The sequence below is a fragment of the Leptidea sinapis genome, chromosome Z (genome assembly GCF_905404315.1).
Source record: "Leptidea sinapis chromosome Z, ilLepSina1.1, whole genome shotgun sequence".
Classification (NCBI taxonomy): Eukaryota; Metazoa; Arthropoda; class Insecta; order Lepidoptera; family Pieridae; genus Leptidea; species Leptidea sinapis.
The window spans coordinates 21,963,842-22,032,247 of NC_066312.1; the positions used below are offsets into that span (position 1 = coordinate 21,963,842).

At 35.0% G+C, this 68,406-nt stretch overlaps 2 protein-coding genes across 2 annotated transcripts; one reads left to right on the forward strand and one right to left on the reverse strand.

Moving 5' to 3' along the window:
• The first annotated feature begins 3,170 nt into the window (after positions 1 to 3,170).
• On the forward strand, positions 3,171 to 16,730 carry LOC126978504 (putative serine protease K12H4.7). Its single transcript, XM_050827345.1, has 9 exons — positions 3,171 to 3,404; positions 3,893 to 4,080; positions 6,502 to 6,737; positions 7,055 to 7,190; positions 8,950 to 9,091; positions 10,470 to 10,623; positions 12,219 to 12,351; positions 15,366 to 15,532; positions 16,540 to 16,730. The coding sequence occupies exons 1-9, from the start codon at positions 3,213 to 3,215 to the stop codon at positions 16,659 to 16,661; spliced, it is 1,470 nt and encodes a 489-aa protein (XP_050683302.1). The 5' UTR covers positions 3,171 to 3,212; the 3' UTR covers positions 16,662 to 16,730.
• Positions 16,731 to 19,082: 2,352 nt separating this feature from the next.
• On the reverse strand, positions 19,083 to 29,169 carry LOC126978980 (nuclear receptor subfamily 2 group E member 1-like). Its single transcript, XM_050828119.1, has 7 exons — positions 29,054 to 29,169; positions 26,520 to 26,635; positions 21,495 to 21,890; positions 21,184 to 21,309; positions 20,560 to 20,937; positions 19,805 to 19,951; positions 19,083 to 19,321 (listed from the first exon to the last, which is right to left on the reverse strand). The coding sequence occupies exons 1-7, from the start codon at positions 29,167 to 29,169 to the stop codon at positions 19,083 to 19,085; spliced, it is 1,518 nt and encodes a 505-aa protein (XP_050684076.1).
• Between the last annotated feature and the right edge of the window lie 39,237 nt (positions 29,170 to 68,406).

The window sequence follows — 68,406 nt, forward strand, 5'->3', positions numbered from 1 at the left end:
TTTTGATATTATTATTCATCAGAAAATAAACACTTAAACTTTTTACAGGTGAGGTGATTATCAGGTTCTGGATTTTCTCTTTTATGCTTATTTATTGATGAAAGAGTAACATGTTCCTGGGATTCCGCCATTTCATTTGACTGATTATTATTTTCATTTTATATTCTATTTATAATTCATTAATACCATTCGCACATTTTGAAATATTCACCCATTAAATAAAATAATTGATAATAAGAAATTGGAGGTTATATTAGCACATATTAATATGACGTTGTTATTTTGTTATTGAATATTAACGAATATGGCTGTATGGGCTCAAACCCTTTGCCTATCCTAATAATGGACGAAAAAACCAAAATCAAATTAACGAATGTTGCAAATATCAGAAAAAATCTGATAACTTATACATTATTTATTACAAGAGTAGTAAAAAATAAGGAAATTATACACTTGGAGATTTTCAAAAACTATTACTAAGCATATTAAAATGTTTTTTAAACCATAACATTATAACGGCTTCAAAAATTGTTTCAAGTGACTTTTACTGAGCGTTACTTCCGTCCGGAAAATTTTCTAAGTTAAGTCGCGCCTAAAGAATTTTTACTTCAAAAATCCCGATCGAATTAAGAAACTCCTCCTTTTTGAAGTCGGTTAAAAATATTAAACCTAAAAATAATTTACTTTAATGGAATAAGATATTAAGGCATATCTTCGACATAATTTATTCATTCTTCGACATAAATTATTTAAAACAACGTTAACTATTGTTTAAAATTGCAATATCTTTATCTGAATTCAGTAAAAATTCAGAGTGCGTATCCAATAGACTTTTCACATGTTTTTGACCGATCATATGATCCGATTCCGATTTTTGCTAAAAGGAAGGCCCTATTAATCTCCAAATCGTAGAGCAGGACGGCTTTCAACATGGTGGGTTGGCAGGCGATTTTCTGGAATACCTAACACATTAACGACGGCTATCAAAAGCATGAGAGAAGGCCTCTCAGCTAGTCTGGATATAACGAAGGCCTTTAATCGAGTATGGCACAAGTTGCTTCTCTCAAAACATCCATTCCTTGGGCTTCCCATGAGTTTATGCAAGTGAACCTCCAGCTTCCTCGTTGTATTGTAACATTGTCAAATTTGACACTCAGAATACTCAATTTTGCTCGTTCACCACAAAAAAACACTCATTTGTCATATTACCGCTCTTCGAGAACTTCCTTTAATGCCCCGCCTAGTATCGGTACACTGACTCTCGGAATCTGTGATTGCCAATTCCACGGTCACTTGGAAGGAAAAGCCAAATTGGCTTTGAAGAAGCAGGCCCAGATTCTAGCGCTCTATAAAACGCCGGTACAGGTTCCATAAACTCGGTCATTTAGCTGGTTTAAATTTTGCTGGATAGCAATAATTTTCTTGTCAGTAGGTAAATAAATATTTTCTGTGAAAACGGATATCCCTTAGCGAATTACTTAACAATATTTTATTATATCTTACCACTTTTTTTTATACATTATCGGTTTTTGTCCTAAGTCATCTTTTCGAATAAGTATGTGTCATAGTTCCAACCTCCAAGTGCTATATTTATATTATATATTTCCGAGTTAAGTGAAAGATCTTTTGCTTTTAGACAGGTTTTCTTCAGAGTATTTTTTCCTTTAGTGTTTTTTTATGGAAGGGGAGAACATACGAGTATACGTCACCTTTGGTATGTGATTTCATACCATCACTCATGAAATGTTTGATCCTTATAAGCTATGTATAAAGTTTTATAGTGACATATGTGTATCGCCACGCGTCGTATAAAACTTAAACCATCTACGGGTTTGCTCGTACATATAGCAATTCAGCATGGAACGGTGATTAAACCTTGATATTACCATATATTATGATAAATAATTAGTTTTTTGAAACACCAGAAATAATTATATGATAAGTTGTTGTGTAATTATATGATAACTATAGAATTTGCAAGTGAATAAAAAAGCTAATACATTTTCCTTACTACGTCATTATGCATTTAAAAAATAGACCATATCTATAATTAAACATACTCGTAAACAACATGTATACAGGGTGGAATTTTTGAATGCCACCTCTATTAATACACAATTTTAACACATACAGGAAGCCAAACACACACAAATCGGCTAAAATACAAAAAATAGCCTCCAATACGTTTATGGCACAAGAAATAGTTTAAAATTGCAATCTTTTTATCTACATATAGATAAAAATTGAAGTTGTCTTTATGTTAGTTATTATGAATTTCAGGTTTAATGACGTATTGAAAATTGGAATAAGGGGAAAATTATGCTGTGATATTAATTGATGTTAAAAAAAGAAATTAAATAAAAATAAAAATAAAAATAAATGTTAGCTGTATTATAACCAACCGGCAATAATGGCTTATCAGGAACAATTTGATTTATTCGTTGCATATTCTTATATCGCTATGAAAATTTGTTCTGTGGTATGACATATCGGTATACAAAAGTACCAACTCGATTCGATTTGAACTAAATAGTAGATTTTTTACCTCTACTCTATTCGTTAGGTGGTTTTCCTAGGCCATTTCCATTCGACATGGGTCTATACCTTCAAAATGGTGCGTACACCTGAACCAAATGGTCGGTAGTGCTCTTGTGATCCCTCTAGTGTTGTAAAAGAGTGTGGGCAGCGGTGACCAGATGAGGACCTCTTCCATCAAACAAAAGGCAACAGCAACGGCAAATTGTAATTACTAGGATTCTGACGTCAGTGTTTTAACATACTTTGTTTCAACAGCTTCAAAATGCGAAGCTAACTAATAAATATAACTCCAATCATTGCTGAAATGTTACTCAAAAACAATCCTATATAAGATTAAATTTGTGTCTCCAACATAATGGAGCTGATTCAGTGCATGTATTTAGTTACGTTACTAATTTACGAATAGTATAAATAAGCTTAGGTTTAAAAGGTTTCCTGCTATTAATTTACTCTTTAGTGGAGAGATTTGATATTTATGACCGTATGGATTCATCGTATAAGAATAGGGAATAGGATATTTTTATTTTAAATTTTCCTTTCTTCTGTATAAGTAGCAGAGTATCTTACCGAGAGGTGAAAAATTTCCACCCTGTATATTTTTCCTGCAACTAATATATATTGAGTACAAGTTGTGTTTTGAGTTTAAGACAGTAAATCGAACTTGTTATAGTAAAATGTATCTTCGTACAATTCTTTGGGTTTTAATATTCTGTCTCATAGGAGTGGGCGCAGTGCATTTTCGTGAAAAGAAAATTCAAGAACACTACAAACTAACCGCTATCACAAATGAAACTAAACCAGAAATCAAGTGGTTTACGCAAATCCTTGACCACAATGATCGTAATAATAAGCAAACGTGGCAACAGGTAAAACTATTCATATTAATTCGATTTTATGATATCAATATTTAAGTATGCCAGAAGATTTTTTATTGCATTTCATGTGAATATATTGCTGCTAACTGAATGTGCGTTCAGCATTGTTCACCCGAGACAGTACCCACTGCCATATAGGTACTGTTATGATCAGGTTTGTAGAGTGTGGATAAAATTTACAATCACTTGACAGATATTCCACTTATGAGTGTCAGGGTGATGGGGGCAGTGCAGTGAGTTTGGGATCATATCTATGCCGCACCTTTTATCATTTTCTCTGTTTTGAATATATTGTAGATATAATATCAGATGGGCCAACTGTTCAATCCATCACTTATCCGCCAAAAATGATTCTAGTGTGCTTTTACACAGCCTCAGTCAGTAATTTATATCCCTTATACGGTTTCTGGAGTCATTTCTCTTTGACCACTCCTATCCTTAATATTATATTATTTATTAACTTTTAAATTTAATTTCAGAGATACTACGCTTATGACAAATTTTACGATCCTGCAGATCCAGGACTCGTGTTTTTGCTTTTAGAAGGAGAGGGAACTCTTAGCGATAACTTTGTGGCCAAATCCTATTGGATAGAATTATCCAAGAAATTTAAAGCATTAGCTTTTTATTTAGAACATCGCTTCTATGGAGAGAGTCACCCAACAAGGTACATAAATATTATATTACAATTTAGTGGAGCGCTTTCCTTTTATATCTTGCCGTAATTTTGTTAGAGATGTTCTTCTCTCTCGCAAGCTTTGTTTGTCTATACCATAGACGTACAATATACTAGCGTATAGATGAACAAAGCGTGCAGAAGAACAGAATATCTCTAATAGAGATATAGAAAGATAGAGAAGGAGAGTGACTGCATAGTTATTGTAACCGCGTTTGATTTACAAGCTTACGGCAGTCAGCAACGCTTGGCATTAGCTCCTTAGTATTACTAAACTACTATATGTTATGTTTTTAAAGTGATAGCCCTCAATATAACCCTAGGATTAATACACAAAATAAAATTTGAAAAAAATTGGCGTTCTTTGCCAGAATGTCACGGCAAAAGGCACGGAACTGGCACTGTCTTTTATTTTGTGTATTAAACCACTAGTCACGTATTACCCGATTGTCAGGTTGTCTATACGCTAGTATATTCCTAGTCTATGGTTTATACTGTGAGCTTGACAAATTTCAAGGTAACCAATAGTCATTCAAATGATGCTGCTCTCTTAGTTCCTGGTGTTCTGACTTTTGAGTTCTGACACGATAAAATCTTAAGGTTCGGAAAATTTATTAATTCACTCATAATTTACTAGTTAATGTCAACGCGTAATACTTTGTTTTGTATCATCGAAAGTCAAAAGTATTTTTAAAGATATTTCAATAAAAATTGTAACTGAATATTATATCGCAAGAGACGAACATCTCTGACGCATATACAGTAAGATATAAAAGGAAAGTGAATCTTTAGCTTTTACTGTAACCGATTTTTGTTTGACAAATCGTAAACACTAGCCCCGTGCTTCCCCAGGGTATAAAAAGATTAGAGGAGTCCATGGCCCAGGAGGATCTTAAGAGGCGACTTGGGGTTTTGCAAAAAGTAAGAGAGTAACGATGCCTTTATATGACTTCAGCACGATGGGCCAGACTCCTCCGGACTAATTACCTGGCCTTTGTGCCGCTTATTTTCACAAAGGTTAGTGTCGGGGGCTGAAGCCTATCGTCGTCGTCGAAGCCGTCGCTCCACCAGAATATGTGAGTGGTCCTTAAAGAGATTTTACCCCAGGAGGAACCGGCTCTGCCAAAGTCAGAAAATCCCTCCCGAAGCATTCTCTACGGGGCATCCATCGTATTCTACAACACCACGACACCCCGCTCCTCGATTATTTAAGTGCCGTCCACCACCAATTTGAAATTTATAAAAAGTTCTCATTAGCAATGTTTCTAACGGGCCAGTTCTAAACATTTTCAGTGTTACCCACGTAAGTAAAAGGCCGGCAATGCTCTTGTGCGTGTGAGGCGGTTCTTCTTATTAAAGCTTAACCTTTCCCGAAGTGCTGGTAATTGTAAAAAGAAAGGCAAATTATGTCATTTGCTTGACCTACATGAAAAAAGTGATTTTGATTTGAATTGTTGAAGATTTCGAGGGGACTGTTGTGGAAAAGCGATGACAATGTTTTAAAATACTTATGAAAACTGGAACAATTTTCTTTTATATCCCATACCGTCTTATGAAAAACATTGAAAGAAGGTACGCTCTTCTTCCGGCACTGGGCGTCCCGAGAGAACTTCATCTCTGGGATGTATGGCATCTGCATTATTGCAATCTCTGAAACTAATAATTGTCTTGTGAATCTGAGTTTTCACTTTTTTTAGGGATTGGATGGAAGGATAATAATAGTGGGTGACAAAGGCGTTCCCCAAAAATTTCCACGACTGCCGGTTCTGCGCTGCGCTCATCATATCTGTTCAATCTTGACCAGATCATCGGTTATTTTTTTAGGGCAATCACACCAACACTGTGTGTTCCGATACGTGGTCGTAATTCGCGGACTTTATTGCCTGAACCGCCATCTGTTCGTCAAGTCATGTGTCATGCCCACTGCCACTTCAGCTTCACAATCATTTCGGCTATATTTGTGACTTTGGTTCTCCTACGGATCTCCTCATTTCTGATTCGATCTCGCAGGGAAATCTATGGGCATAGACTCTCCATTGCCCTCTGAATGACCACGAGCTTTCTCATAAGGCCGACAGTTAGCGACTACGTCTGCGTACCGTAAGTCATCACTGGCAACACACACTGGTTGAAGAACATATTTATATATTTCTTAACATATTTACTTACTAAAAATACATTTAACTTACAAAAGCGGATGAATTTTGTAATTATTTTACGAGAGTTGAGGATGTTTTTTACATTATGGTAATTAATCACACTATAATAAACCACAATAATAAAAGGAGCTTCGCATAACTTTTATTATATTTACTTCTACTCTTACATAAAAAGCATTTTAATTTTGGATAAGATACAATAAGTATTATATATACAAAAATATATCCTATTAATTATAAATAATTGTTTTAGTGATTTTAGTATGAACAATCTAAAATACTTGACGTCACAACAAGTGCTTGCAGATACTGCAAACTTTGTTAAAGGAATAAATAAACAGTACAAACTTAGTGCTCATACAAAGTGGGTAGTGTTTGGCGGATCTTATTCAGGAAACCTAGCAGCTTGGTTCAGACTCAAATTTCCTAAAGTTGTCTATGCAGCGGTTTCATCAAGCGCTCCTCTTAAGGCTAAATACAACTTTGATGGTAAGTAATAAATAATCGTTATAAGCTTCTAACAAGCTAACTTTCTTTTGCCAAAGACTTAGCGATATATTACATGAAACGGAATACGTACCATAAAACAACTAAGTGTTTCGCCTTTTTGGACAAAATGCCTAGAGAGAAGGGGTCCTACTCGCATGAGTGTCCTTGGAACATGTCGAGAGCTGGGGACTTTGTGAGGCAAAATGCCAAGAACTTCCATTGCTTATAATATGTCGCGGACGTACTCGTTACGTTCTTGCATACGATCAGCGTGATACTTTTTACATTTTTTTATTAAAATTATCCTTTTCTTTTAGAATATCTTACAGTGGTTGTGAAATCATTGAGGGCGAAAGCTCCTGGTGTTCAATGTGACCAGAAAGTCCAAGCTGCACATGAAGAACTTGTAAAACGAATGCAGGAGAGCCCAGAAGTTGTTGTAAAAGATTTTAAGTACGTAACTATTTAATTTGTAAGATAATTGTGTGAAAAATAAGAAACAATATCTTAGAACTTTGAGAATAATTTGTATTTGGCGCTTTTCACCTTGGACGTTCATAAATCGAAGGGCCTGATAGTGCTGCGGCCATATGCTCCAGAATTTTCTCTTATTCTCGGGATATCTTTAGATTACAAAGTAGATATGGAGAAAATTCATATCCTATTACTCCAATACCATTATCTATGTGCCATATTGATGGGACAATTTGTATAACCCAGAAATCAACTTTGATGATATCTTTGGAGAAACATTTGGAGCACGATTCACCTGATCAAATAGACTTTGGTTTCTTTTTGCTTGACACCATGAAAAAAATACCAAAAACTTTTGGAGCAATCTCAAAAAAAATGATTCTAATGGTAAGATACGACTTCATTTTTGATCAATATTTCTCTCCTTCGATAAAAGACTATGAAAGAGTTCTTGGCAAAAAGTCTACGCAGCAAAATTTCAAAATATCTGATTTTTTAAAAGAACTTAAAAATATTTATTGTAAACAGGCCCTTGTTTATTTTTTTTTAAATCAGCCATAAAAGTTTAAGTTAGGTAACTCATATTTTTAGTTACATTTCTCACAGGGCAAGCTCCACAAGTAGACAGGTGTTAAAAGTATACTAATGATATGTCGTTGATTATTAGCGCAAAAAGTCACACAAGAAAGTTAAAATACAGTAAATTATCAGTGCATAAAACATAGGTTTACAACATACTTATTGTCAATGTTTGTACACAATATGTTAATTCGTGAAAAAAAGTTTCTCTTGCATCGTGTTTTCTATCTTAATATATATAAATTACGTGTCACGTTGTTTGTCCGCGATGGACTCCTAATCTAATGAACGGATTTTAATGGGAATTACTTTATCGAGTGCAGTTTTGTCCAACTTGAGAGATAGGATAGTTTTTATTTCGATTTGAGACCCATAATTATTTATAATTTCAATAAATGGTTTGTATATACATGTTTTCTATGAGAGAACTTATTGACGCATGGTTTGACAGTTCTGCTGTGAAACAATTAACAACAGGGAGCAATGACGTTCTATACATAATATAAAACGTCATTGACAGGGAGCATATTTTAACAAAATAATTCTTGGTGTTATGAAATATTATTGACAACATAAAAAAAAAACAGTATTTTTTTAATAATACACAGAACAACGTCTGTTGGGTCAACTAGTAACCTATATTTTTATAATTGTACTAGTGGACCGGACAGACATTACGAGTATCCTGTACACACGTCTTACATTTGAACAATCGGTCCAGCAGCTAGGAGGAGTTCACAAACATACACATGAATATAGGCAACATAGACATGGACGGAATTAAGAATCTAAACCAATCTCAAATTCACTGGAACACACAAGAAAATCATCAAAATCGGTCGAGCCGTTTAGGAGGTAGTTCAATTGTGAATCTAAACCATTCTCGAATCCATCTGAAGACACACAGAAAGTTTCATATAAATCGGTCCAGTCGTTTAGGAGGAACTCAGTTACAACAGCTGCACAAAAGAAATATATATATATATATATTAAGATAGGATCTGCACGCCATACTCCGAGTGGACTAAGATGATTTAAAGTATTTTTGATGATATGGTATGAGGGAATGACCATACACAACAATATGTTAATTCGTGAAAAAAAAAATTTTTTCACTTGCATCGTGTTTTCTACAACATATATTTTTCTAATTGTACAGGGTCTGCAAGCCATACTCAGAGTGGAGTAAGGATGATTTAAAGTATTTTTACGCTTCAGTGACTGACGATTTTGCCGGACTTGTACAATATGATGATGTCAGCTCTGTAAGCAGAAAATCTTATAACTACTCTATTAATAAAGTAAGTATCAACTCAGATTTTATACCATAACATTGTCAAGCCCTTTTTTCTAATAAGCCATTTAATTATTATATCCTTTCAATTGGGTCAATTTTGTCAATCTGGGTGCTGAATTAAATGAGATTTAGTAAAAGTTAGGTTATGTTGCGGCTCTAGTCTTTTTTTGTTCCGCTATACTACGGCCCAGCTTTAACTGTTACTCAGAATGTTTCGGGTATATTATTATAATATTCCCAGTTTGGAGACATATTTAAGACTTACTTTTGTGGTGGACGACAATTGCTAAAAGCCTACATTCATCACCGCAGTATTGCAATAACTGCTATATATATATATATATTATAAGCTATTTAATAAAATAAAATATATTTAGTATCTATTATTGGGTATAATAAATTGTCATATGCATTGATAGTATTTTTACTAGCTATAAACCCATTTGTGAGTCAATAATAACTTATTTCTTGGGAAAAAACAAAAACTTTTTAATTGAAGTTTATTTATTTATTCTTGTATATAATCTGAATCTCGGAAACGGCTCCAACAATTTTCATAAAATTTAGTATACCCGGGATTTTGGGGGCGATAAATCGATCTAGGTTTCAATTTGAAAAAATGTAGTGTAAGAACGAATATAAGTAGTGTAAGAATGGAAGAAAGAATATAATCTAATAATGAACAAAAGTCAATAAAAAAAAAAATACATTCTGAGTAGGAAGTAGCTTTTGCTTTTGAGATTTTTTTTCTGACATTCCAGTTTCTATCATAAGCACTCATGTCTCCTCCAAAAGTGTTGCTGAGTCACTTCTTGTGTAAAATGCTAAAAAGTGTAAGCAAAATTTCAAATTCAGTAAAAACTTTCAGATCTCTTGAAATTAAAAATATTGCTGATATTATATGGGACATATCTGTACAAATAATAAGTTCAGAATAGCAATAGTCTCTAATAGTTGTATGTACAGAAACATGTATCCTAGCCTTCTGAAATATTTAATTTTTAGGCTTTAAATGTATTCTTATTTACTTAAAAAGGATTGGTGTCAATATATTGTATGTTTTAGAGCAGATATTAAAAATAAACCCTAAAAATATTTTGCATTACTTCGTTAACTTTTCCTTAATTACCTGCTAATGACTATCGACAAATCCCTTCTTTGTTGCACGAAACACTAGCAGTGCGAGCGAGAGTTCCGATATGCCAAAATGTGTGAGCGAGAGATCTGATAAAAATGATTTATGATTCAGTTCGCACGTTTGTAATGGCCCAACTGTAGCTATCCAACGTGGAAATGCTGCTGATAGTTTTAATTTGATGTAATCATAGTATTGTAAATAGAGTTATAAGATTTGTTTTGCTTAAAAAGTATTTTTTTTTCAGGTATGTAATAATATCTTTAAAGATAACAGCCCATACACTGCGCTCGTCAAATTTCGTGAACTTTCCCGGAATCTGTACAAACAATCGTGTTTCAATATTGATTATAACTACTGGATAGGGAGCTTAAAGAACGAGTCTTTGAGTATTTCTCCAGGCTAGTATGATATAGTTTAATTATGCATTTGAAATGATTTAACGTGCTTTTAACATTTGCCGCTCAAAATTCTTGATAGAGAAGTTATGATCTTCTCAGTTCTGTAAGGCTATTAAATTGAAGTGAACAGAATCATAAAGCTATATATTATGTAATACTAGCTGTACCGGTGACTTCACCAGCGTGAACTTAGAAATAAAATAAACACTAAAGACTCCACAATACGTGCCTGCGTGCGAGAAGCCGCAACCAATGCTAGTAAATCTCTATAATCTCATCTTCAAGAATACCTCGAATTATCTTTGTGCTTTTCTGTCTGAGTTGCGAGACGCGGAACTGTCAAAAATATTGAGGTATCTGAGAGATGGTTGAATGTGATTGGAGCAACTTAAAACTGTATTTTAATAGAAGAAATAAACTTTGTGAATAATTAGGATTTACTATCTGGAGGCACAGTAAGAGGGACGTGTACAAGTATATTGCTATTAATGTTACTAAGTGCAAAGTTCAGCCCTGGTGGACGCCGAGCTAGCCAAACCGACTACCTGTAAAGTAGTTTACACATTGATATTATGAGGCGTTTAGGTGGTAGAACATACCTGTCAAGTAAAATCGAGGCTTTCAATGTTTCAAGCACCAAATGTTTTAGTCTCATCTATTAGAATTATTATTAGAAAGGGGATGTATAATGGAGAGCAACGTCAGGCCGAATCTGTTGGGAGTGAAGGGAAAGAGGTATGGTACCGACAAAACTTAAAAGGGGAAAGATGAATTCTTGGTCGACTTGTAGATGTATAATGGGTCCTAACGACAATCGACTTCAGGACCAAACTGAGAAAAATTTGCATATTGAGCAATTAAGACAGTAATAGGGAACAAATTAACCTTAGTATCTAGAAGTCCTAGTATTACGGAGCGATCACACCCAGATTCTCAGATGATTATTAAGGCTGGAGGAGCGAAGGGGAAGAATAGGTATCGCCGAATGGAGCCGTATCGCCGCACCCAGTGTTGATAGCGGCTCAGCGAGCCTATTAATAATGTGCCTGTAGAGATTCAAGCTTGAGCTGTCAGTCAGCATACCTCAGGTGCCATAGACTCCACAACGTGCGTTTAGAGTTTAAGGTTCGTTATTTTAATCAGTATAGTTACTGTAGTTAAATTTGGTTTTAGGTTGTTTTTTGATAATTGTTGTTGCAAAGATATTGGCATATTTTGGTAGATTCAAGTTGTATAAAAGGCCAGTCGCATTATAGCTACTACTGTAGAATGCTCAACTCTTATTTAATAGCCCTCCAATATTACACTATTTTAATAAGCAGTGAAGTGATATTTAAGAGTATAGAGGTATTAGTTTATGAATTTGTTCACTTGACTTTGCTAGCTTTAGAGAGCTGTTCTTCGCACATATCAAAAATATTGCTTCATCCTACATATACAGTAACTTAGTAATCGACACGTGAGTAGAGTTCAACATCTTTTGATTCCATGTTAATTGATTTCAGTGATTTTGTAATGTGAACACAGTATATTTGTTTCATTTTTGTTTGCGATCTATAGACTTAAGAAGAATTTAAACGAATTTGTTTCTTTAGATCGGCTTTGGTGGTACCAAACGTGCTTAGAGTTTGGTTACTTCCAAACATCGGACAAAGTTGTATCATTTTTCGGCAATTACTTTCCAATTGATTACTTCGAGAAAATTTGCAAATCAGTCTATGGAGAAAGGTGAGTAAAATACTTTTTTACTTGAAGCAATTACTGTTAAATAAACAAGTGAATCATTTATATATCCTATACTTATCGATGACAGTTTTGACAGCTACCTATATTATACATTCTAATGTTCGTAAATTCAGTTATTGAACGCACTTATAGTGTTAAAAAATACCAAAGAGTATGTATTAAATGCGCAATCTGTAAAACTTGAAGACTACTTCGTTTATTGGATTCGTATTAGATGAAAAACTTCAATGGAGCACCCATTCTATTTTTTCACCATTTCATCAGATTGAGGCAATTTCAAATAAACTCACTGTTGCTACTTTTGCTAACAGAAGGATTAAAAATATTAGTGATATTAAAACAGTTATTTGGAATATTTTTTTAATATTTGTCAGCCATCTATATTCTGGATTATATAGAACCCTTTAGAAATCACTTTAACCACATAAGTATTCTTAAAATAGCATGCTAATTCATTTGTAATAATATATGGATGGCTTAAAATAGAAGAAATGAATACATTCAAAATGAAGATATATAATATGCTATCAATACAAGAAATAAAAATTAAAGAAAAATAAAACATATCTAACTCCTGCTAAATAGAAAAAAAAATACTCAATCGCCTAATTGTAAAAGCCGAAATTCGATATGATTAATGAATATATATATATATATTATAAAGGATAATACATCTTGTATGGTAAATAGATGCTCCTGGTCCACCTAATAATAATTTTTGATATTAAGATTGTATAATCTCATGAATATAACATAAAAATAATAATATTAGTAGTTATCATATAGTGTTTGCTACAACACGGTTCGTCATGCTCACTAAAATTGCTAGCAGCAGCGTCGTATGCCGGGTCGTCTCCTTTTCTCCAAATATTTGCGCAGGGAGCGATGGTTGGTTCAGGCGTCAACTCGTGAATGAGTGCTGCTTGTGGTGCCAGGTCGACTCGTTGGATACGATTACTAATAGTGACAGTAATAATGACCATCATGTTTACGAAACATAATTACCTACACAAACAATGAATTCAAGCTCTAAAGTTTGATGCATACAATTTTTTTTATGGAAAAGGTGGACAAACGAGCGTACCTGGTGTTAAGTGTGATCACCGCCGCCCACATTCCCTTGCAACACCAAAGGATATAGAAATATTATAAGATAATTTATATTGAGCAGTTTATTCTTTGTTACTTTTATGAAATATTTGATATAAATTATAAACGTTTTAACTTTTAATACGTGACGATTCAAAAGCGCTTAGCTAGAGCCTAATTAAATAAAGTTTTATTTTTTGGTTATTTAAGGTCGCTTTTTAGCAATAAAATCATTAGCGATCACATTGTTTTACAAATATTTATTTAAATCTAAAAAATTCATAAATTTTAGTGTCCTTATCTTGGTATCTTGATTTAAACATACTTTTATATTATTCGGAAGATTGTAATTATTTTTTACATTAGAATAACAATTACACACAACTAACAGTTGTAGCACAGTCAAGTCTAGTCCACATTTGTTATATTTGTTTCTTTCAGATTTCGTAATTTAATGAAAGTGACTTAAATTTGTATGTCCAATACGGAGTCTAGTAATGGCAACTTGGTCATTTGTACACGAGAAGGAAGTAGGTGGTCTTTCAAAAATAGATTGCTTATCTTTTCTGAGTTTTTCCAACAAATATCCCAAAGTTTCCTAACTTCTAAATTGAAGAAACTTTTAATTTCAGATTGACTTGCTTTAACTGATTGATCAATTTGACTGATTCTTGTTGCGATTTTAGCTTCACTATCTGCCTTCTCATTTCCGATTATCCCTCGGTGGTTAGGAATCCATATCAATTCAACTTGAAAGTTATTTTTAATTTTTGCTAAGCATTTTTTGTTTAACATCTATGATAAGTGATTCTATGTTATTTATATCTTGTAAAGCTGTTAAACATGATTTAGAATCAGTATAAATTACTATTTGATTAAAATTTGGTTCATTTTGGATTAATTCTAAGGATTTGAGTATAGCCTTCACAGCTAAAGTTCGTGTGACAGTCTAAATGTCTGTATCACTGTGTGTGTGACATTCATCTCCAGATACAATGGCACAGCTTGACCTACTATTAACGATTGGGCCATCTGTATAACAAATTTTTCCATGTTTCTATTCATCATTAATTTCGTGAAATAGGTTTCTGTAATAAAAATGCAACTCGCATCCTCTTTGTACAAGGTTTGATCGACCCCTGGCATATTGTCGGAGTTACTGAGTCTCGACCCAATATGCCAGGCATATACATAAAAGGTAAATGTATTGTGGTGTGTCTTCATTGAAGTTTTCTGCTATTTCTAAATTAATCAGGATTTACCAGTAGGAGGCTCCCTTGCACAGGATGCCGGCTAGTTTATGGGTACCACAACGGCGCCTATTTCTACAGTGAAGCAGTAATGTGTAAACAATTCTGTATTTCGGTCTGAAGGGCTAGTTAAAATAAATAGCTAGTTAAATTACTGGGCTAATGAGACTTAACATCTTATGTCTCAAGGCGACGAGCGCAATTTTAGTGCTGCTCAGAATTTTTGGGTTTTTAAAAATCTTGAGCGCTGCATTGTAATGAACAAGGCGTATCAAATTCCATCAGCTGGACGTCCTGCTCGTTTCATCCCTTACATTCATAAAAAAAATATCTATATTTTCCCATGGTGGTATGTCAGATATTTTTTTATTGTTTTATTATTACGTTGTTACTCTAACTCTTAAAGGTTGTGGCAGACTGGCATTTGAACTAGTCTAAGTAAAACTGAGATTTATTAAACTTAGTTTGAAGTATTATTGAGTAATCGGGGCTAAGCCCCTTTTCCGATTGAACTTGTTTTACGTCATCTATCTTAATCACAAATTATATATTTTTAAGTTCTTAAAAGCGAATATAGAACAGAAAAAAAACCCATAACCACTTTATATATATACTAAACCATGCTTCAAAACACTGAATATTAATTAATTGTTATAGATTTACCAAAAAGTTTTCCGAATCAGGAATCGCCAAAACTAATCATTATTACGGTGGTGCTGATATAAATGGTAGTCGCATCCTCTTTGTACATGGTTCGATCGACCCATGGCATGTTCTAGGAGTTACTGAGTCTCGACCCAATATGCCCCGCATATACATAAAAGGTAAAATTAAGCAATTTGTTTGTTTTATTTATATTAACTTTGTTTGTTTTACTTATATTTTCTATTAGGGTGCACTTATTTTGAAGAGATATGTACATTTGAGCCTAAGAATGCAAGCAATATATGCTTTTGAACTATGAAGCTAGAAGAGAATTGTCCGTGTTCCATGGATACCAAAAACAAAACCCGAAATCAAAGGATTAAAACGCGTGTAATTGAAACTATAGTTTTATATTAGGTAAAAGTTACATTTTTATTATTATTTTACTCAACCCGACATTTCGTGAGCCTGCTTTGTTGCCTCGCACTTGGTATTTGCTGTAGCCGTTACTGTTGATGGTTTTTGGCAAAATGTACTCACAGTGTTCTCTTTTGTTTTGGTATGTGTAATTTTAAGCTTTAAATTAAAATTGTGTTAATAACCGGGGTTAGATAAAATCTCCAAATTAAACCCAAAATTACAGATATAAAAAAGAAGAGGACACTGTCAGTTAATTAATACCACTTTCGAGGCAACAAATGACGCTAAACTTCACAATATGACAACTATGACAAATACCACCTCGACTACTGTCAACCACAATCTCCGGATAAAGTGCTCTGAAATAGTCACGAAACGTCGGGTTAAATAAAATAATAAAAAAATGTAACTTTTACCCAAAAAACTAATGTAAAAATATAGTTTCAATTACTCTCGATTTAATCCTTTGAAAACTATTCTATTTAAATGTTGAACACTCGCGTTAATCAAAGAAAATACTCCGAATTTTTTTTTTCTATATTATATGAGACATGAGATACGGAGCATTTTATACCAAAGTAGACAACTGAGTTCCAGCGTTGATGAGTCATATTTTGGTGGAAAGTTTCAAACAAATCATGAATTTGGTTTATTTAAAATATTATTTTGCACTCGATCTTTTATTTATTACAATTACATATTTTTTACATCAAGGATGCATTATTCTTATGTAGTGCTTTATTACATTCATTCGTATTTATTTTAGGAAGTGCCCATTGCGCTGATATGTACCAACAAGAGGACGGTGATTCCAAGGAGATAAATAACGCTCGAAAAAAAATTAAATGCTACTTGGAAAAATGGTTACATAGGAAAACGGTACAGTAACCCATAGTTATAAACGAAGTCTATCAGAAAGTCAATATTGTTTTGCACCAATAAAATTTCATAACTGCATATGAGTTTGTTTTGTATAATCGAACCCAAACTATTAATTATATACAGTTTAAACGATATTCTAACATAATATTTCATTCACCAAGATCGGGCAAATCGCAACCACATTAAATAAATAAATAAATTTCGTTTATTTCAAAGATTACATATACATTTTTAGTGGTTGAGACTTCCCAGTAAATTATATAGAAATAAACAGAAATTATTGAAAACCAAATTTCACAATGAAAACTGTGTGTGTGTGTGTGTGCATACGTAAGTTTAGAATTTTGTTTTGACATTAGAACACAACCACTATATTATAATACTAGCTGACCGGGCAAACGTTGTTTTGCCATATAAAGTATAATTCACACGATAGTTTTATAAGTAATAAAATATTGCCTATATTATAACCTGTACATCATTTTGTTCTATTGTCAATAGTTTTTGCAGCGCACGCAAAAATAGGTTTTCGATTTTACACCTTGTGTTACAAAATAGCAATTTTATTACGGATCCCTAATTTTGAAAAAAAAAAACATAGCCTATAACCTTCCTCGATAAATGGACTACCCAATACTGAAATAATCATTCAAATCGGACCAGTAGTACCAGAGATTAGCGCGTTCAAACAAACAAACAAACACTGCAGCTTTATAATATTATTATATAATTATATATTATATAGTATAGATATACATACATGCAACACTTGGAATAAGAAAAATCTGGAAATGCTACGATAATAACGTGGACCTCGTGATGTTAGTATAAGATAAAACAGAACATGTCCGTTTGTCCCATATGATATGAAAATGTCTCGACTACTAGGTACTGTGTGTAGAGCTCTGATTTTTTACAGGCTCATTAAAATAGGACCTTTCCCCTAATGCCAGGTTATCGTTACTTTGCGGGACGTCCTATTTATATGAAAGCATCGTGTCAAATTGTTTGTTGCGATTAACTCCTATGCTTCAGAACCATTTTTTATCAAATTTATTAACAGTATTTCTGTTTTATCCAACTAAAGAGATAGGATAGTTTTTATTTTGATCCGTGGCCATTCATATTTTTTTAATGAAAGAAATGGAAAAGAATAAAAACTACGGAATTGGCTTAAATATATATATATTAAGTTAAATTATATTCACATTTATTATCATACTAGCCGTCCCCGCACAATTCGCTGGGCGAATACTTGTACGTCTATCTGTCTGTTTTTGTATGCGCTTATCTCTGGAACTACTGAACAGACATTGATGAAACTTTCACCAAAGTTTTAAGCATAGCCTAGAGCATCTTTTAGACTTGTATTTAATAAAAATTGGTGCAAGGAAAAAAAGTTATGTTGATCCAAAGTTTACAAACTAGAGTTAGTAAGTATATAGAATATTTTTTTCTGCTCATAGCGTCGACGCGGATGACATTGCAGGCAGCAGCTAGTGTTACATAAATTTAAAAATAAATTTTCTTATTTACATGGGCATGGTGTAAATGGTATGGTCTCCTAGCATAAAAACATTAATTTTTTTTTATTTTTTAATTATAGATAACAGTGCGAATCATGATAAAATGTCATGCTCAAAGGTAATAAGATCTTATTGGCGGAGGATGCGGGGCGATTATATGTGCATCTCCCATCCGCGATTAGCGAATACCTGTAACTAGTTCGTTGTGGATTTTTAATTTGTTCGTACTATGTCACTGCCACGGGAGTTCTTCCCGATCTCAAATGTGCTCAAAGTGCCATTAGTATATTACATACCTAGAGGCAAGTAGGTCATTTCAAAATGCCAACGAAACATAACGTCTAGGTTGCCATTTAGAATTTTTTTTAAATCACCTGTACAAAAGTTTAGAAAACTTTGTGATACAGAAATTTGCATCGCTGGAATTCAACGAAACAAACCTATGGCAGTAAAGTAAGAAATGTCTGAGATAACATATTGTAATTCAGTGTGTAAAAGTGCCCTTTCCTCCCGGCAAACAACGAAAGAAAGAGAAATTTTCGTGATATGTGTTAATAATATTTTCATTTTTAAATTAAATAATTATTTATTATTAACATTGCTAGATATTTCTAAGGGTTTTTCAGCTAACGTATAAAATCGAATTGAAAACTTATTAGGCTTTTAAATGTTTTCGTAACCTCCAACTTAAACCTTATATCTGTATGTCTTAACTTCCATTAATCAATAGTATTCCTGGATGAAAACTAATCTAAAAATTCTATTTATCTTTAAAATAAAAAAATCTATTTTTTTCTGGAAGATTGCTATTATATATTTCAGGAATCGACACCAAAAGTTCATCAATAAATTTTTCAAGACTAGCCATGGTTCGTTACACCACTGGTACATTTTACTATTATTATTCTGTATACATTAAAATACGTGCTAGGGTAGCATTAATATCATCGACAGAGGTAGAAGAGAACAATAAATCCTCTAACACGCCGTGGTTAACTAACCGACACACGCTTGGCAATAGTAACATTATCTTGCCGAGTCTAAAACTATCCTTAGTTGAGCAGTGCCGCTGCAGATGAAGCAACACTTCCTCTTGCAGCATTTCGATGTCACGTGACGTTGACGGGCAATCTAGAGAATCTGTTGAAGCAAATACAATTTTTTTACTTTTTCTTTATATAACATAATTCGAAATAGTTTTCAGGATAGGAGACTGAGCACCTTTAATCCTTCGCTGACGTATCCAGGTCGAAACTCATAATATTAATCTCTCCACTGTGTGAATCGCTCTTTTCATTTCTACTGCGCAAATGTTATCCCATTGAAAAAAGTTATGAGAAAACGTTCGGAAAAGATCATCCACAAAGTAATCAATTAATAAACTACAAAACTGTAAATCGTTATAAATAGATGTAAAAGGGATGGCGTGATGAAGGGAATTATAAAATAAGACAGATTCGTAAACAAACATCATCAAACAATATTGTCGAAATATGTCATAATACGCTTCCACGCCACGTGACAGACGCACACATTATACACATAAATATGTATATTGTCTAATTTCCAAAATTGAAGGTACTTATGAGCTTTATATACAGCTTAATACAAAATAATTGGTACCTGTTCGAAATAGTATAGCTGATTTTAAGCATTCGTACTCCAACTTATCCAGCCCATGAAGAGTTATTTTTTTAATCAATGAAGTAAGCTTCTTCATTTCTTTCACAATACTTGGTCGTCTTGAACTCATTAGTGCTGTTATTTGTTCTGTTTGACAAAATATAACTTATTAATCAAATTATTGATGTTTAATAATTTCGTAAATTATATTGTTATTGTTAGGCTTAAGTGGAACCCCACAGATTAGCCATTAGACAAATCTATGATGTGTATCTAACAAAGACTGTGTACAATTTGACTTTCTCTTATATTCAAACATAAAAATATTTTTGGTATCTTCAAATTTATAATTTCTCTCAGACGATTTGAGATAACTCAATCAAATATTGTAAGCTCTACAGACAGGCAAGTATCTGTACGGTATAGGTTATATTTGAGCAGTGAATTGCATTTTATAAGATTTTTTGCGATATAATAAAAGACTTAAAAATTTAAACTAGCAAGGCATACACGTGATGAACTCAAAAACTTAAAAATCTTCTAGATTTGACAAACTCTCCATGATTTATTTAATTCGACGTGACTGAACATTATTAAGCTGGGTTAAACATGTAAAAATAAATAAGCGATATTATTTATATTATTGAGTTCAATGGCTTATCTAAAAAACCTACCAATAGAGTAGGTAAACTCTATAATAACAACCAAAAAATGCTTAATATCCCTTTGATTTAATGCAGATATTGCTTACTTACCTTCTTCAAATGAAAAAGAATGTTGAGCGGCATTTAATACAAACAATTCTTTCCAGTTATTTATGACAAGATCATTCCGTTCACTCTGTGTCATTTGTCTAAATGGAGCAAGCGTGTGTAACCACTTTATTGTAACTACGAGCAATTTTGCTGCTGGAGCATACAGGTTTTCCGTATTGCAATGCATAAAGTCTAACTTTTTGCCCTCATAGTTAGCTCTATCGTCTTCGATAGTACTCTCTGGTAGGCTTTTTTGTTTATTTGAATGATTGTCTCTGTCTTTCTTTTCATGATCTGAATTACTTTCCGGATCATATGTAGTTGCATATTTAGATTTTTTTTCAAATGTCGGACTGCAGACACGTACATCTTTGCGTTCTGTAATTAAAGTCGTTAATACATCAGTTGAAGTCATTATATTTGATAAAATCAAAATTGCATAGCTAAATATAAGCAATAGCATTGGCACTATGTGCAAAATAAATGAAAAATGTTAAAAGGAAACTCTGCGTCAAAATTAGTTTTTTTGTGAAATCGCGTGGCAATGAGAAAATGATAATATCGATGGAGTGGTTGAAGCGAAACAAACATTCGAATCTACATATAATATACATATAATGTTACCTCTGCAAGCTTCTTCAGAACTTGTTACTTCGTCTTCCTTCATTTTATCAACTTGCGGGGAGTTGGACCTCTCAGCTGTCTTCGTTTTATTATAAAATAATATATTGTTTTGAGAAGTAATTGTTTCTGTTGAAAAAAGAATATTTACTTTTATTAACTTGACCCATATATTTCGTATTTGAGATTTGTAATGAAATTTTTAGTCATTATGTAGCATTAGCTATTAAGAACAAATACTTCACCAGTATGAAATTTGTCTTTTATTAAATACAACCTCGTCATTTGCAATAATAAGAAAAAAATATACTTACTATCGCTAACAGATTCCACTTTTCTTAGACTCTCCATAGATATTATTGGAGGATATAAAATATTAGTAGATAAATATCCTGGATGTGGCACAGGGTAGTGTAAGTGTGACGGGAATAAAGGAACTTTAAAAGGATTTGCGGAACTGAGTGCTGCTTGAGCACTCAATAGTGGACTTAGGTGTTGCATGTCTGCGAGAGACGTATCAGGGAGTCGGAACTCTTGGAATGAACTTTCTAGAATTGGTGCATTGATGTGTCGGTCAGAAAGGTTGTATGTAAAAGGGGAAAACGGAAGTGAGTTTGGATATGGTTGTCGCGAGAAATTGTATCCGAGTTTGTGAAGTGAGACCTGTTGTTGAGTGTTGATCGGTCTAGGCGCGCGTTCATGTTGAACAGCTGCAAAATAGATTTGTATTAAGTTATATCCGGTAATTGTGCGGATGATGAATGGATCTATATATCAAGCAATTAGTATAAGGTTCGATTCCCGCGGGCATCAGTGCATATATTTCTAGTTTTCAGTTTATGTCTAATGTGTATGTAAAAATGTGTATATTTTACATTATTTCAAAGAGGTACCAAAGTATCGGTTACTACGAATTCCTCATTTTGACCTTGATTTGTGATACCCATTACAAGAAGCTAAATACAATTCAAGTTTAAACATCACTTTAATTCGTAAATTTTTTGAATACATCAATAGAGACCATATTTAACTACCAGTTCTAAAAATATATTTCACATGTTGATACAATGATTGCATAATACTTTTATTCAAGTTTTTATGACGACGATAATTTCTAGTGTAATGATATTTTACTTTTATTAGCTAACTCAACTAATACGAAACGTTCGAGTATTTTGTTTCAGTAGTTTGAATAAGCCATAATAATATAAGCATAACAAAATAATAAAGAATAATAAAAATTTTAATATTCATGATTTTTGCAAAAGCCCTACTTTTACAATATTTAATTTATAACTTATAGCTTTAACTTTTTTAATGAAAAATTCAATCATTTTTTTTGTAAGGTAAAATCTTACATCATTTATGTCTAGATAGACTGTGACAGTAGTGAACTGGTCGAAAAAAAAATTGCTCTTTTTAATAATATACGAATAAAATAACTTGTTGCTGTTGCATTGGTGTTGTGAAAAAACGGATAGAATTTTCGCTTTCTAGAAGGAAAAAATTGTAGAACTGGCAATTTTGTCAAGAACTACTTTAATAGTTCGTGACTGAGGATTTCTGAATTGTGTTTTTCTTTTATGAAAATAAGCGACAAGACGAGCACGACGTTCAGCTGATGGTAATTGATAGGTACTGCCCATTACAATGCATTGCCGCTCAGGATTCTTGAAAATCCCCAAAAATTCTGAATGGCACTACAACTGCGCTCGTCACCTTGAGACATAAGATGTAAAGTCTCATTTTGCCCAGTAATTTTACTAGCTACAGCGCCCTTCAGACAGACAGACACAGTGATGCTAACACATTATTGCTTCACAGCAGAAATAGGCGCCGCTGTGGTAGTTACCCATAATCTAGCCGGCATCCTGTGCAAAGGAGCCTCCCACTGGTCAAGGTGTGATGGATAAGAAACAATTTTCTAATATTTCTGCCTTTTCTTAAACCTGGTCTTCTTTGTTTATTATTGCACTTGTTGTTTCAATGGACGCAAGCCATTAATTTTACTCCATACTCCTTTACTAAATTATCATCCAGCATTATAGAACTTACTAGCCTATGAATTTATTTTCAATTAAATGTTAATCTAAAAACAATGAGTCCATTACCCAAATGTTATTGAATCTGGCGGTTTTGATAACAAGAGGTTAGCAAACACAAGCACTCTAAGGGGGAAGTGATGGGTAACTTTACATTGCGTGTTTTATTGACAACGCAAACAAGGTAAGACGGGTGCGAATGACGTGAAGCATTTCGGGTTCGTAAGTAATAGTAGTTCGTAGTAGTTATATAGATGGCATGCAACCACCGAAATTATATTATCTCTTATTCATCTTTCATAACGTTTGTATGTACTTGTAATTGAGGTCTTTTTAGACCATTTTTTGTGAGAAAATAAAAATTTCAACTAAGTTGGAAAAAAGTGGTGCCTTAACTTTAACTTAGCTTTTTTGTTAATATGAGACTGACCTTCACAGAGCATCAAATTCTTAGTTTATTGGAGTTTATTGGAATTTACTCCTTAAGAATCGATTTTCATATAAGGCGCTCGGTATGAGAAAAATATGGACAGTAAAATCTGCTCATCAAAATATCATTGTAAAGTTTTTGGTGCGCATCATTTCTTGCGCACCTTTCACTTTCTTGTATTTTGAAGCTTTTTTATATTATTGAAATTGATTTATCATTATACTTTCATACAGTTGAGTGAAAATTCTATAAATTATGGAAGAAAGTGGTGTAAATAATATTGCCGGAAAATTTGATAAGCACGTGGGTACTCAAGTTACAATTCATACATTAATATGACATGTATTGTATATATAAACATGTGTGCTTTGTATTTATTTAATATTGAATTATCAATATAGTTGATACAAATATATATGAGCTATGCACATAATTAAATGTTTAATTTAATATGGAGAGTATATATTTCACCCCTAACAGACAATTTTTAACCTAACCTATCAATTTTTTTTTAATATCTATAATTTTTCTTAATTAATACGCTTCTATTATCTTCTGCTGTATGTCTATTTGTAACCGACTCCATGGGACTTGATTTTGCTTAGTACCTGTTCAAAGACAATCGTTCTTGAGGAGTAAACTCCAGTCGTCGACAGTCGAGCTGACACACTCACTTTTTTTTTATTTTAGCTTATTAGACCACTGTAGGTTAAATATTCAATATATAGTCACTTATATTAAACTGCAAAGCTTTCTGTACTTAGTGAGTAAGTGCCTATACAAATTAAGAGCTAAAATATTTTCATGCAAATTACGGTATTCATTTTATATAATTTTAATAACAGTATAAAATGTGGCCTACCTGTTGTACCATTATTAAAAAAAAAGTGAAACGAATGAGTCATAAATTTGATTTTATATAACACCGTGCGAACCGCAAGGTGTCGGTCGTGGGGATGAAACACCCCGCATTTTTCCCGCCTCTCAAGTCTAACACTTGCCAGTAGCAAATACTCGATAATGTCTCCTAATGGAAAAGACATGCTGCTATAAGGAAGCCTGAATAAATACTTGATTGAGACAAGTATGTGCTCATGTCATAAAGCGACACTCAATTTGTCGGTTAAGGATTTAATATAATTTACCAAGTATGGCTAGAAGTATATGTTCTATATTTTTAAAGTTATACGTTAGGGAAAATTATCAGAATGACACATTCGACACTCTGATGATAGCTGGTCAACTCGACCATTTGTATCATACCTCAGCTAGAATAAGCTTCTTCTAAGCCTTAAATCTACTAAACCTACTACATACCTAAACTAAACGAATGGACGAGAAGTAAATAAATTAAAAAATGTATAAAGTTAAATTAATAACATATTTTTAAATTATTGTAGTCTTAGTATTTTATAAGTTGTAGAGTAAATAAATATATCATTTCTTAATTATATAAAAATAATGGTGTACCTAGGAATTGGGGGTAATCTATGAAAGTTATAAGCAATCTTAACTTAAACCGTTTTATTCTTTCGAATAAGATATTTAACATAAAATAACTCATAAATTCGTAATAAAATTAAAATTATATCTATATTATATTTTTTCTAATGAGACAAAGCTTTTATTTTTTATTAGAAATATTGCATTACGTGAATATGAAATAATTTAAAAAAATATGGTCCTGGCCAAACTACAACATATAAATGTAAGGTACATTCCACTGACCAAAGTACAATTGATTGACAATGACCGAGGTACAACACTACTCCAACTTCAACAAAACGGTGGATTTCAAATAATTTGGGGTTACTTATCTCGTAACTTTATAATTGTTTTAATACTTGTTAAAAAAAGAACCAATGTCATATAAAAGTTCAGTGACTAATATAAAACGTTTAAAACTATCAGACTTCAAATTATATTATATTATTATAAAAACTTGCTTTTTTCGTCATAAATCTTTTTAACGTTATTAACACCAAACGCCGGCTTAATGGCGGTAAGTGACTTCTTTCAAATTGAATAGTCAGTAGTGACGTACAGAATACACTAGTGACTAGATAATAGAATTTTACATAGCGGGAAATTTTTGAAACCAGCTTCATGGCCTGGTACACATAGCGCAAAGGTACAATAGGTAAAATAAAATTAAAAAAAAAATAGAATAAAAAATAATAATTAATAATAATAATTCCCCTACATAAAATTTATTTAACTAAATTATGCTTTTTAATATTTTTTTATTGGTTGCATTCCACTTTCTAAAAACAAATAAATATTTGTTGTGTTACACTTTAGAATATTTTTGTTATTGTTATATTATTTAAAACTATTCAATACTTTCAAACATAAAAACTATTCATTTCATAAAATATAATATTTTATATCACTTATGTGTATAAATGCTATAAATGTTATTAAATTTTTTAATGTTTATTAGGTATGTGTATATTATTCTGATAAGCATTTACGAGTATCTAATTTTTTTAAAATTTCTGGGATGTTATCAATCGTATTTGTCTCTATATAATACTAATATATCCTTTAAGGAAGGTGTACTTACGCCTTTTTTTGAAAATACCCATGTCGTATCGTCCCGGAAACACCGCACAAGGAAGCTCATTTCATAGCTTTGTAGTACGTGGAAGAAAGTTCCTTGAAAAACGCACTATGGATTTATAGATTGTGTTACTAACAAAGTTTTTGTTTAAATTAAGATATTGCATCTTTTTTATGGTTTGAATGAGATTTGTTCATGAAAACCTTATTATCATTGGTTTGGCATGATCTGGACTGAACGCATAGATAAAACCGGACCTACCCGTGACAGACTAGTATATTATCACACAATAGTCTTAACATACCATCTTTCTTCATATTAACTCTCAGACATTTGGAGAAGCGGCAAGCTTGGCACTGATTTCTTCTGCTAACGTCAACAATGCATCGTCCTTTGTCCTTGCATACATAGTCCAAGTTACTGTAAGAAATCAAATTACTAAAGACTATTTTATCTCTCTCCTCTTTTATTCTATTTTCAAAATTTAATAAAGAATGTATAGAGAAAACAAAATGTGACAGCAAAATTCTTAGGAATTGATTACGAGTTGGAAAATTAAAATTGTTTCCTGTAATTTTTATTAATCTACTGGTCGTGTGAGTTTTTTTTATATCACGCCGCAATTTGAGTCAAGAGTCTAAAATTGTAGACACAGTTGACATTTTAGAAAATCGATGTCAAGTCGTACATGGAGCACACTAAAAGTTTTGCACTTCTAGCTAATCGGAACTATTTGAATTTCGAATGTTATATTTTCTGAGACGTTGCAACCTTTTTAGTAATAAAAAATAAACAATTGGCGAGTAACTATTTGTCAATTGTTTTTTATCACACATCAAAGTTATTAAAACGAAACGAAAATGGAATTAAGTCGAAAAGATTTTAGACCGATGATTTTTTATGATTTTAAAAGTTCTCTCTCTCCGCCGACGACTCTCTCTCCGAAGACTGCCACTTGCCTACAAATTACTTTTTGTGAGAGAAGCACCTGAGAGGCGATGGTTTGCTGAATTTGAGAGAGGTCGGGTATCTTTACATGACGAATTTCGTGAAGGGCGGCCTTCAACTGCCGTCAATGAAAATAACGTGGCTACTGTTAAGCGGCTAATTGAATAAAATCCGCGGATTACCTATGAGACTATTCGAGGACTATTGGGGATTGGTATAAGCCAAATTCAGAAAATATTACACGAAGAATTGAAAGTTCGGAAACTTTGTTGTCGTTGGATCCCTCATGAACTGACAGCGGGCTCCCGTGGAATGGTGCTCACGAGATGCTGTTTATGATATAGTCACAGGAGACAAAACGTAAATTTATTGTTTTGAACCCGAAAAAAACAGCAATCTTGTGAATGGGTGTTTGAAAATGAGAACAGGTCAACAAAAGTGAGGCAGGCGAGAAACGTTGGTAAAAAAATGATCGCATTTTTTTCTCAGCTACGGGTCCCATCTGCACAATTCCACCTGAAGATCAAAAGAGTGTTAATGCCGAGCGGTATATGATGTATGCCATTTGTTTACCCAGGGTTATAAAAAAAGTCATGACAACGCTTCCTCACAAACAACAAAACTAAGTCGTTTTTAGCTTTCGAAAGAGTATAACACGTCACCCATCTTCCAAATAGCCCCGACCTAGCACCCTGAAATTTCTGTATTTTCCCCAAAATCAAAGATTTGATGAGAGGTTTCACTTTTACCCATTCCGAAGTGACAGTGATAGCGTTCAATCAGCACGTAGAAAACATGCCTTCAGATCTGTGGTTCTCATGTTTTAAAAAAGGGTTCAATCGCGTGTAAAAATGTTTAAAATGTAAAGGAGAGTATTCTGAAAAGCAATAAACCCGTAGTCCATACAAATAATAGTATTATATTAATATGAAAGGTATTAGATGTGCATAAGAGGTGCATTAAATCAAATTTTTAATAAGGTTATGTTATTCTTTTCAGTTTTTGAAGTCAGTTTTTTTAAACGTAGTTTTTTTTTACTTTTTTGTGTCAGGTAAACTATAACATTTCGTTGCTTTTTAGTGTCATATAATAGTATTTTGTTAAAGATCTTAAGGTAGGCCTACGAAAGGTTCCGCGTGCCTTGAACAATATACATACCCTGTTTCACGTTCTTGTGAGACACTGAAATATCGAGAAGAACGTTTGTCAGCTGTAGCTTAAGACCCACTTATCGGCAAACGGGTAAATAATATACAATCAAACTAAATGAAAACTTCTAAAAAAGCAGGACACAAACTATTACAACATCATCCACGTAAACAAAAATATTCATAAAAAATGTTCTTAAAATGAAAACTACTGAGCCAAACTATGTCAAATGAAAAATATTCCGCATCAAACTAAAGAAGAATCACGAAAATCGGATCATAAATCAAACGTAATTGGTGTACACAAAAAAAAATACCAATCGAATTGAGAAATTCCTTCTTTTCGAAGTCGGTTAATAACAAATGACAATTTATTTTCAAAAGTAACATTCCATATTTAAAGTACCTCATACACCCAGTTATGTCGCATCTAAGAAAGGAGTCTGCATTACAATCACGTGCAAGCCGCAATCGTAAATAACGCCAATGATTATTATTTATTACTAACATATTTTAACACATGGATCTTTGAGCAAAAGTGCTTTAACTTGACCCATTGAATTTATAAGTCCAGATTTCATGCTTTTCCCCTTTTGCATTTGTTTGACCAAGTTTGTTTGAGAGATTTAATCATTATAATTGATTCTAACGATCGACCCAATAAAAGTACAAGGTGTAATTGCTATCAGGTGGCATATATGTGTGTTTGCGTGCGTTATAAAATCGATAGTCAATACAATACCGTCGAATACTTCGTTTGAAGAATCCTCTGCAGCCATCACACGAAGGAACTCCATAATGCTTGCCCGAGGCTTTGTCTCCGCACACCCGGCAGAGAGTTTCAGGTTTCGAATCCATGAAGCCTGCGGATCACAATAAGTGCTTGTTCACGATGAGTCACGGGCGCGGTGGCGGCGCTATCATGAAATATCAAACACACAGTATATGATGCAAGTGTTCACAAACAAAACGCAGGTGCGGTGAAAGTAGCGGACAAGCTGACGCGGGCGGCGCGCTCGCGATTATAACAAACATTTGATGTTGCGTGTGTTCACATCGAACTAGCGGTGGAGCGCGCGATTCACTCGCGACGTCAGGTAAGCTCAACCAGTTTGTACTTGTTGCTAGAAACGATAACACGTTTTCATATATAATCTTTATATTTTTTTCATCACGTCGTTCAATACAGAAAAGCTGATCAGTGCTGCTCAAGCTACAACTCAATTTGGCGAAGTAAACACATTCATAATATGAACAGAAATGTTCTTAATAAGCAATAGAAAGAAATTGCTGTCTTATTTTGAAATATCAACTCACAAACCGTTCTATTTTTTTATGAATTTCTTGCACACCAATTAAAAATATGAGTTTTCGATTAAAAATAAAATATTCTCGTCATCCAGCGTTTTAAACCTCTGACAACACGTCACGTGGCGGCCAATGTGAACACGAGCTCTCTAGTCGCTACTCGCTATGTCCACCGCACCTGCACCCGCCACCGTGTCCGCGCCTTATCTTGAACAAGCATTAAGGCTGAGAACTATACGTTAAGTCTGAGCAAAGTCTTAGTACGCTCTATCTGTCTTATTAATAAACGCAGTGTAAAGTTAAGCTATAAATACATGATCGGATTTGGTACGGCCGCACCAATGAATGCGGTCCGATAGCGGACTATTGGACGCTTCCAACATACATTGCTATGCAGACGACAGTACTGGTGATGCCGTATACACGGGCCATGCAGGTCTCTATCGGGAAATCATCGAACAGTGCCGGAAGAAACATGTGTCTTCTACCGAGTCCTCTCTCGAGAAGGTCGCGGAATGGGGTAAATTGAACCTTGTCCAATCTAACCCCCAGAATACTCAAGTTTGCGCGTTTACCACTAAAAAAACCCCATTTGCCGTATCACCGCTCTTCGACAACCCTTCCTTTAACGCCTCGGCTTGTTATTGGAATACTGGGTACATTGTAACGCTTCACAAAGCGCACGTCCGGCCACACATGGAGTATTGTTGTCATCTCTGGACTGGCGCACCCCAGTATTAGCTCGATCCATTTAACGGCTGGATCACTTGGCATTGCGTAGATATGTCGCTTCATTGTGTGTCTTCTACCGCATTTATCACGGGGAGTGTTCCGAAGAGCTGTTTAACCTGATTCCTGCTGCCGAATTCCACCTTCGCACGACACGCCACAAGTTGGGATATCATCCCCACCATCTGGATGTGTGGCGGTCCTCCACAGTGCTGTTTTCAAGGAGCTTTCTTCCTCATTCTATAAAGCTGTGGAATGAGCTTCCTTATGCGGTTTTTCCGGGACGATACGACATGGGTATTGCAAAAAAGCGCGTATACCTTCCTTAAAGGCCAGCAACGCTCTTGTGATCCCTCTGGTGTTGCAAGAGTATGTGGGTGGCGGTGATCACTTAACACCAGGTGACCCGTATACTCGTTTGTCCGCTTATTCCATAAAAAATGGACAGTATACTCCATATGAGGACAGATTTGCGCCTTATGTAATTGCAGGCGGCGGCTGTGTGTGAAGTGAAATACTGTCTCGCCTGTCTCCATATATATCTATATGTGTATATACATATGTATATATAACCGAGCTCCATATATCGAAGCCAAATATAAAAACATAATATAAAAGCTAATGATCCGTATACTAATTTCTCGGGAAGCACAGAGGAAGGCAGCTTTTAATATTATTTTCCTTTTTAATTACCTAGGTATTAAGTAATTAAAAAGATTAGTTTCGACAATTAAAATAAATTATTTGAAATTAGTTTTTGACATTCAATAAGTGATTTCATATTCTATTTTGAATAAAATATTTGAATTTATTATTAATTATAAAAATATGTGATATTTATATTACGACTAATTATATAACAATTACAGAATGACAACAGTTTCACTGACAATATTAAAAATGTGCAGAATATTATCGACAATAGCTCAATCATAGCATTGAAGCAAACATAACACGCCAACTTTACATAATTCATCTTTAAAAGAATTTCGTTGCGTCATCCTTTCGGAGTATTAATAATCGATTGACAATTCAAATAAGGACATTATCTACTGTATATCCCAATATTGTTGAAGGGATTAAATTGCACTTTCATAGTATTATTATACAGCATCTGTTGTTATGTTAAAAATGTAGGCACCGAGACAAAAGTTTTGTTCAAGATTCTACCACGTTTTACGAATTATATGGAGATTAAGGGATAAGGTGTTGCATCATTTATTTTAGAAGTAACAGCCACTACAATGGCCTCACTTGAAGCACCTGTTAATAGTTTTATTGACACTCATGACGTCTCTGTTCCTTTTTAAACAGTATTCCTCGAAATAGAAAAATTGAATGAAATAGACTCGGCATCTTAAGGAATCAAATTTTTGATTTTTATTTTCATCTACACTTTCCCAAAGATTAGTTTATGCGAAATTATTAATGCGAATGTAGGTAAGTAATACTTACTGTAATACTTAATGTAGGTAAGTTCTGAAAAACAAACATCGCGCTAACCTTGGTATATATAGTTAGTCCTGAGTATTAACTGATTAGTTAGTACTGAATATTCTGAATTTGCAAAATGTTTACAAATAGACATTTTGCTTATGATTGGTTTATTCGGACATAATATAACGTTTCTCGAGTTTATTTGCAGGGCATCTTGACATTCCGAAAACTTCGTAAATATTATTGTATTGACAGTGTTGTCAGCGATAGTCAAGTTTTTGCATATTTCTGGATTATTATCAGCTTAACTTTATACCAAGTTTATTTGTGAAGCCGTATTTTGTATATGTAACGCACACAATGAAAAATTAAAATTTATCTCGCAATATCGGGCTGTCGTGTATCGTAAATGTATACGCTAGTATTTTCTAAGTCAATAGCTTATACAATGTTTACGTGTGTTGTCAAGACAGGGTTGATAGTCCTGCAGTTTATCAATAGCCATACTGGATATGCGAATATACCTTACAAAAAAACGTTGATGTTGTTCTTGGTTTCACTGCTAGTATTAGTCTAGTACCTGACCATCTGTCGCTGGATTTTGAAAAAACGTTTCCATATAAAAATGGTATTCCTTATATACTGCCATTTACCGTAAAAAAGTCCCAAGGTTTCTTAGAATTGACCTGAGTAATTTTGTTTATTTTAAAAGTGGTTGTCCAGTGGTGATGATTTGTATCGGATGTGGTATACCTTGCCTTCATCTAATATAAAAATATCTCGTGTCACGGTATTTGTGGACGTGGACAGCTCGACCGATTTTAATGATTTTCTTTGTATATTTGGTAGGTATAAGAATAGGTCTTATAGTAATTTTCAACCTCCTACCCGTTCTCCGTTAATCGTTGTTTTAGTATTTTTGTATGCAATATATCAAAATAATTTAACCATTGTTCATTGAAGTGAGATCAAGACATTAAGTGTAACACCACTTTGACATTTCATTCTGCATTTGCCGCGCCATTCATTTAGCATTTGACATTTCACTTGACACATCGATATCAGTAAACGCATATGTTTTATATGCGTTCACTGCATCGAATTGCGAGCATAGATATTCACACTAAATTTAATTTCCGAGAAATATAATTATACGTGTTTTTTGTTTGTTAAAGCTTAGTAAAAATGTAAAAATAAACACATTATTGGAATACAGTATTTCATTAGTAAGTTCATAACTATTTATGTGTGTTACAGTGAATAATGCCAGCAAGACAAACGAATAGACCTGCATGTGCTGCGTATTACAAAATGCCGAGCTTGATACAAAGCAGATATCGCTCAATTAGTCACAACTTTACGAATAGCTGTCACGTAAACAACCATAGAAGCAGTAATTCAGCACCATTAAAACTCGTTTTATTGAAACGAAACCTTTGATACCACTCAACAAGGTTCCTTTTAGATGTACTTGTGAGAATAAAGTCAGACTAAGTTGAAACAAGTGTGTATTTTCTCACAAAGCTCGAGGGTTCGGCGCTTGATTTCTCCAGCTATAATTATGATAGGCAACGACTTCATGAATGAATAGGTATATTCTTTGTACTTGATAAGTATTTTAGGCTACATGCGTTTGAGGCTCGGTCGATCGCCAGTGGTGCGATGGAGCTGCGTTGACAAATCGAGAAACCAATCTATGCTCAAATTGGAAAGCTTCTACTAAAAATATTGTTAGGACCCATCGAGAACAATTAATTGCCAGCCCTACGTTTACCTCATGACTTTTGGTGACCAATCACCTTTCACAAAGCACGTGCAACCTCCGAGTATTTTACGACACACGACACTGTTGAGGGGTTAAAAATTTAATAAGATCAATTATCTATGGTACATTGTTAGCTAATTTATTCGGAATCACGCTATACATATTATTCTTATCATGTTTGACATATTCTCGCATAAAATAGTACTATTGGCTAACCTGAAATGTTATTTATAACAATAAGTATTCATTCTCACAAATTATAAGGTGACTGAGAGTATTCTTTTTTTTATGTTAGCCTTTCCCTAAGGTGGTAAACCTTAATGCCATAGACAAAACAAGCAAAATGACATTTACAGATAAAATATACAATAATGGACGTTAGCGCCTCTGCATCTATACCCCTCATATATTGTGGACAATGTCTTTGTTGCCTCGTTGGAATTTGAACACTTATATCACCTGGAAAATTGTGGATTAAGTTAAGGTCTTCAAACCCGCACCCTATTGTCGTTGAGATCTGTTACGTTTCCGCCTTATTTTGACACTGGTTAAAATAAATCGATAACTCACCTAGTTCGAGGCTAGTGGTACCTACAATAAAGTGAATCGCATAATGTTGATTCATATACAAAAAGACAGATCCGTGATTCACGATGCTGTATTACTTCATTTAATAAAATAAAATATACACACGTAAGAACCAACAAATACATATAAATAGATTAAAGCTTTAGGAAATACTTTGTACCGCGCATTGCGCACATATTGTCAAGTTTGGTTTAGTGTACGTTTACATAGAGAAGACGTGCTAAGCTGAACCTATAAATATATCTATAACAAAATAGAAAATAAAATAAAAGTTCTTTCTAACACTGTCCAACAAGCGTCACAATCTCATAATATATTAGTACTCAAAAGTTTTTTTTTAAATTAAGTAATTTTTATCTATCAACGTGATATCCTATAAATTAACAATTAAAGATATTTATTGAGTTTTGTATCTTCATTAAATTCAGCTCCCTTAAAAACATTTGTCCGGTCGAGACTTTGGGTTAATTACTAACGTTGATTTTAATTTAACAAGCAATATAACAATTCAAATATAATGACACGCTTTGTAATCATTTAAAAAGTATTTCATTTAATATTAATTGCACAAATGAAATAGATTTACTAGCACTGTTATGAGAATATGTCCCTAATTGATTCTAAACTGTTTTGATAACCCTCCGAAAGCAATACTGTACAATAAAGGTAGGCACCATTTATGTTGTAAAGTCAAAATAGCAACATATTTTTGTAATTGTGGCGTGACGGTGTGCTAGGGTCACAATTACACCGTATGTCGGTAATGATTAGTAGCCGTTGCGGACGCAGGTCAATCATTATGTATTTATGACGAATGATATGTTCAGATTGCGGTCTTAAAACGAGTTGTTAGAATAGCTACGATTGAATAGCTAGTGAATTGCTTATTAATAACTAACGGTTTTTTTAATGAAAATACAATGACTCATACCACAGATTTAGAATATATTAATGAAAGACCTAACAGCTCGGCTCAGTTAATATAAAATCCACAGTCATTGCATTTTATAAAATCATTTTGTGAGTTCTTTAGTGAGCATTATTTTTATACTTTTATAGCTATCTTGCATATGCTATATCATGGTTCATCATGCTCACTAAAATGGGATTGCTTGTGAAGGCGCCTTATACCAGATCGTCTCCAACTCTCAAATTTGTACGACGGGAAGAATGGACCTGTTATAGTTAATAATTATTTTTTTGTTAATAGAATTACTCATTATGACAGAAATCACGACCATCATGTTCAGGAAGCATCCTTACACAAACAATAAATTGAAGCTCTAAAGGTTGATGCATCCAATGATGATTTATATATTTTATACAGTTAATTCGTATTACTTTTAAATATTTATCATTACAGCTTTAAATTTTTTTAGCTTTGAACATGATGGATGCAGCACCTTACAAACTTGGATGTACAATCTGCTATGTAAGTATACGAGGGGAGGTCAAAAAGTTCGCGGAATGACTGGGAAAAAAGATGAAATGATACATTATGTTATTTTTCCTTTTCAATATATTCCCCCTTAACACGAATACATTTTTGGGATCTGGCATATAACTTATTAATACCGTCGAAAAAATAGGTTTTGTCTTGGGCGTCAAAATACGCCGAAATCGCCGACTTGACTTCATCATCGTCTCTAAATTTTTTTCCACGCAGCTCTTTCTTCATCTTTGGGAATAAATAAAAATCGCTAGGGGCCAGGTCTGGACTGTAGGGTGGATGGCGTAGTTGTTCAAAACCGCATCGATGAATGGCAGCCGTCGCAACATGACTCGTGTGAACGGGCGCGTTGTCGTGCAAAAGGAGTACACCTTTTGTCAGTTTTCCTCTTCTTTTTTCTTTAATAGCTTCTTTTAATCGGTCCAATAGGGAAGCGTAGTACTCTCCCGTTATAGAAACACCACGTTCTTTATAATCGATCAAAAGAATACCTTCAGTATCCCAAAAAATAGTCGCCATGATCTTTCCGGCCGATTGCGACACTTTAAATTTTTTTGGGGGTGGTGTGCCTTTTTTGTGCCACTGCATCGACTCCTGCTTTGACTCAGGCTCATAGTGGTGAACCCAAGTTTCATCACCGGTTACAATTCGGGCCATAATTTCTTCCCTAACTTCTCCACAGCGGTCCAAATACTCGCGGGAACAGTTGACGCGCTCACGTTTTTGCAGCGGCGTGAGCATTCTCGGGACCCACCTTGAACACACTTTACTCATGCCAAGATGTTGATGAAGAATATTTAAAATTGTGGTTTCTGATACTCCAACTGATGCTGCAAGTTGTTTCTTCTTCAACCTTCCGTCTTCCAATACAAGTTTTTCAACTTTTTCAATGATTTCCGGCGTAGTGGCCTCAATGGGCCGTCCAGGTCGAGGATCATCTTCAATTGACTCCCTTCCTTGCTTGAAAAGGCCGTGCCATTTGTAAATCATGGTTTTACCAGGAGCAGAGTCTCCGTAAACAGCTAACATCTCTTGCAAAATAGTTTGAGGCGTTTTTCCTTGTTTGGTGAGGAACTTTACGACGGCGCGATGTTCAATTTTCTCCATAGTGGCTAGTTTGTTCCCGATTTACTTGTTCACTCGTTTGTAACTCGAAAGCTAATGACCCAATTAGGCTAGAAATTGGCATATATAGTAATTATGAGTTACTCAAGTAGCGGCTACCTGGAGGAGCGACCTCACCCCCGCCAACCCCGCCATTCCGCGAACTTTTTGACCGCCCCTCGTACTACAGGTATTGTAAAACACTCATTGATATTTATTAAGTGTGGCTGTTGAGTTTCTTGTGTGTTCTTCTCACGAGGTATAACTTTCGGAATATGTGGTAGTATATATTTTTATCAACTGATGTTTTATACACTCTTTTTTGCAAAAATAAATGGGCACCTAGGTAGACCAACTGTTTCACTGGCATATTATTTCATAATTCTAAGTAAAATGTAGTTACAATAGGCAAAAAGTAGTTTCATTCAGTTTCGTTATTACATTTCGATGGAATTACTAAAAAAATATCCCAGAGTCTAAATTGCGCATCTGTTTATAACATAAAACGTATACAATATAAAAGTGCGCGTTTTTGTTATCCTATTCCGTTTCGAGAACATGTTGCTCCTGATCTTAATAAAGAAAACTAACTTAAAATGGAGGCAAGACACAAGCTATATTTTGCTACAATGTTTGGTATAATTAGAACGCATAAACCGCAATATTAGTTTGATAAACTTAAATTCACACAGCGTTATATAAGAACAACTTGTCGACTCATTTGCTACACTCATAAAACTTCTGCTTTTCGTAGCAATTTCCGATATGCTGCCACGAAATGTTGAATTGATTTACCTCCACCAATTGTAAACTGTACATCTGTTAGAACTTATAGGTTGAAGCTCCGTTTTTATTTAATATCAACCCAAAAATATACCGACTCAGCAAAAGATTAATATTGTATTTTAAATATAATTTACCTAAATATGTTCAGTTTGTATTTAATAACCAAGTTTTTATTTCAAATTTTCCTTTGTTATAGGTAATTTTTATTATTGGTTGGTTGTGTCGTTTTATTTTAATTTACTTAATTTTATTTTAAAAACTATGAGTAATGTTTCCCAATTATATTTTTGTTCATAGTTTTATTTTATTTCTGTTCGTAAATCCTTTTTTTTATGAAGAACTGATTTATAATGTTTACTTGAGAAGCAACCAACCCATAGTCGTCTGCACAATACTAGCTAGCTTCACAACATAATGCTAAGCAGACTTTGTGTATTATTATTTTATTGTGTTTGTAAATATATTTTTGAACCATATAAATATATTTTTATCTTTCTTAAAAAAACGGTCTTTCAACTTTCATTTATTTATTTATTTAGAGCTTTACTTCCTTACATCTATACATACTACTTTACTTATAAATTGTACTTATTAGTATGTGCTAATGACTCACTATTTTAAATAAAAATATTTTGTTAGTGTTGTTATTTATTATTTTAGATATAAGGCATGACTGCCTTTAGCGGTAAAAGCCTCCTCCATTAATTTCCACTCGTTCCTGTCTCTTGCCATTCTTGTCCAAATCTTTCCTTCTGTTTCTACTATGTCATCGCTCCATCTCTCATTAGGCCTGCCTAGATTACATTTCCTATTCAAAGAGTACTAGTTCCTTACTAGTTTGGACCATCTTTCTTCTTTGTATGGCCAGCTCATTTCCATTTTAAGAGTAGCACAGATAAGGCTTCATCTTTGCATTGGTTTTCTTTCTTATTGTGATATTACTAATTATGTCTCTTAGTCTTAGTCCCATGTTACTTCTCTCAATTCTCCTCTGACAAACTTAAATATTTATATATAATTATAAACTTATGTATGTACATAGGCACATAAGTGAATTTGCTAGAAACTGACATAACCATAATGTTAACCCCAGGAACAGATATAAATGATGCCTACCACTCGGCTAAGTCAAGTTAGTAAGTCTTTTGTGGTGCGATGTATATGCTTTTACAACAGGATCCCAGAAAATGTTTAAAATAAATGTAATAGATTACAAAATTCAAAGGAATTGTTAAAAAAACTTTTTGTGTTGTCACTATAACATAAATCAGTCTCTTGATGTTACCACAGATTGGGAATGGAGAGACCGCCCTCAGGCTATTAAATAATAAGTTTATTTGTACGATATTACTTTGTAACCATATATAGTTTTTGATTTTCAATAAGTGATATCATATCCTTTTTCATTTTATTATTCTTATTCATTTTATTAGAATTTGAATTGAATTTCTTAGTTTCTATCGGTCAGAGTCCATGTCTGGCAGGCGTAAGATTAGAGTAACAACTGAAGTTTTTTTAACATAAAAAATATAGGTGAAAGTTTAATATCGAGTGTGGTGTGTCTCTTGCAAAAATTACAGCTTGCATTCGTCCGGGCATGTTATCGATGCTATTCTTCATTATTCCTTATCGTTGAATACGCTCCCACTGTGCAGCTATTACATTCCTTAGCTCCCTGATGTTTTGCAGAGAAGGCTGCACCGATCTTACTCTTCGTTTTAGAACCTCCCAAATGTGCTCTATGGGATTCAGGTCAGGATTTAAGGCTCACCAATTCAAAGAACGAATATCTACCTCTTGAATATACGTTTCCTCATCACCAGAACTTTAAGCGCGATCACTATCGTCCATAAAAATCAAATTTTCCGTTAATGCGAGTTCTACGATAGGAATAAGGAGTTCTGATATATACCAGTGTGCATTCAAAGTACCGTTTTCTTTCTATGAAGACTAACTCCGTACGGTCCAACACATAACTGTGTCTCTCCACTTCTGCGAAACGTTCCCACTGCCTTCACAGTCCCGCTGACGTCGGTCCTTGCCATATAGATATATTCTAGCATCATCTGAGAGTAATATTCGAGTGAAGTAAGAGTGATAACCACGCCGCACATTCGAGTGAAGCTAAGTGTAGTAACTATATGCTTGTGGAGTAATTAAGGGGCCACGGACTGAACGGCGAACGCATATATTAGCAGCGAGAAGTTTCTGACAGTCCATAATCTGTTTGCACACCTCTCACTTCCTCTAGAGTATTTTGAGGTCGAAATAACAAGTTATTATAAGACCCTCCTTTCGAGGTTCTATGCATGGTTTTCTTCCAGACCCAGACCTTCTACAGATGGAACCAGTCTCTTGATATCGTTGCCAAATCCTCTGGACAGTCGAACGACTCACATTTAGCTGGGATACATCACATTGAACACCCTAAGCCCTTCCTCAAGTAGCGTTATAATTTCGCTCACTGTTATCGTTCTATCAACGATGCTAAAGACCGCTTAATAATGGTATCAAGACTTAAAAATATCAAGGAAATAGGACAATCTGACAATAATAATCTAAAAAAGACTTAGAGTTAATACGAATTATTATTATCAACGATTCCCGTCACGATACGTACTAAACTGCATCCGACTATTAAATTATGAATTTGGAGTAAAAAAATGTATGCACTAAAACCACAGTAGACATAATATGTACCACAACACTTTATAAATGTGCGAGTAATATCCTCAAATGATTAAAACCTCTTTTGGTATTGCATTTTCTAAAGGGACGGAAATAATTAAAACCTCCCGGTTTTTTGCAAATGAGTTTAATATTATTGTCATAGGTGATAAAATGGTTTCTGTGGTTAGCGCAGTTTATTCCATCATGAAAGATAGAATAGTTTTTTATATAACATTTTTTATTTCAATTTTTTTTCTGTGTGTATTTAATTCTATGAGATACATTTTTGACACACAGTTTGACACTTCTGTTGTGACATTATTTCATTTCAACAACAGGAAAGAGAAATAAGTATTGTAATAATTGAACTTATAAAAATTTATAGTAATCAATTGATTATAAAAATATGATTAGAAAAAAATAATATTACAAGGAAGGAACCTTTGATATGAAGTTTTGTATATTATATGAATTTGTTTAGGTAAAGCGAAGCGCATCGGTTACCGGCAGTAGTACCTGTACCTAGGTAACACTGAAAATGTTTAGAAAATGAAAAACGGCTTATTGTAGAAAGTTGCGAATACTTTGATTGTTTATCTCCGTTCCTCTCTACACATCGTCGCATTCGATGCAATCACTGAAAAAAAGCAGTCGGCCCATTCTTCCTTCTCTTCTATGGCATTTTTGTACGCTTTCATCGCGTTTTCAGGGCTCGTAAAGTAAAATACCTCGAATTTTATCTTTAGTTCTTGGGAATAAATAAAAATCGCAGGGCGCCAGGTCAGCATTGTATGGCGGATGTGAAATGTTCAACAGTCCGTTTTGCGGAGTGCGCTGAAGCAATGTCGTGGTGAAGGACGCTGCTGCCAATTTTTTTCCAAGACAACAGGCAAACAGCGACATGCCAGTCTGCAGTAACTGTCCTTCCACCTTCTAGCACAACTGTCGCGAAATGACCTTTCCAACCAAAGTATGAGGCAATCATCTTTTTTCCTTGACTTCTAGGTAAAGACTTGGTAAAGAAAGGACTTTACCTTAATTGGCCGATCCTCGAAAGGACCCACTGAGCTGATTGTCTTTTGGTTTCGGATTCGCAGCAGTATCCAGCTTTCATCACTTGTAACGATATCAAATACAGCATTTGAGTCACCGCCGTTGAACTTATCCAACATTTGGCGACACCAGTCCATGCGAAGGCGTTTCTGGTCGTCGGTTAAAGTATGGGGAACCCATCTGGTACAAAGCTTCCTGACGCCTAAATGTTCATGTAATATTTTTTTAACTTGACTCGTACCAATGCCTAGGCTTGCCCATATGTGCTGATAGGTCACTCTCTTATCTTCCTCTATCATGCGTTGTACAGCACTGATGTTAACTTCAGTAGTCGCTGTTAAAGGACGTCACTCACGCGGATCATCGTTGAGATTGCTACGTCCACGCTTGAACTCGTTAAACCAATTATAAATAGTGGCACGAGATGGGGCTTCATTAAGAAATGGTAATCGCAGCCTATCATAGCTTTGTTGTTGACTAAGCCCACAACGAAAGTCACAATAAATTGTTGACAGAAAATTTTCTCGCGTTAGGTCATTTTCACGTGTAACAAGAGTTTTAGATTTGCCGCCAATTCACAAAAACAAACAGACAAGATATTCAAGATTGATTTTATTTTGTTACTTATGGCTTCTTATAGTTATTAATTTATTAAAAGGTTTAAATTGCACATTCGAGAAATTAAGAATTTTAATTATATTATGTATATTCTATAGATATATAATTTAGATTACTTACACCCAAACGTAAATATGGTTTTAGAAGACGATCATTGTCTTAATGAGAGTTAGGTCCATCTTACAGAGGCGTATCAATGCGCAATCCAAGATCAGATGTTTTTCTAAACTATATCAGTCAAGCGATATTATCTTTTTGTACGGAAAAGGTGGACAAACCCTCATTAGGTATTATGGTAAGTGATCACCCACACACTCTTGCAACACCAAAAGAATGAAAGAAGCGTTTCAAACCTTTTAAGAAGGTGTATGCAATTTAATCGTTTGAAGGTAGTATATATATAGTATACCCATGTATATACCCATGTAGTATCGTCCTACAAATGAAAGCGCAATTGATGTACGAAGAAGAAAGGTCATTAAAAATCGCACTGTAGAGAAAGGTTCATATCTACATGGTGAGGATAATTGATGAATCTACATTGTGGTGACGAGGTAGCACTGAGAAATGTGCTATAAGTCACAAAATGAACTAACGGCCGCCCGTTTTCAATAACGTATCTCTAGTGACGAATACATTGCTGTTACTGTTTAATGACAAGATCTTATCTATCCATAGTTACGTCCAATATACGGCCGTTTTCAATAACCTATCTATCCTTAGTTTAACTTACTAGAGGTGGATTAATCTCTCTTTTTACGCCCACTCACATTTCAATAACTTTGGACTGTAACTACATTGGACATAACTATGGATAGATAATATCTTGTCATTAAACAGTGACAGCAATGTATCCGTAGCGAGATATATTATTTACGTTATTGAAAACGGCCGTAAGTTATAGTCCAATGCTTTATGCCGATATGTTACTGAAATATAGGTAAGCGTACCTCTAGTAAGTTAAACTAAGGAAAGATAGGTTATTGAAAACAGCCGTAATGCAACCCCAGTAATTCAAGCAGTACTGCTTTGCGTGTAGTGACAGTCCGAGTTTATACCTGCACCAGACCAGGGCGAGAGCAATAGTCCTTACGTGACCTGCGTTTACTATCAACAATCGTAACAGTTACACTAAGATGTGAACGGTAACTCAATACAAAACAACCTAACGAGTTCGCGCGCACACACATACATTCTGTATAGTAACTCGTAGCTCCTATATAGTGAATGTAATCGATTTTGCTTTACAAGTCGTAAGCAGCCAGCTACGCTTTCAATTAGGAACTTAGCAGGTATTTTGAACATTAAACTAAAGTTAAAGCACATATTGACAAATCAAAGTTGGTCAGTTCAGTAGCAGTCCGGCCCCGAATGAATAATGAAAATAGAAACAGTTTGTTACGTTTTAAAGTGATAACGCTCACTTCTGGGATTAATTACACAAATAAAGCCTAACACAAAATTAAAGCACCTGATGATGAGAGTCCCGAACCCGCAACCTCTCGCGTTGCCACATGAAGCAACAAGCTGAGAGTTGAACAAGTCCCGTATCGGTCATAAAATTTTTTTTCGGTATTTTGTGTTATGAAAATAGAGTTAAATCCATTGGTATGAAAATGACAAATGCGTAGAACTAATTTGATATTTGATATAAAAAGTGTATGTGTCAGCTCCGACGCACGACTGGAGTTTACTCCTCAAGAACGATTGTCTTTGAACAGGTACTAAACAAAATCAAGTCTAATGGAGTTGTTTACAAACAGACATACAGCAGAAGCTAATAAAAGCGTATTAAATAAAAAAATAAAATAATGGGTTAGGTTAAAAATTGTCTATTTGGCGTGAAATGCGCTATATAATATACTCTCCATATTAAATTAAACATTTAATTATGTGCATAGCTCATATAAATTTGTATGAACTATATTGATAATTCAATATTTAATAAATACAAAGCACACATGTTTATATATACAATACATGTCATATTAATGTATGAATTGTAACTTACTTAGTGGGTACGTGCTTATTTTCCGGCACTATTATTTATACCACTTTCTTCCATAATTTATAGAACGTTCACTTAACTTTATGAAAGTATAATAATAAATCAATTTCAATAATATAATAAAGCTTCAAAATACAAGAAAGTGAAAGGTGCGCGAGAAATGATGCTCACCAAAAACGTTACTATGCCATTTGATAAGTAGATTTTACACTCAATATTTTTCTCATTCCGGGTGCCGTATATGAAAATCGATTCTTAAGGAGTAAACTCAAACAACAAACTCCAAAAAAGTGACTAGACTAGCAAGACCTTCAACTGAAGGTAACCGGCCTGCCCATTACAATGCAGCGCCGCTCTGGAGTCTTGGTTAGAAGTAGAATTTCGCAGCAAGAAAACTGTAGAGAACGAAATATGATTGTGACATTAGGTGCCAGCGTTACTGCCGCGCTACTTAATTATTTTCGTTATTAATTATAATGGTGTCTCGGCATCATTTGCTTATATATCGAATTAAAAGGTCATCATCTTCTTCCACTTCTTACCAGAGGGAGGTTCCTTTGCACAGGATGCCGGCTAGATTATGTGTACCACAACGGCAACAGAAATATCTGCCGTGAAACAGTGAAAACATTACTATGTTTCGGTCTGAAGGACGCCGTAGCTAGTGAAATTACTAGGCAAATGAGGCTTAGCATCTTATGTCTCCAGGTGACGAGCGAAGCTGTAGTGCCGCTCATAAATTTTGGGGTTTTCAAGAATCCTGAGCGCCAATGCATTGCGCAGGGCGTATCAATTACCATCAGTTGAACGTCCTGCTCGTCTCGTCCCTTATTTTCATAAAAAACTTCTATGATCAATTTATGTAAATACATAATGAAGTACTTTTATAAGAGCTATCGAGATGTGGTGGGCGATACCACTGATGAACGTCTGTCATGGGCATTCGAAGTCACCAAGGCATTACTGACAACAGTCACTTTAGGCGGCTTCGGTAACGCTTAACGCTAAGCTTGCTTCGAAAGTCTACATTTAAAAAAAATCTAATTAGCATCGCAACTACGCTCGTCGCTTAAAGATATAATATGTCAAGTCCATTAGCCCAGTAATGTTGCCGTTGAAGTGGAAACACAATATTATTTGCACATTATTTACTGCTTTACGGCAAAAGAAGGCGGCGCTGTGGTACCTAGCTGCCATACTTGCAGATTTCACGTTTTTTGGTCATAAATAACAAAACATAACGGGGAGCTAGCTACAATATATCAGTAAAAAACATTTTTTTTACTCATGACATCATATGATTCGGCCATCGGTTCTTCATTACATCAGCCGATTATTCGAGTACTTCTCTACTTCGAAGAGCTGACAAGAAACTTACATTGCGATTCTATGCAACGTTACCCATGAATTAATAGCAATTATACTATATAATTTAAGCTAATTGGCAACATATTGTCTTTTACATCCACGTTTATAACTGCGTATTCTTTTTTACTATGTTTATTTATATAAATGAATGGTTTTATATTTTGTAGATAGGTAGTTAGGTTCACAATAAAAAAGTGGTTCTACGGAGTTTTATAGCAAAATAAGTTTTTTTTTATGTAAGCCAAGTTATAAAGTTAAAATAATTTTATTTCTATGTTTTACTAGCTCAACCGATCGACGTTATTTAGTAAAAAGAACCTGATTGTTTTAAGAATTTGTCAAATTTGAAATTTTTATAATAAAATAAAACAACCAAGAACAACATTAATTGCATCAATACAAATTTTAAATGCTGTATAGATACGGTTACCCGGAAGTGAATTAAAGTTTTCATTTTAATTATTTTTCGCTAATTATCATCATGAAAATTTGTACCAACAATTAAGGTTAATACTCGCATTTTATTACTGATTCGGCTGTTTTTTTTAGTTCTTAATTCATTATTGAATTATTGTAGCGTCCAATTAAATATTGAATTAAGTATAAATTTCCTTTACACTAACTCTGATAATGTGTAAATGAATTGCGATGTCAATTTTACAAATGCAATGTTTTTTTAGTGAAATTATAAATCGATTTTAAAACATGAACATATAACATCTCAATCACACAGAATACATATAAAATACATTTTATTTATAGTGACATAAGCAGCTGTTGAAAATTTCAAAAAGTCTCGCAACTTCGCTGTTTTAATATTAGATTTAAATGTAAAAGTGACTCACCTAGACCAATGTTGGCTCGGCTTTCAACACAAGTGACATAATCGTTGGTACGTGGGCGGTCCAAGTAAGGGTAGGCACCGACATCAAGGGGCGGTTTTTACCCCCAGCACGTTTATTACGATTGGATGACAAGCGGTGGGCGTTTGAAATTTGGTGAATGATTATTGTTTATAATAAACCGCAGTTTATCGTGCTTTAGTAATATTTCATTTTAGTTATGTCAGCTTAGATTTACAAGCTGTACGGGCTAATAATACAGCCATCCAATAAGTGTTTTCAATGTATCCAAATGTCCTCAATGTAATAACGTTTAATTATTCAATGAAATCATCACATGCAATCGATTTACCGACATGGCCCGGTATTTTTAAATAAAATTATGGACACACTCGGCTATTTAAGAAGCTATACCCAAAAATTATTATGTATACCTAGCTATATGTAGATCATGTCATGAAAAATATGGATTACCTTAGATTATTATATGAACTGAAAACACCGTGAAGGCAGTCTTTGAGAGAAAGACCACCTCGGCTCTCTCAGCTGGGTGCGGCGAGGCCTACTTTAAAGTTCAGGATGCCGCAGGAACGGGCTACAATTCATGGATACCCAGATGATGTACTGAGCGGTTGCAAGGTGCCCCCCTGGGTTGAAGAGAAGAGGGGCAGTACTTCAAACGATGTTATGCTCCTTGACTGAACCAACTGTGGACTGGATAAAAGGATGAACCCAATAGCTGTGCTACAATACAACCTCTGCCACAACATAATTAAACTTTGCAGGTGCATACATACATGGAGGTTGTATCTACTACACCCACTCACTTGGCGTTGTGTAGAGACTTCTCTTTACTCATTATTGTGTGTCTTCTATCGCATTTATCACGAGGAGTATTCCCAAATGCTATTTGATCTGATTGCGGTAACTGAATTCAGCCTTCGCACGTCATGCCAAAAACTTAATCATCCTCACAATTTAGAAGGGTGATATTCATCCAAAGCTAATACGATGTGAAGACAAACAAGTGCATATGGGCTTCCTTGCGTGGAATTTCCAGGACGATATTACATGAGCATCTTCAAAAAAACCTACCACCTTCTTAAAAGGCTGACAGAGCTCCTGTGATTCTTCTGGTGTTGCAGGAGAATGTAGGAGGCGGTGATCACTTAGTGATCCGTACGCTTTCGTTTTACTATAAAAAAAATATCAGTTACTTGGGAATAGCTTGTGTATTTATGTATTTTCAGAAAGATTACATCAAATCTACTATGATATATTCTTGCACTTTTTTCTTAGAGTGTACAGATTTTAGCACATAGTCCGATGTAATCAGATCAAACACCTTTGTCCTGTGCTTCCCCGGGGCGTTAAAAGAATAGGGTAGTCCCAGGCCCAAGGGTGTCGTAAAAGGCGACTACGGGCTTTTTGAAAGTGGAGGAGTCACGCTGTCGTCTTATGACGTCAGCACAATCGGGCCTGCCTCGTCAGGGTTACTTACCACAATTGCACAATACCGGCGTGAAGTAGCGGCGTAGTGCCGCTATGTTTCGCATAGGTTAGTGTCAAGGACAGGAAACCACCTTAAACAAAATATGAGAGCGGTCCTACAAAAGATATTACCCCAGGAGGGTACCAGCTCTACCAGAGTCGGAAAATCCCTCCCCGAGCATTCGTGCTCGGCCTGCCCGTCGTATTCTGAGGAGGGCACAGTACCACAGGACAAACAGGGCAGCAACACCACGGCACCCCGCTCCGCGCTTAATGTGGACTTTTGTAGCATCAGGGGAATTCACTCCAATTTAAACGCCGTTCACCACCACCTTGAGACGGCGCAGCCGGCCTTGTGTTTCCTTACGGAGACGCAGATATCTCGACCTTGCGATACGTCATACTTAACGTATCACGGGTACAAAGTTGAGCATAATTTTTTGCCTCATGCCGGGGTATGTGTGTACGTTACTGAAGATATCTGGTGTCGCCGTCTCGGCAATTTTGGGGGCAGGGACCTGTTTACTCTCTGGCTCCGCGTAGATTTAGAGGACCGTATCCGCATCTATGCGTGTATCTACAGGTCCCATAGTGGTAACGCAGAAACGGATCACCTCATGGGCTGCATTCAAGCGGCATTTGTTGTCGTGCTTGCACAGATCCCCTCCACTGAAATCGTAGTCTTGGGTGATTTCAAAGGGCACAATACCGAATGGTTTGGATCACGTACCACAGAGTACGCAGGGCCATCTGTGCATAATTTTGCATTGGCGTATGGTCTGTCCCAATTGGTTGAGTCGCCAACGCGGCTCCCGGATGTGGATATCAGATCTTCTGCTGACTACACATCCCGATAGTTACCAGGTCTCTGTCGACGCCCCTCTTGGAACGTCCGACCATTGCCTGGTCAGGAGTGTAGTGCCCATCCGACGATAACGTCGCAGACCACCGGAGACCCGCTGCGTTTGGCACTACAAGTCAGCAAATTGGGATAGGATGCGTTCCTTTTTTGCATCCTACCCTTGGGGCAAGGTTTGTTTGCCTTCGGATGATCCTAGTACCTGCGCCGTAGCAGTAGCCGATGTGATGGTGGCAGATCACAGCCCTGGTTGGATGCGTCAGTTAAAGCTTGGGTTGCAGCGCTGGGGCAAAGGATCCGAACTTCAAAGTTCTGAAGAGAAAATATAACCATGTCTCCAGATTTTTTAAGCGGCGAAATCGATGCACGTCGTCAAAATCGGCGAGTCCAGAGAATCCAGTTACCCGACCGGAACACGCAAGTTCTGGTTGTTGTTGAAAGCTTGTGTTGTAACTTCAACCAGCCGTCCATGCCGCCATTGCACATGAGGAATGACACCCTGGCCCATGCGGCAAAAGAGAAAGCCGATCTCCAGTGCACTCGTTTTGCCTCCAACTCGACTCTTGACGACAACGGAAAAACACCGCCAACCATCCCGCGGTGTCAGAGCTCTGAAGTACAGTTCAGACAGAAAACTGCTCGGCGAGCTCTGTTTTCGTTGGACACAGGGCAGTCGAGCGGGCCGGATGGCATTTTTCAATCATGCTTAGAACGTGTGCCTCTGAATTGACGCCGGTGCTAACGCGTTTATTCCGGCACTTTTGTTCAAAAAGCGTAGTCCCTGACTCATGGAAGTCAGCCCTTGTACATCCGATCCAAAAAAAAAGGGAGACAGTGCGGATCCGTATGCCGAATTACAGGCCTATTGCTATTACCTCCCTGCTCTCCAAAATCACGGAGAGCATTATTAACCGCCAGCTCTTGGAATACCTTGAGGGTCACCTGTTGATCAACGACCGACAGTACGGCTGTCGCCACTAACACATAGATGGGCGGCAGCTATTGAAAGCAAGGGGGAAGGCCTGGCAGTTAGCCTGGATATAGCGAAGGCCTTTGATCGTGTATGGCACAAGGCACTCCTCTCAAAACTTCCATCATTTGGGCTTCCCGAGAGCTTATGCAAGTGGACCTCCAGCTTCCTCACTGGGTGCATCATACAGGTCGTTGTCGACGGTTATTGCTCGAATCCCATGTCCGTGAACGCTGGAGTACCAGAAAGCTGTGTGCTATCTCCCACGCTGTTTCTTATGCATATCAATGATATGTTGGACACCTCCAACATACATTTCTATGCAGACGACAGAACTGGTGATACCGTATACACGGGCCATGCAGGTCTCTCTCGGGAAATCGTCGACCAGTGCCGGGAGAAACGTGTGTCTTCTATCGAGTCCTCTCTCGAGAAGGTCGCGGAATGTGGTAAATTGAACCTTATCCAATTTAACCCCCCGAAGACTCAAGTTTGTGCGTTTACCACTAAAAAAACCCCATTTATCGTATCACCGCTCTTCGACAACACTTTACTTAAAGCCTCGCCTAGTATCGGAATACTGGGTCTCGAGTGATTGCCAATTCCGTGGCCATCTGCAGGGCAAAGCCAAATTGGCTTCGAAGAAGCTGGAGATCATTAATAGAGCACGGCTATGCTTCAAGCCGGCCCACATTCTAGTGCTCTACAAAGCGCAGGTCCGGCCACACATGGATGCCTGTTATCTCTGGTCTGGCGCACCCCAGTATCAGTTCGATCCATTTGACCGCGTGCAACGCAGGGCAGCTCGAATTGTCGGGGACCCAGTGCTCTGTGAACGGCTGGATCACTTGGCGTTGCGTAGAGACGACGCTTTATTGTGTGTCTACTGTATTTACCATGGGGAGTGTTCCGAAGAGCTTTTTAACCTGCTTCCTGCCGCCGTATTCCACCTTCACACGACACGCCACAAGTTAGGATATCATCCCCACCATCTGGATGTATGGCGATCCTCTACAGTGCGGTTTTCAAGGAGCTTTCTTCCTCGTACTACAAAGCTATGGAATGGGATTCATTGTGCGGTGTTTCCGGGACGATACGACATGTGTACCTTCAAAAAAAGCGCGTACACCTTCCTTAAAGGCCGGCTCTTGTGATTCCTCTGGTGTTGCAAGAGAATGTGGGCGGCGGTGATCACTTAACACCAGGCGACCCGTACGCTCGTTTGTCGTCCTATTCCATAAAAAAAATATCGCTCACAAACAGCTCAAACACAATCAAACAGCTTTTTTCACACTATTATCGTGCATGTGAGCACCTATCTAGTCATGGAGGACCTACTGGATCTCCAACAATTTGACTGGGGTGTACCTGACCTGAGATGATACATGCGACCGTATTTGAGACGGCTTGAAGTATTGATCCTGGATGAACGTGAAAATCGTTCGAAGTTTTGAGATCCAGTTGATTCTCATACAAGTGGAGGCGAAAAAATCTGTTCTATGTGTGTTGTCGATGAGAAGTCAAATAAGGTTTTCTTAGTGGTTAACAATACGCGATGAGTAACACGGTTATGTGAGGGTTTAAACCATCAAGTATCTAGACTAACTCTTTTGTTGAAGGCTGACATAACATTTCGATCGTCAGTTTGTGGCATTCGAATTCTTGTCAGGGTTCCACAACGTTAAATAAATGAAACAATTTTTTTATGAAAATAAAGGACAGGACGAGCAGGACATTCGTTAATGGTATACACCCTGCTCATAATAATGCAGTGCCGCTCTGGATTCTTGAAAATCACAAAAATTCTGAGCGCAATACAATTGCACTCGTCACCTTGAGACATAAGATGTTAAGTCTTATTTGCCCAGTAATTTCACCAGCTACGGCGCCTTTCAGACCGAAACACAATAATGTTAATAATGTTTAAAATGGGCGCCGTCGCGGTACCCATAATCTGGTCGGCATCCTGTCCAAAGGAGCTTTCCACTATATCACGTCAATAACATCTATCAAGGACCCTTTCTGTCTTTCCGTTTTTGACGATTCCCAAAGAAGTTGAGAAAATTGCTATAAGTAAATCCACAATCGCGCCACAAGCTACAAACCAAAATATCAACCAAACCATAAGGATGTCTGGCATTCCTCTACAGTGCAGGTTCTTGAAATTTTCTTCCACTTAAAACCAAACTGTGGGCTGCATTTTCTTAGGCGGAGTTTTCAGGTCAATGTGGAATGAAAATTGAGCGCGGGCAGTGCAGAGCTGCCAGAATCGTCGGAGATCCAGAACTCAGTGTATAACTCAAATCAAATCAAATCAAATCAAAATATTTTATTGCAAGTCACATTTTACAGTAGGATGGTTGGTACATTAATGGGTAGACATATATGTGACACCCTGCAAGGGCACAGCAACGTTATACATAAAATAAATAAGTCTTATACATTCTTATACTATATTGTAACTAATTCTCACACTTGTAATTAAAAAATTCGGGTAAATCGTAGAAGCATTTTGAAACTTAAAAAAATTTTAAGATGTCTTTTAAATAGAGAAGGCTTCTCTTTATTTTTAATTTCGTTTGGGATGTGATTATAAATTTTTATTGCTATGTGGTGAGGGCTCGATGACACTAATGACATACTTGTTTGGGGAATTTTTAATTTGTTTAAATTTCTATTATTTCGCTTGTTATTTGGTAGTGTTGAGTATAAGTCCGAATGTTTTTTAACAAATTTACATGCTTCTAGGATGTAAATTGAAGAAAGAGTTAAAATTTTGTGTTTAATAAAATATGGTCTACATGAATCCATCTGCTGAATATTTACTAAAATTCTGATACATTTTTTCTGTTGAATAAATATATCTTTTATTTCACTACAGTTTCCCCATATTAATATTCCATATGATAATCTAGAATGTGCATATGCATAATAAGCAGCAAGGGCAGATTTGAAATCTGTTACGCGTTTTAGTTGGTAAAGAGCATAAGTAAAAGATGACATTTTGCTTTTTAATTTCTGTAGATATGGCTTCCATGTCAAGTGTGAGTCTAAATCAATTCCCAGTAGTGTAGCTGTGTCAACTGTTTCAAGTTGTGGATTTCTGTAAGAATATGATATATTTAAGGGGGATTTTTGATAAGGTTTAAAAGGTATAATTTTAGTTTTATTAATATTAAGTTCAAGATTATTATTATTTAGCCAACAAAAGATTTTGTCCATTGTAATATTTAATTTTTCTTCTAGTTGTTTTAAATTAGAGCATGGGATCAAAATAGAAATGTCATCAGCAAAAAGAGTACAATCATCGTCTATTAAGTTAGGAAGATCATTTATATATATGAGAAACAATATACAACCCAACACTTAATAGCTTGATCCTGTAAAGAGACTTCGCTTCGCTGTGAGTGTTCTACCGCATTTTTACGGGGCGTAGAACAAAGCTGTTTGACCGGATAACCATACCTCATTCTATCGATCAATAAATGGTTATCCACGACCAATGTCACTTTCCCACGATTCACAACAAACATGGATAATGGATATAAATGATCCTCACTTTGGGAGGTGAAAATCCACATCAGGCTTACATAGCCCTGAAAAATCCCTCCACGAGGTTCTACCACTAGGCATAATCGTAATAATAACATCTCATCTTGGCATTTTTTGCCACCTGGGCTACACCTGGTATTGGAAGGTGGGAGGCAACTGCTCAGGAACCGGCTCACGGCTGAACCTATTAGCCTACCAATCCCCATTACATTGTCTATTTACTATCATTTGTGGCACCACCATCTGGTCATCTAGAAAGAAGACGAAAACGGAAATATACTCGCAGTCCGCGAATCACTTGGATGGCACCCAAAGTCCAAGTCAAAGTCAAAGTTCTTTATTTGCTAGAAACATTCACAAGTAAAGTTGTTACAAATTTAAGAGCAGGCACATGTTTCGTCTTGACAGACATTCAAATATTTTCGTGGTTTCACTTCACAATATTATAAACCTAACACAATCAATAATTACTGCTACATTTAATTTAATCAACGTAAAATCTACTTAAAGACCCTACAATACAAATTTTCAATAATAAATGAAATGCTAAGAGATAATGTAGTGAAACCACTGCACCTGGAAATGAATCGAATCAGCGATACTCTTTGAAGCAAGCTTATCTGAATGAAACCAAATACTCAAAACTGATGTAGACCTCAAGAAAAAGAGCAAGTTATACGCTGCTATGAGCTTCGCAGATGCCAGTCAGTCAAACCTGAGAGCAGGGCATCTCCATCCCGAGCAGGGATCTCTCACAAAATCAAGAAGAACAGGGAGCATCCATCAGGCAGTGCTGTTTCCACCGTCTCCGGGTCAAGAAACTCCTAATCTACGTTGCACCTCTTCCTTATAGACGAGGTACTAGCGATGTGGTGTGATGCTATGCAAACGCTCGCAGGTTTTTTGAGAGAGAGGTAATAAAATTTGGACGTTACTTATACTTGGAACAACTTTTGGTAGTCATTAAATAGTCCGATATGATTTTTAGAGGCTTATTGTAGGGCTTCTTATACATAACCACATCTTCGAAGGTGCCACACTACACTGGTTAATTTTTACTGAGAATCCGTAGTAAAAAGTGGCAGTATTATGGCATGACAGTAGATGAATATCAAGAAGAGTTCCAAGCCACAGGTGGTACACTCAATTCTTCGAATCCGCAAAGAAGAAAGAAGAAAAAAGATCATAAACAAGCCATCCCAGAGTGGGCACAACCGTTTCAACCATTGTGAAGAAGCAGAAACATCTAAAAATAAACCACCAGCTACAAATGATACCATACGGAATAAGACGTCAACCCCAAGAGCCATTCATTATAAAATGAGAAAAGTTTAGTAAACTCAAGAGATCCGATGTACTATTGTACTACCTAACTAAAGTTAGACGGACACGTGGTTCCACCTCGCCAAACCCCAATCTATTGGAATCGAACTGATTATAGTCTTGATCACTGATCGCAGGTAAGAGAAAGCAGTTTAAATGAGGAGAAACAAATGTGCTAAGTGAACAGCACACACAACTATTAGACGTGACACTTAGTACAGATAACATAGAATTAAACGTACAATTTTTGACTGCTTAAGTAGTCGAAAATTGTACGTTACCAGTTGTTTTAACTAACATATTAAATTAAAAAACAGGTAAAATTTATGCTATATATAATAAATATAAATTCACTGGTAGGTACGCCTGGTAGTTCTTTAGTAGCATAAACTCAACAAACTAAGCCGCAAGAATAATGTCTAAAATCGACCTCAATCTATTGATATCGCTTAAAAAGAAGACGGCAATTACACGGACGCAAACAGAGAAGTAAGCACAATATCACCAAAAACACACATTCCCAGGTATCAAATTGTATATTATATTATGTTCCTTGGTGGACAGTACCCTAAAGAGGCTAAAAGAAAGACGATACAATAATATAGGTTTTGTTCATGAGGTCATCATTTTGTTTGGTAGGTATCAATACAGATAAATGGAAACAACAATGTACAGTGTAAAGTATTTTTAATGAAATGTAACCTTTTCAGAATGTCGAAGAATAGTGAGGAACGTTAGTAAATCCGAAAAAGACATAACTTATCCTTTTCACCAATAAGAGGAAGTTACCAGAACTTCAACTATCACAAACACTTAACATCAAAATCTCCCTATCAAATTAATAAGTTAAATATCTGTAAGTCATTCTTGATAATGAATTGAATTGGGTTAGTCATATTAATGCCGAAACAAAGAAGGCCCATATTGATTTTTATCAGTGTAAAAGTTTAGTTATAGCTTTACACATCCGTCGTAAGCCCACTCTGAGGGGTTACTATAATATGGTGACCCAGAACACAGCTGAAGTGTGAAAGTGTATCTTTATTTGTTGCAAAAAGAAATAACATTTTTTCTTAAAATTACCCTCGACCCCCAAACTAGGATAGCCCGTGATATGGGGGTCAGTTTCTTCCCAGTTCTGCAATGTAAAATGTCAAAGAAAATAAACATCAACATATGTTTAGGTGACAAACAATTGTGGTTATGAAACTAATGATGACAATAATAACTATTTTATATATTACTAGTTGACCCGACAGACGTTGTTCTGTATATAATAAATAAAACAATGTTCTTAGATGAATTTGTCAATAATATTATATAATAACATCAAAAAATTACTACGTCAAATATGCACCCTGCTGTCGTAATGAAATTGTTTCACAGCAGAACTGTCAAACCGTGCGTCAATAAATTCTCTTATAGAAATTATGTATGGCCACATCAAAGAAAAAACAAATTTATTGTTTTTATTTAATTTAGAAGCATTTTCCTATTTATTCACCTTTTAAACCTTCTCTGGACTTCCACAAATAATTCAAGACCTAAATTTGCCAAATCGGTCCAGCCGTTCTCGAGTTTTAGCGAGACTAACGAACAGCAATTCATTTTTATATATATAGATTTAGGGCGTATGTTGTGTACTCGCATTCTACTAAAGCAAATGTAATTAGTTTTTATAGTGAGTAGATTATTTTCTAATGTTTTTGTAATCCTACTAGGTCAACCAACTAATTTCAGCTATTCTGCGGGTCTTATTACACGTTCTCCCATGAAATATTATGGCAGTGTGTGTGTGTGTGTGTGTGAATATTTGTTAAGCTTTTTATTTATCTAATACTATATCTAATATAAGCAGACATTAACGAATGAGATTTTTAGTGGCTTCATAATTTAGGTTCCTTAACATGTTCTTGAGTTTATAACTAAGTTCATGTTTATATATGAATGCATTATTTTAAGTTTCGTTTTAATGTTTTTGTAAAGATATCGGCGTAATTGGCGTAGTGCAAATGAACTTTTTGTTCGGGGAATGCGTATTACAGGTCGATGTCGGGGAATACTATCCAGTGGTGGAATTCGGTGTAACCGATGGTAACGAGTAACGCTTTTATCTAAGTATATACAGATGCCGTACCGTAAGAAGTTCGGAGATTTTGGATAGTTCCTCAACCCAACGTACTACTCGTACCTTGGGGAATGCCGTGTGTCACATTTAAGTTCTGCTCGTATACTTGAAAGTTTAACTTTTTGCGTCCTTCCAATGAGGTTATTATTGAACCAGTCAAGTGGCGTTCCTCATATAATAAGGCCATCCATTTTTCGGAGTAGGATATGTATGGACACGGTATCAAACTGTATTAGGAAAAGGAGATCAAAGCATACCTAACTCAAGGCTCTTAGTAGTGAGATAGGCCTGTAGTTTGAGATGGACAGTTTATTTCTACTCTTGTAAAGTGGAACGCCTATCGCTTGCTTGAATAATGTTGGGAAAATACCTGTCATCATACTCTGTGGTTACAAAGATGATCAATGGTTTCCCATCAATGGTTGCAAAGCATATCCTGGAACTTTCTCAATTGACTCATGGACACACCATCATCGCCAGGTGGATCTTGGATATCCGTACTTAAGCGCAACAAAACAACTCCATAACCTCTTTCCTCATATTGGAATGTCGCAATTCAGTCCAATTTAACGTAAACTTGTAACTCTGAAATGTCCATAAAGCCACTAGGCCATAATGCTACAGACGAACTAGCTAAAAAGACGTGAAACATGCATTATTATTCAGAGGAGGTTTGACTGCTACCTGATCAGAATACAGGGTATACGCATAACTGCAGGTATTATAACCGGCCACTGCCCATTAAATAAGCTTCTATTTATCATAGGTGTGACAGACAGCACTTTATGCAGATGCACGTAGGCAGAAGAAATGCCACAACACGTGCATTCAAAGTGCAGGAGCGTAGCCAAACAATGGACAGAAATCTGATTCATCTGATCTGATATCTGTAGCAGTCATAAAAGGCAGCTGGACTTCTTTTAGAATACGAATTCCAGAGGGTAACAGTGTCTGTTAGCGCCAACTAACTATCATAATCTCTATCTAGATGTGTGACGTTGCTCCCTCCTCCTCCGAACCTGAGTTCAAATACTGAGCCACCAGTCTGAGTTCAAATCCTGGTAAATGAGAACATTTATGTACGTAATTGTTATAAATATATACTTGTCTTGGAAAGCACCCATAGTACAGGTTATGCATAGTTTGAGGCAAGATAATGTGTGTGGAAGTGTGTCATTAAAAAAATATGCGTATTCAAGCAACTTTCCACCACGTACTTTTAACTAGAATGCACTTTAAGGCATAGATACCTTCACAAAACGTATGGACTTAAAGACCGTCCAATTTTAGTGATTCTACTGGCGTTTAAGAGGGAGTAGGCGGCGGTGATCAATTTTCATCAGGTAAAACACCCATCAACCCGGTTTCCCTGCTCTTGTATAAAAAATAATTGAGAGGTTTATTTTGTTTATTTCGTCTGTCTATGTCTATTCTGATTGTGAAACTGAAGTGGCAGTAGGCAGGGCACATACTTCGACGCACAGATGGCCGGGGGACGGGAAAGTCCTCGAATGGCGACCACCTACCGGAGGGTGCAGTGTTGGTAGGTCTTCCAATGATCTGGTCAGATTCGCCGGAATACCCAGCGCAGGACCGATCGTCGCGAAGCTTTGTGTTAGAGGCCTTTGTCCAGCTCTGGACGTCTTCCGGCTAATTTATGATATTTAGGTAGTTGTTTGTAGTGTGCGAAGGAAATAGTTTTCTACTCGGCATCCAAGAGCGAATGCATCGGGACTTGATGCGATACAAAGATGCGATGGACGGAATTGCCGTATCAAAGTAAGAATGGTGTTAATTTATGAAATATTTACATCTTCATGCATTCGACCACTAGCCGTATCGAAATAAAAGAGTTTATATGGTGTCAGCAAATATAACACGTGAGTCGTCCCTCCCACACTTATAAATTATGTTACTTTATAATATTGACCAAGATACGGTTGGAGGAAATAAAACAAAGATTTAAAATTATTATCTATTTCCATTTTTATAAAACAGAAAGCCTAAACTTACATACGTGTCACATATTACACCGAAGTGTATTGCATGCTTTTAACCTTACATAATTCATACGTCTAGATAGTCTCTTGCTGTTAGACAACCGATAAAACAGGCCAGGAATATTAGTTTAGGTGCGTGGCAAGCTACGTCTTATTCTCGCGATTTTTATGACACTTTGTCTTAGTGTGCGTGAATTGTTCGAAATAGAGGTTAGTAATTCTAAAGTCTATCTTTTCAACATTTTCACAGCTGTCATAGTCTATCTAGACGTTTAAACGATCTAAGCTTTTAACATAATTCAAAATATATTAATAATAATAATAATAACAAACAATAAACACTTCAATATCATTCACATAACATGGGACAAACTGATTACAGCACATAAAGTGCGCAAATTAAAACTAACAGGACATAAACATAGAAACAATTAAGGATTCATCTTCTTAAATCGATTTAACAAATTTGAAATAAAGAAGGTTTGAGTGGAAAAAATGCTAGTAAATTGTTGTTCTTCATATTTTATAATATAATTGCCGACACAGACTCCGAGCTTAATATATTTGGAGTTGGTTTAGTTAGCGCCACGAAAAAGAGCACGGAAACCGGTCGAGGCTGGGGGTATATTTGAACATGTGTACAGACACAGTAATATAACTTTAAGCTTTATTTCAAGCATATAAAGTGCTTGTCAAGTCAATTAAATGTAAAACCATCGTGTAAAAAGAACACGCCGACGTCGCCGCCGAGAGATACCACTGGTACTGCATGTCTCTCCTTCCTTATTTTACCAACAATTTCTTTAAAAAATCACTACAGTACAGTAACGTCATTGCTCCTTTTGCGTGTCGGGAACTGTACTTAAATTTAGAAGTTTATTCACAGACGCGTGCTTCATTCAGAGGAACAACAATCAAAAGAAGCAAGTTAACAAATAAAAAATTTAATAGCAAGAGAAATTCTTAACTCTATCATTACGATCCGAAGAAATACGAGCTTATAGGACATAATGTTAAATGTCTTTTAATTATCATTATAACACGCAACCGTAGCGGATGAAACGCCGCATCATAAGCGACCGAGTTTTATCCATAGAGTAAGATATATGTTTAAATATTTTACGTGATATTACAAAAAATCATTATTGTGAGAACCAATCTTCTTGTAAGACATGATGAAGTTTTTTTTTCTCCTCGCTACAAAGTGTAGATATTCTAAAATCTGAATTGTTAGGTACATGAAACGACGATCGATTTTAAGACAAGGGGAAGGATAAATGAAAGTATTCCTATATACAATTAACGATTCGCTTATAAAATATCGTTGTAAAACAGTTTGTATCTACGTATTAATTATATTAAACGAATAAATAAATGTGCATTATTAAGATATGGCTATAAAATTTACTAACTTAATTTACAGAATTGGAACCTAGCTGAGTGTGCGGCAGCCTTTATTATATATACAAATAATACTGTGTAATAAAAATATAATTTACTCTAACTATAACATCAACGATAAGAAAGGTAACAAACACATGTTTACCGCATTAATCTAAATCTAATCTAATATACTATTGGATATATCGGGACAGTAACTATTACGGTATTGGTATATAATGTTACCAATCTTTTTTGATTGCCAACTATCAATCTATCTGTATCGATAGTTGGCAAGCGGTAATTTGCTCGATGCATCTAAGGGCTAGTGCACATGAGCTTATTAGTCGTTGTTACAAATTATCGCTGTTATTTAATCTCACTTTATTTGTTTAAGAATATTGATCCTAAAAATACATGAACAAAACATCGGCAGCTATTAAAATCGCATCGTGGAAAACTATTAACTATAAGTAATTATTGAAAAATATGGAATAACTAGACACATAAAATGTTGTTCTTTCGGTGTGAACAAATTTCAATTAATGTTATTTAATTATTATAGAATAGTAAATAATTAGAACCATTGCACAGGTTATGTAACAATACAAAAGAATTATATTATATAATATTTTAAATATATAGAGAAGTATTCCATTATATTATTATGTTATTGTTTGAGGCGTAAATTTAGAGCGTTTTTTTACGGAGACGAAATTCTATTTTATGTACTGTATCGTTACGAGCCGGTATCAGACAGTGTTACAGCGCCATAACATATTCACCCGATCACCATCAAAACTGCTAAAATTCAAACTAAAAAATAACTTTACACAAGATGGCGCTGCAACACAAAAATATAAATCTAACTATTAGAGTAAGCCACATTGAAATGTAGTCCGATTAAGCCAGTTATACTATGAAAAATCACAAGTATCACGTTTCAGCTACCAGAATTGCAGCTACATGAAGGTAGTACATATAAAAACGTATAAGGCAATATGATAACGCTGACTTATTTAACTTGATGTCCGCATTTTATTTATGCTGACCTTACATCGATTTTGGTACGCTTTAGCGAAGGTACATCGCGCTAACAATTTCAAGTGTATTGTTTGTGATACATCTAAATAGAATGAAAATATGCGATACGAGAATAATGTAGCGAGCCTTAATTGACCTCGCGCCACACTTTATGATAAGAACAATTACAATTTTTAATTGCAGATTCTGCACGATTTTATTTCTTACATAATATTATCCTAATGTTAAGCGAAGGTAAGAAAATCTGCTTTAAAATATGAAGTAAACAAGAAATCGGTACATACATTTATTCCTGAATGTTAAGTCTACTCAGTCGTTGTACGAAATAACACACCATATTATTAAAAATTACACAATCTTCAATTACTCAGCGACATATAAAATTTTCGATGAACTACATGATATTGAATCAGTTACTACATGGTCTTACAAAATACATCTAAAAGCTAATATTCTACTCACAATTTAATTAACTACATAATATGAGTACGAAGGCAGATTAAATACATCACAATTGTTTGTTAATTATTGTTGCAAAACGGTTGAAAAATAGCTTGTAATCTCTCTTTTAACGCAAATATAGCGCAACAAAAATCCATCATACACAGCTGATACTAATATCAACCAAACATTGAGAAAAAACGTACAAGGTGTAAGTACAGCAATAATAAGAATTGTTAATTTTCACTCCATAATTAAGCCACAAATATAGACACGATGTTAATAATATCTAGTGAGGATCGTCTACCTATCGATATTAAAAATTAAGAGAAAGTGTAGTTCTTATATTTAGCACACGAAACATCAAATCTAAAACGTTCAATTCTAATTTATAATCACATGAAAGCGTTCAGTATTCATAAGATCATATTCCTGGTGAAACTAGATGTCACAAAAATATGAATGAGTAGCTGCACCCCTAAAACTAGATCTCCTTATGAGCTACGAATTACATTTCTAGAAAATACGGACGTTAAATGATATTGACCCCCGAGTCACCCGAGGCGGCCAACATAATGTTGAGTTATTATTTCTTGGATATGCATTAAGAGGTTACAATTATTATTAGTTATATTAATTAAATCTATTAGTGAAGAATATTAAAATAGTAAAATGTAATATGAAAAATTTTTTTATATACTTAGATGCTTTTTTTCTCGGTAGGTTATTGGAACAATAATTATAAATGAATAATTTTGACAGATTTTATATACCAATATGATTACATCTCCAGTTATCACTTTGGAAATGGCTGTTCATGAAGTCAGAGAGATTATTTACAGCAAAAGCTTAGATTAAGGATTGGTCTCCGCTGCGCTCCAACTAGATACCGCACTATCTATGAACAATAGTTTTTTATAACGGCAACTATTAGTGAGTGAGCGGGTTGTGAGCGGAGCTTCTATGTTCGTATACAATAGAGACTCGATCATCTGGAACTCAGTTAAATAATAACTTTGTAAATTTTTGATAGAAGTAAATTTATGGTATAGCCTGCATTTACTTACAATTTCAATTGCTTAAGAAATATGCGGCAAAATACGATTTTTTAATAACATTAATTATGGTTGATTTTAATGCTCTTTTTAAATTGTTGTTCACATTAATATTGTTTTTGTTGTGTACCTACGGGGACACGGTTATCTGAGTAGATAATTAAATACAAACATCATTTTTTACCCACCTCGATGAAAAGCTGTATTTTAGTCCCTGGTACGAGGGACAAAAGTCGTTATGCCGGGAGAGAATCGGCAACTTTTGACTTAAAGCGAGCCTTTCATCCAGGTGGGAAAAAAAATTGTATACGCACCACGTCAGATAAGTTGGACATGGCCACCCACGATTGTCAGAATGTCCTGCTTTTCTGCATATGTGCGTAATATACTATTTCTTCACAAATTCATCCGTCTGGATAATCGAGTCTCTACTGTAAAATACTTGGTACCTACTGGAGTTTAATTATAAATGACTAGTTTTGACTTCTATCGCCCAGTGTACAGCTCTTCTTCTCAATCTTACATTTGCTAACTATTATATGTTTGAGCGTTGGCCATTTTAAATCCATAACAACATCTAGCCTTAAATTACATTACTAAAATAGCTAACAATACTAACTATAGATAAGAATATTACTTGTTGACTTGATTATTTTATTAAATTTAAATTACATTTTTAACGACATATAAAAAGCTTACACATTAATCATTATAATGAAACAAATAAATTAAAATATATTTTGTTTTAATGTACTGTAAGATAAATGCACGAGATTAACTCATTCTTAAAAAACACTCCAACTTCATAATAATTTATATCTACTATCAATTGTTTCGTCTTGGGTGCAGCCTTCGGAATAACAAATAGACCAGCTCTAATAATTTAACATTGATTATTAAAGCATAAACCTTAACAATAAATTGCGTAAAATGCAACCATATGGAGGCTTTAGTAAGTCCATATATGCCTAAATTGGTTGCTTAGACGTTCAAATTACAAATACGAAAAGTGATTAAGTTTAATGTATAATACATTTACAGGTTACAGTTTTGTTAAATATAGAACTAGAATTTTGGAGACCAAGCCAAGTAATAATTGACGATTTAACGTGCGATCAATTTTTTAACGGTTCATATTCGGTTTAATATGAAATAGGAGGACAAACTACTGGGAGAGTTTCTTGCGCCGCTTCTTCTCTCTCAGAGCGCCATTTGTTTCCGAAGCGGTAGTAGTATCTAGTATATTAGATATGACATCAAAAAGAATTCTAAAGTAATCAATTTTGAGACAATAAATGCCTTTTATGACTTTTGAACGAGCGTATTCTTGGTGGTAAACCGGGTGACTTGATGGTAAGTGGTCACCGTCGCTCAGACTCTTTTGCAATACCAGAGCGTTGCTGGCCTTCTATTAAGCTGTCCATATATATCCCAAGGATATTCATCCTACAGTTTGTAACACGGAAAAAAGATCCTTGATATTGATATTGAGGATATTTAAGTTTATAGCACATAGAGCTCTTCGAAAAACTCCTATGCAACGCACTAAGCCCAACAGCACAGCAAGCGCTGTATTTGTTCTTACGTGTTCATAAGTAATTGTTAAAACTACATGGTGATTGGGTAAGATATTTTATCTACACCCATTCTTTTAATCTTCTATTAAAGATTCTAAAACAGTTAGCTTATTACCAACATTAAAACACGCAATGTCCAAATAACCATTACATCATCCAAACGAGTGTTGTAATGAAATTCAGCACAACATTACAACACTCGTTTGGATGATGTACTTAATGGTTATTAGGCCTGGCTTTTTTAATGTTAGCATTAAGCTAACTGTTTCAGAATATTTTATAGAGGATTCATATTATGAGTGTAGATAAAGTCTTGTATGCGACTGTTGATAATTAGGTAAGTATTAAAACACTTATGTGATACTATTATCACACTCGGCATCGCATCCTGGTATAAATTCACATTCGTGTTTTAATACCCATTATTACACAAAAGTTGCATAAAAAACTAATTCTTCTCAATAGCTCGCCTCTTATAACTTCACTGATGTTAGGTGGTCACCGCGTCCAACACTCTCTTGCAACAACAGAGATATCAGAGAAATCGTTTGAATGGAAATTGCATTGAATTCTGTCCGAGCTATAGCGAATGGTCAACGCGGCACTCGGACAAACCTGCGCGCGTTTGCGTTAAACAATTACTAATCTTGTTGCTTTGCGATTGATTAATATCAATACAATATTCCTTACAAGTGTTGAAACACAAAAGTAAAAGTTAAGTATTTTTCCGTTGTAGCTTTTCCCGATTATTATATCAAATCATAATCTCCAAATGATAGTGTTTAGACTGTAGCTGACTGTATTAATATTATTAAGTGCATTTATTAAGTTAGACAATATGAGAAAGTGTAATGATCAATGCGTTTATGTTATTCAAGTCATTTGTATTGGGATATATTCACACAACGTTCAAATGGACGATATTAAGAAATGTGAATATTTTGATATAAATAGATGTGCGAAAGGACCCAATAATTAACTAATATAATATATAAGATATTGTACTTAATACAAAATTTATTAAAAACTACTATATATAAACTCTTTATTAGTAAAATTAAATGAAAACTATACACATAAAACGGGCAGTGTTATGTTAAGGCGATATAATTAAATACTTTTCACGAGAAAGTGGGATCATAAAAATTGTAACGTGAAAGGTAAAATGGTAGCTTACAAAGTCAACAGTTAAATGTCAATTATTACTATAGCTATTTAAATGAAGATACTTAATATTGTTGAAGTTTTGGTAATTAATTTGTACTTTACGTCTCTTTACTTATCTCATTTACATTTATCATATTGAAACGTACATATATATATATATAATATAAGAACGTAGGCGAATACGAAAATATGATTAGATTTTTAAAGCTAAATTCATTTGATTGGGCGAAAATACTCCTACTAATAAAAGCATCGGTCGCTAACTCTTGTCCGCTTTTAATTAATTACTTTTATATCTAATTAATTTACATTTTTTAACAGTGACTGAGTAACTACTTTTGTAACATTATAAATAATGCGGCATTATACACCAGTCCATTTAACATAATTACTACACGGTATATATAACGATACTTACAGCTAAACACATAAGAAAGACCAACACAATCATAGATGTAAGTGAAGCCGATGAGTTAAGTTAAAAGAAATAGAATAATACGCAGACGCTAAGTTCTAAATTTAATTTATTCAAAAATTAAGAGTTTCGATCTAATGAAAAACATTTTTACAGGAATTTTTTTTTAAGAACTTTTTTTACGAGATAATCTCTTAAGTACAGGACTATAATATTCAATATTAGATATATAAATGATCACAATACACCTAACTTTTCTTTTATTTAGTTTGCCGTTTCGAGGCTTCACTTACACGACAAAATCTATCTACCGCAATACTCTGTTGCGGGTTATACTAACTATATCTACTACAATATTTGTACTTTTACAGTGCTCTAGTTTGCGACTCGAAGGCTGTATATGACCGACACCGATATTCCTATAAACTGAATAAAATTTTATTTGTGCCCAACTTTCGTAGCCTTACAAAATAAACCTAAATTAACTCAAAGCTTGTTATAATTTTTATTGAAACCTGACCATTACAATTAAAAAAATATGTTCAAATATTCGTCACATCCAAAAACATTTAAAGAGAATAGACCGAAAAAAATTTTGGCAACTACGACTTCCTGTTGCACTGGAAGGCGGTTAAGTGACTCCGACAAATTAAATCAAGCGCTCTGTGAGCATTCAGAAACATATGGCAGAACGTGCAATGAAAAGCGACAAAACCGCCGAATTGATTAAAAAATTGTTGAAAAATCTAACAGTAGTTCACAAACCAAAGCTCATCTTAACATTACCATGCCTATTATATTATAAACTCTTCATTTATATAAATTGTATTGCGCCACTTGTCTGTACACAAATAAAACTTATTTAGCAATTGGAAAATGGATGCGTTCATACACTTCGTCCATTCGCAAAATTTAAAAAAATTAACTCTAATCCATTAGTACATTATATTACGCAAAAGTTTAAACATTCTTTACAGTTTTGAGTATATAAAGATCCTGATACTGATTACAAGATCCGTGCTTAAATGAGAAAGTGAAGTGAACATGGCAATACTGAGAACATCGAGCTTGCAATGGAAGCGATAAAAGCCGGGAGAAATAGATCAGTGTCTGTTGCCGCGGAATTGAGTACGATACATTTAAAGCAGTAAGTTACGATGTACAAAGGCAATAGTGCACGGGTACGAACGGATTTAATCAACCTTCTTTCGCACTACAGCCGGAAGCTGAACCAAAATCTCTATGAGGCCCCTCAAAAGTCCATTCAAAACACATACTTCCATTATAAATGGCAGCAAGTATGGCTGATTTGGTAAAAAGTTCTTTTATGCTAACTGCAATGGACGTTGCCGTATAAAAGCAAAAACGTATAATTAATAAATAAGCAAAGAATATCGAAATTGGGAGGAAGTGCCCACGTGCTTGGAACTCGAATATGGTGAACTCCAACAAAGTGAAGACTGTAAAAATTGGTTTGACATTTTAAACAGACTTTTTCTGAGGGTTGAGAAAGTGTGCATAATAAGATATCCATTACAAGACCGAAAAAGGTAGGTGCCTCAGCACAGACGTACGGTCAATATTGGCCGAGTTTTAACGAGTATCAACCTCTAAAATTATTGACATGTGAATAGAATATGTACCATAATACATGTTTTAACATGTAAAATTTAAATTTAAACAAACTACATTATTATTGTTTTTAATACTTATTGCTAATTACAACACCAAATCTTACGAGAACATACAATGTTACATCACTCACCGAGAGGTACGTCCTATATTATGATTCAATTAATTTAATATGTTAAAGTGCGTTTTAATACAACTGATATGAAACGATAACAATCAAAATTTATAACGTTGCCGAATCTGTGCTTTCCAATCGGTTTGATCCGATTGCTTTTTTCTTTATTGATTTATAGAGAAAGTTCTAAAATATTTAGAATAGGTTCACATTGCCTATCACGCTTGCAATTATAACAATTATAAAAAATCACGAGGCCCTTCCGAATTTTGTTCGTATTTTTAAAATACGATAGAACAAACATTAAGTTTTAATGAGAAATCGTTAAAGTGTATAACAAGGACATACACACTTACAGAATACATATGTAGTTAAGATTTAATGAAGGATCGCTCTCAATACTTTTAGAAGTCTCTATGACAAACTTTTAGAAGTGTTTGCACGACAGCAGTTTGTGGTAGCCACAACAAAATTACGAAACATTAATAATATATTTACTTAGTTAAGTACTAATATTTGGCATATACCACGAAAATTCCTCAGAACTCATGTATTTACCGAAGTGTACCTCACAAAACATCGACTATACTTCATTTACACAGTTGCAGATTTTTGTATTTACAAGTAACAGAAACGAAGAGTATCAGAGAAAAACCTTTGGATCGGTATACCGTGATACGAGCCCGATCAAGTCGCACTGCGCCCGTCCACCTAAGCCTTAAACTTGAAATGTGGTGGCTTGTGTTTATTATTAACGCCACTTCTATTGTTTTATAAATTAAAAACATAGATTGTGCCGAATCCATATCAAAGATAGGCGTCGAAAGAGTGAGAATGAGTTAATAGTTTACTTTGAGCGCTGTGTATGACTGTTGTAAATATGACATTTGTTTTTTATTAATGAAATTAAGGGATGACGAGCAGTACGTTCAGTTGATGGTATTTGATGTCCTGCCCATTACAATGCAGTGCCGCTCAAGATTCTTGATAAACACAATTATTCTGAGCGGCAATACAATAGCGCTCGTCACCTTGAAACATACTTAAGTCTCATTTGTCCAGTAATTTCACTAGCTACGGCGCCCTTCAGATCAAAACACAAAAATGCTTACTAAATACTGCTTCACGGCAGAAATAGACACCGTTGTGGTACCCATAATCTAGCCGGCATCCTGTGCAAAGAAGCCTCTCACTAGTATTGGTAGCATATTATATCAAAC

What these genes read in the sequence shown, in the direction of transcription:
- LOC126978504 (XM_050827345.1), top strand. Translation starts at nt 3,213, where the DNA reads ATGTATCTTCGTACAATTCTTTGGGTTTTAATATTCTGTCTCATAGGA. An exon ending in ATAAGCAAACGTGGCAACAG is followed by an intron (nt 3,405 to 3,892) that starts GTAAAACTATTC and finishes ATTTAATTTCAG; the next exon opens with AGATACTACGCTTATGACAA. An exon ending in GGAGAGAGTCACCCAACAAG is followed by an intron (nt 4,081 to 6,501) that starts GTACATAAATAT and finishes TAATTGTTTTAG; the next exon opens with TGATTTTAGTATGAACAATC.
- LOC126978980 (XM_050828119.1), bottom strand. Translation starts at nt 29,169, where the DNA reads ATGGATTCGAAACCTGAAACTCTCTGCCGGGTGTGCGGAGACAAAGCC. An exon ending in TTCTGAAGAAGCTTGCAGAG is followed by an intron (nt 20,938 to 21,183) that starts GTAACATTATAT and finishes CTTTAATTACAG; the next exon opens with AACGCAAAGATGTACGTGTC. An exon ending in TTCTTTTTCATTTGAAGAAG is followed by an intron (nt 19,952 to 20,559) that starts GTAAGTAAGCAA and finishes TTTGTCAAACAG; the next exon opens with AACAAATAACAGCACTAATG.